The following is a 72089-nucleotide window of genomic DNA, read 5'->3' as shown; positions in this document are numbered from 1 at the left end:
TATAATGAGTTCATTCTGGATCCATCTACCTCCTCACTGCATGATGAGCCTGGGTCTAGCAATCCCAGTGTTCAAGGGAAGCTAAAACTAATTAATAGCAAAAGGAGGCTCCTGGCCTTTCCATGGGAAATAAATGTCCTGCCATCACCCATGTAGCCTTGTTTTCCTAGAAATGTGGCACCACCTCTTTAAGTTGTGTGTTAGAATGGCCCTGATGCATTAACAGAAATCTCTGCGTGAACAAGTCATACCATAACAGACAAAATATACAGCAGCAGCCAGGTGTTATAACACATTCCTTTAATCCCAGCAATCAGGAGGTAGAGGCAGTAGGATCTCTGAGTTCAAAATCAGCCTTGTCTACATAGCAAGTTCCAGGACAACCAGAGCTACACAATTTTCCCCAAATGTATAGTAGCCAACTTAACAGATTTGAAATAAGAATGACTTATAAGATGGTTATTTCACCTCTTAATATTTAGATGACTTAAGAATATTAGAATAATTAGCATTTGCTTCAATTCAGAGTTGTCATAGAGTTTTATTTATTTTTAGATCTATTTACTTATTTATTATTTATGAGTATTTTGCCTGTATATATGTGCACCGTGTGTGTATGCTGTCCATGGCAGTCAGGAAATAGTTCAGATCCTCTAGAACTGGAGTTACATTTGGATGTGAGTGACCATGTAGGTACTGGAAACGGAACCTGGGTCCCATACAAGAGCAGCTAGTACTCTTCTCCACTGAGCCAACCCCCCAACCCCATCAGGAAAAAGAGAGAGTCTGGTAAATTAATTGAAGACTATCTAAACTATTACCAAAATACTCAGGGAATCTAAACAACTAAATATTTCTATTTCAGAGGTGGGTACTGTGTCCTCAATGTGCTGCCCAACCTCTGCAGGCAGACCACACATGGGGAAGAACCAGTCCCTGCACACTGGCCCCAGGACATCCTCAGCTTGGACAGAAGCACACAGCAGTAGATCCACATCTTCAAAAGTAAATAAAGACTGGTCAAAGCTGGCTCAACACTTGAGTCCCTAGCAAGAATTAGACCAGAACTGCAAAGCATCTTCCCTCAACTCAGGCACAGTTTATATAATGGAAAATATGCTGTGGGATTGTATTTGAAGGAAGGAAGTCCCCCTAGCTATGCTGGACTACATTTGGCACACTGGAGATGCTTCCGAATTATAAATAAAACACCATACACGTGCAGGAAACAAAACGGCAGAATTCTAGTATTTTGAGAGCTTCCATGCCACCTTCTGTGATTCAAATATGTGCAGCAGATCTGATATGTGGGCGTGTAACTGCACATACATGTGTTATGAACCCGTGAGAACACTAGATTCGGAAAGACAGTATGGGGTATCACAAGCCTTGCTCACCCACCCATTTTCACTTTGCAGCCCTAATAGAGTCATGGGAGATATAACTATAGGAAAACACTGACTGGAGGTACTGCTGTGTATTCTGAGATGTAATGAGATACAAGCAACAGGTTTCAGGTTTTAGCTGAGGAGATAAGACGCAGGATCTGAGGGCTCTCTCCAGTGCTGCTCAGGCACTTCTAGATGCTGTCTACTTTGGGAGATAGCAGGGCAGCATCCATGGGGTGGAACACGTGACACTGTAGGAGACAGCAGCAACTGCATGGGCAGTAGTGATTTGCCCTTAAGCAGCGGCACAGCCAGGAAACATGAATGAGCTAAGCTTATATGTAGTGTCCAGAACTGACAGAGTTATAAGCATATGAGTGACAAGGCTTGACAACCCTGAGACACAATTAAGAGCTTTATTAAGGGGTGCCCCTGGACTTATCTCATGCAGGAGAGTGACAGTCCACAATTCAAGTCATTCCTGCTGAAGAGTGCCTGGCGAGATTTGGGAAAACAGACTGAAAGGGAGGGTAGCCCCTTGGAATCAGTACCCGACACACCCAGACTACCAAATTCTCAGCACAAAGGAGACTTATTACCCCAGAGGGGCAGGGGGTCCCAGGGAGACTGCAAAGGCAGCCGCAGCCAGGGCAAGTAAGACCAGCAAGAGAGGGTGTTTCTGCAGTGGGTTGTTAAGTGGGGAGGCGGGGGAGAGTCTGTGCTAGGGTGAGTTGGTAAATCTTGATTGGACATATTGGCCAAATAATGAATTTTGATTGGTGGACCTTGGTGTTTTGTCTCTGCAATAAGTCAGTGGCTAAATAAGGGGAAAGACCTTGGGGGCTAGCTTTAGGAAAGTAAGGTTTTTAGCAAGGGAGAGGGAAGGGGTTAAAAGGGCAAAACCTATCTGCAGTGTCTGCCATACTCGGGCTTGTGTTTGCCATGCTCAGACCTGCTAGAGCCCCTTCATAAATTACTAAACCGTTTAGCATTTATGAAACTGCTGAATGGTGGTCAAACCCAGGGGTTCTGTGGAATTCATGAATTTCTAAGGCATTTGAGCTGGTTAGTTTTGCTGTTGTTGTTAACTAGATACAAACTAGAGTAAATTGGGAAGAGAGAACTTCAGTGGAGAGACTGCCTCCATCAGATTGGCCTGTGGGGCATTTTTTTTTCCAGTTATTGATTGCTGTGGGAGGACCCAGTCTACTATAGGCAGTGCCACCCTTGGGCAAGTGGTCCTGGGTTGTATGTGGAAGCAGGCTGAGCAAGCCAGGAGGAACACAGTAAGCAATGTTACTCCAAGGTCTCTGCTCCAATTCCTGCTTCCAGGTTCTTGCTTGAGCTCATGCCCCATGTCCCTCACGGACGGACTGTAATCCTTTCTTCCCTGAGTTGGTTTTGGTACTTTTCACAGCAATGGAGAGCAAACTGAGACAACATTGCTCGGCTCAATAATATCTCAGTAAATGTTGAGTAAATGAATTAATGATTGAAAATATTAAGATAACCAAGTAAAGCCCTGGCCTAATGCTTCTCAAACTGTGGCCATGCCCCTACAGCATCAGCTACAACCACAAGTTTCCTAGAAGTGTGATTCCCTGGTTGTAACACCAGATCTACTGAATTGGAAGCTTTGGATACAAGTGCCAGTATCTTCATTGACACAAGCCATCCAGGAATCCAAAAGTTGAGGACCACCATCTTGGATGAGAATCCACAAGCAATGGAGCAGGACTTGAGGGGAGAAGAGGTTAGAGAAGAAAGGACCAATAAAGCCAAAAGCTGTGAGAAGATCCAAAGTCACGTTTGCAATTTGTCTATGGTTGCCCTACACAACCCTTTCCGAGAGTTCCGCTTCCTTCCTAAGTCACTGAATACATTATTATCACACTCTGCTGAGTCACTCACCCTCATATCCCCAGCCCCATGGATCCCATCTCTTTCTCTAAGCAAGGTTATAACATGTACATAAGTGTCTCTCTTAATTCAGCCTATCCATCTATAAAACTTGTACATGTACGTGGTCATACATATATCAGACAGGTTGTGCACACCTGGACCACAGTGGAAAAGGAATCTGAGCTATGGGATGAAAACCAAGAACATGCACAGCTGGGTGTGGGTGGACTATCTAAGGGAAACACACGCAGGAGAGCGACCCTGTGCCCACTGGCAGCCTTTGAAGTGGAATCACGGTGCTTTCCCAGGCACCCCTCAGGGCCATGGTCAGGTAACTTGTAGTGCCACCAAAACACATCAACCTAAAAGTTTTTTACTGGAAGCCTAGAGTGTGTCCTGAAATAAAAGAGGAAAGGCGAAGGAAGGTGCTGAAGGACAGGAAGTGTCTTCAGAAGACTGAGCGGATTTTCCTGACTACAGCACACCCTTATTGTCCTTCCGCAGGAGAGACTGCATTCGGCATTCCAGTTCTTTGAAGAAGGGAGCCATCCCTGACCGCAGTAATCACCAGCTCAGAGACAAATTCCCCTGTTTCACTTTCGCACTAATTGCTCACAACATAGAGGTAGGCAGTATAGTTTATGACTGCCAATTTGCATTTGATTAGGTTAGGTTGAAGAATCTGTAAACAAAAACTCTCTAACTTCAGCTAGGAGCTTTGGGCCGATTCTACTCACTTTCTTCAGCTGAAACACTAGGCTGCCTTTGTCTAACTCACTGGGTGGTTCTAAAACAAGATTACACCTTATAGGTAAAGTGCTTATCACAGTGATGGCTAGGCTGTTCCAGCTGGTCATTCATTCCACTTTTCTTGTAATGACTAAACTCTAGATCGACTCTAAGAAGCCAGCCATAGCTAAGGCCCATGGTCGGTGCATGATTTCAGGTTCACGACTCAGTTGTCAGAAGTTGCTAATGTGACTCATTACCTAGAATTTGCTTCACGACTATATCTTATAATCAGGAGTGTATTCTCCATGCTGCTTAGGATTCAAACCATGGGTAATTTTTGCCTTTTAAAATTATAAGTAGTCAGTGGCGATCTGCATAAAGTGATAGTCAGCGCCTTGGGGATGTTAATTGAAATCAGGAACCTTTGTCACAAAAACATATTAAGTGTGAAATCAGAAATTGAAGCATTTTCTTCCAGATAATTTGGTGCTTTTAAGTTAAAAGTGGGACACACTTTTCCTAAGCCAGAACAGGGGCTGAGGAGCTGGCTTGGTCAGTAAGGAGCCTGCTGGGTCTGGGTGAGCATGAAGACCTGAGTTCAGATCCCCGGCACCCCCCTAAAAAGCCAGGGGCTGCAGTACATGCCTGTCATCCCAGCACTGTAGGGGGGGGGGGAGACAGAAGGACCCCAGAAACTCTCTGTTGGATCCTTTTAGCTAATCGGTGTAATCAAGTTCAGTGAGAGGCCACCTCTCAAAAAATAAGGTAGAAATTGACTTTGATATCAATCTCTGGCCTCCACGTGTATGAACACTCATAAATAAGCACCCTCCCCCCACACACATATATCTACACACACTCACACACTCGGTTACCACTTCAATGATGATTGATGACAATGACAGTAAAATATATTAATATTAATATTACCATTATTAATAACAATAATTAATGAGTAATTAATGAGTAATTATTATTATTAATTTACTTATTGGGTTGGTATGAGGAGTAAATGAATCGGTGCATGAAACACCTTACCGTAACAACAAACGAACGAAATAAACACAACTCTGGAGCACTCATTTACTGTGACCAAAATCCGAGACTCACAGTTGTTCATTCCCATTTACACACTGGTCAGGGGTGAGCTAGCTGGATTAGTTCAGCTGCTCAATTCCCAGCAGACACCTCTCTTTTATGGAAAAGCCTGATGGCTAATCAGAGAGTGAGCTGCTTGCTGCCCTATTGCTAGACTGCTATATTATTCTTTTCTTTCTCATTTAAAAATAGTTTGTGAACATGGGGTATGGTAGTATCTGCGCTCAGAAGGCAGAGGTTAGCAGATCTCTATGAGTTTAAGATCAGCCTCATCTACACAGCAGGTTCCAGGCCACCCAAGGCTACATAGTAAGACCTTGTCTCGAAAAAAATAATAATTGGTTAATTAATTAATTATATGAAGCAAATTTTGCTATCCCTATTGAATTACTTTTAGATTTAGTAGTAAAATAAACAAACTGTGGTCAGTCATCAACATAGGCAACTGTGTTAAAGGGTCACAGCCTTAGGAAGGTTGAGAAGCGCTGGTAAAGAACTGTCTTGTAGACTCCACTCTAACATCCTCAAGCACTTTATACATCTTCTGCTTCCTCGACCCTTAGAACCCGCGCAAACCCGGTAGAAATGTCTCACTTCTCATGTCAATTCTTGCTCTGTTTTGTCTCAATGTAATTAAGTTCTTCATGCCCACATGCAACCTCAAACATGGTCATTCTAACCATGCCGAGTCTCTGATCTTCTAAGTGACAGTGTTGAGCTGGTTTGGGTAGTTGTAGAACTAGTTTATTCTAGTTGGCAAATCATCTAAAAATCTGTTGTGAATTTCAAACTGAACCAATGATTACTTGAAAAAAAAAAAAAGGAAAGGAAAGGCTCTTCTTCCTTAAATAAGAAAAAAAAATTGGGGGGGAGGGTCGAGACAGGGTTTCTCTGTGTAGCTTTGCACCTTTCCTGGAACTTGCTTTGGAGACCAGGCTGGTCTCGAACTCACAGAGATCCGCCTGCCTCTGCCTCCCGAGTGCTGGGATTAAAGGCGTGCACCACCACCGCCTGGCAAGAAAAATTATTTTAAAGGTATAAACGCAGTTAAGTTACAGAGCTGGGGAGGTTGCTCAGAACCTACACAAGCCTGGCAAGCATGACAGCCACCTGAGTCCCAGAACTCGTGAGGTAGAGACAGGTGATCCCTGGGATAAGCTACCTGAAAGCTAGCTTCGTGATGGTCCAAGTTCAGTGAGAGACCCTGCCTCAGTAATTGTAGTGGAGAGCAATCAAGGAGGAAACTGGACATCAACTCAAGGCCTTCACACACACACACACACACACACACACACACACACACAAATGTAGTTGAGTTTTAGCTAAGAGGCAGGTAACTTTCATTCTAAAATATATGACTAAAGTAAGTGAAAAGGTTTAATAAGATGAGCCTGTAGTTTCTACAGCTGAAGCTTGTCTGAGACCCTTGGTAAATCTAAATTTATTAAACTTTTTTATTAGTTTCAAGCTTTCCGTAGATAGCAGAATTCAATACTAAATTGTGTGACTTTTTGTTTCAATTGATAATATCAAACTAGAAATTCCCACAGGTTCTGTTACCTCAAGATTATCCTCAAAATAAATAAGGGAAAATGTATACAACACGTTTTTAAGAAGTTCCCTAAATCTAGAGTTTGGAGAAATGGCTCAGTGGTTAGGATCACTTGACGCTCTTGCAGAAAACCTAAGTGTGGTTCCCAACACCCACATCACAGCTCACAACCACCTCCAGATACAACACTCTTTTCTGGTCTCCATGGGCATCCATACGTATTTGCACAAGTACACATGTACACAGATGCACACACATGTACATATGCATAATAAATAAATGATAAAATAAATTATTTTTAATTCCCTTAAAACATAAATATTCTTGAATTTAAAACCCGCACAAACTAGTATCACTTATCTGAATATGAAAAATCATGAATACATCAAGGAAAAAACAGATCCTACCATGAGGTACATATAAAATGTTTACAGGAAGACAGAGTGAGCATGTGACATGTCCCATATAATCTTATAACCCATAAGAGCACTGTGCCTGGATATGTGCATATGTACCTTTGTTCCTGAAGACGTAGAGACTGCAACTGGAGTTATGGATGGTTGAGACCCACCATCGGGTCCTCCCCAAGAGCAAAACCTATGAGCCGCTCTCCAGGCAAGTGCCGCATAATCTTTAGCTGCTCTGCTTGAGTGCTTCCTTTTTTTCATTTTATTTATTCTTCTCTCACACAATACCTCCTGACTACAGCTTCCCCTCCCTCCACTCCTCCCCGGTCGCTCACCTCCTCTCTCCTCCATATCCATTCTTCCTCCGTTTCCCTTCAGAAAAGAGCAGGCCTTCCGGAGATATCAATCAAACATGACATAACAAGATTCAATAAGACTAGGCACAACCCCTCATATCAAGGCTGGTTACCTTGTATTTCTATAATTAAAAATAGCAATCGTTGAAACCAGCAGTAGTGGTACATGCCTTTAATCCCAGCACTTGGGGCAGAAGCAGGTGTATCTCTGGGAGTTTGAGGCCAGCCTGGTCTACAAGGTGAGTTCCAGGACATCCAGGGCAGAATCCCTGAAACAGGGCAGGAAGCAAAGAGCTAAAAATATGAGACAAAGCCAGGTCCGTGGAGGGGCTGAAATGGGGCCAGCAAATAATCGGTACAACAGGAAGGAACAGCAGTGAGCTGGGGAAGACAGTCAGGCTCCCACTGAGTAGTTTCTCTTTCAGTGTCTTTCTCTTAGTGTGATATTTTAAACCAAGTAAGCAAAGTAACTTTTATTTTTATTATCTGTTTGTTTGGTTTGCAATCCTGGCCCTATCAAATGTGTGTGTGTGTGTGTGTGTGTGAGAGAGAGAGAGAGAGAGAGAGAGAGAGAGAGAGAGAGAGAGAGAGAGAGAGAGTTCCCATCATTGTGGTTCACATCCAGAATCCTAGCACTTTGGAGGCGGAGGATTGTTATGATTTTCAAGTCAGCCTAGACTGAACAGTCTCAATAATATTTGTTGTAGTTAATATTTAGTTGTATTCTAGACCAAATAGTATAGTATATATTGAATTAAATCTACAAAAATAGCTTTAAAATTATAAATACATATAAGCAAACCTCTGAAGGCAATGATGATCAAATATCAAGTAATATTGAGCACCTGGAGTCCTAACCGAGGGACTTACGTGGAGATGTCCCAACCTTAACCTCAGAATTTTCATAAGGGCAATTTTCAAAATTATGGCAAAGATGAAGAGAATCCAAGAAGAAAGTAACAATCTCGTCTAAGGAGGGTCAAGTGAGGATGCTGTGCTGATCAGCTGTCTATCAACTTGACCCATCTGGGAAGAAAGGCTCTCAACTGAGAAATGCCTCCATCAGATTGGCCTGCTGGAAAGTCTATGGAGAATTTTCTTAGTTAATGTTTCATGTGGAAGAGTCCAACCCACTGAGGGTGGTGAGACCTAAGGGAGGCTGGTTCTGAGCTGTATATGAAGGCTGAGCAAGCCATGGAGATCCAGCCTGCCAGCCTGTAACCATTGTTCCTTGTGGTCTGTGCTTCAGTCAGCTTTCAGGTCCCTGCATTGAACACCTGCCTTCATTTCTCCTCATGATAGACTGCAAGATGAAATGAACCCTCTCCTCCTCCATTTGGCGTTGGTCATGGAGTTGTGCCGCAGCAACAGAGAAGCAAACCAGGACAGCTGCTTACGGAGCGCTGGTCTGAGGAAGAAAGATCTAGAAAGGAGTCAGAGAGAGAACCTAAGAGCTTACCCATACGTCAGCCCTTGACTTTCCCTTTAAACTCTAATCTTCTTATGTGTGAGGCAAGCTTCAAAGGACTGTCACAGACCACGGCGGACAGAAGAATCTAGGACAGGGATTTCCGCAGGTGAGAAGCAATAGTGAAACAGAGGCTGGAATTCCAAGTGGAGGGGACTGGTTACAGCCAGACATCGGTTAAGAGGCACACCTTAAAATTAACATTCACACCGTATAGTTGTCAGCATTGAAATGAGTCTGCCCTGACAAAGGTTAAGACAACACCTTAATGGGGTGAAGCCATTCAATGAAATGCTTCAAGAAACAAGACATTTTAACAGGCAAATCACGCACAGCCTGTTGATGAGGCTTGTCTGTAACCTGTCCTGTAGGAAGGGACATACGGAATAATGAGGTGGTCTTGGCCTGTTTGAAAGTGTGCCTGTGAGTGTTCAGCACACTCTTACTTCGAGAGACAGGGCTGCCCCATCGCTTATTTTAGTGTTTAAGCAGTATAGTGCATCACAGCTATAAAGTTGTAATAATGTAATACCCCTGATTGTTTGTTTGATTATCTTGAAACCTAAAACACAACATCCTGATGTAATTATTGTAGTGTATTCCCTGGTGTGCTCAGGGATGGGGTCATGAATCCTCCACCTGTTGCTGGAATTAAGAGAGTCTGAATGGATAATGGCCAGCAAGCAGACTATAAATACTAACATCTCCTTCCTAGCCTACCTTCACCTTAAAGATTACAATACAATTCTGCACAAAATCAAATGGCATTAGCTCTTGTCTGGAATTCTACTTTCGTTGATACTTTAAAGGTATATGAAGCTACCACAAAAACTATAATTGCTCTAGGGTTACTAGGAAGAAACACAAAGACCAGAGCTGGGCATCTATGACGCTCAGTGATGCTTCTTTTCAGAGTGTTTAACACAGTAATTATTTTTGCCTCCTCCAAAAAGGGAATATCTATTAAATAAAACCAGGTGATGAGGCTTAAGATATACAATTTTTTTTAAAGATTTTTCATTGCATATACTTATTTCCAGGAAATTTCTTAGTTTTTCTCTCTGAGAAATATAGATTAAGAATTTAAAGAGACTTAGACTTTAAAACACTGTTTAATGTATAAAATAAAGCATAGCAAAATATGGGGAAAATGAGGATCGACAGAATTCACACAGAATACTGGATCTTAGAGTAAAATAAACCACAAAATGACTTAAATTTGAAATTAAAAGTTTTTGGTTTTTTTTAAAAAAAGTTTCACCAGGTGGTGGTGGCACATGCCTGTAATCCCAGCACTCAGGAGGCAGAGGCAGGTGGATCTCTGTGAGTTCGAGGCCAGCCTGGGCTACCAAGTGAGTTCCAAGAAAGGCACAAAGCTACACAGGGAAACCCTGTCTCGAAAAACCAAAAAAAAAAAAGTTTCACAAGGCAGAACACGAGATTTGAACAACCAAATCTAGTAAAGTAGAAGATATGAAAACTGTCAGAAAAATAAATTGGAAAAAATCAGAGATGCATTGGCTGTAGTAAAAGATTCAGTGTGTGATCAGACACACATGAGCAGAAATGACAACCGAAAAGAAGACAGAGATTTTTCAAACTGATAAAAATTACCAATCCAAGGAATGGAGAAAAATCGATGTCTCGGGACAAGGCTCCCTGTAGAGGGAAGATTTCACAGTCAGAAGATTAAAAACCAGAATGGGGGTTGAAAAAAATCTCTTTTCTCCCTCGGCTGTATCTGCGTTGTTATAGAAGTTGTTTTATATTTTATTAAAAACTTAAAGGAAAAAAAAAACACAGAATGGGCACAGCTGAAAAGAAGCTAGCCAAGCTGGCCCACAGGAAGTTGAGGTTGGAAAATAGAAAATTAGCAAATGCATCAGATTATCAGACTCAGTGGCAACGTTTATTTAAAGTGCAAAACTAAAGTAAAGGGGGAATGGGGACTAAACAATCTTTGAAGAGAAAATTGTCAATTTTTTTTTCAGGTTCAAGAAATCTTATAAACTCCAAGAAGAATAAACCCAAACATGCATTTTATTTTTTTAAAAAAGGAAATAATACAAGGTTTGGATAACTGAGGTGTGGTTGAATTTTTATGGGCACTGGAAGCAGTTTGAAAGGTAAACTAAACTGAACTCACTGACTTTGTAGAGGAAATAAGTTGAAGGTTCTGCACACATAATCCAAGAGAAGCCAGACGGAACACTGGCACGGTCAGAGCTCCTGGGAACAAACCTAGTGATCACTGACCAAAACTTCCTGTCATTCACTTCTGTTGTCATGTCAGCGGTGTCATCAGACCATGCTGTCACGTCAAAGAGAAACCATTTTTAAAGTACTGTATGCTGACCTAACAGAACGGAAGTGAGGAAGAGTAATGTTGAGTCACATGGCCAAGATCATAGTGTTGGAAACCCAGGACTAGGTTTTAGTCACTGAACTTTCAAGAGCAGGTTGTTAGATCCGAGAGTATTTGTTTCCGTTCTCTAATGGCATTTGAGCACGGAACCACTGTTCCTCTCTCTGTTAGATTTGGCAATTATTTCTACTGACATCTATACACCACCTACTCCAGTGCCCCATACTCTGAAAGGGGTCATCTAACTTTGCCTGATATCTCCCCTCTTCTGTTCTGGAAACAGAACCCCTGGGATGTATGGATGCCCACATGTCTTAGCCTCAACAGATCTAGAAGCAGCATTCAGAAAAAAGGATACCCAGGCATGGTATCACATAACTTTAATCCCACATTCAGGAGGCAAAGGTAGGAGGATCTCTGAGTTTGAGGCCTCTGTGAGGTCTACAGAGAGTCTGGGACAGCTGGGGCTATATAGAGAGACCTAGTCTCAAAAAAAAACAAAACAAAACAAACAAACTAAAAGAGAAGCTTGGAATGAGGGAATGATGGATGCTGAAGTACCCAGCTTCAGTTTCTGTTCCCGCTGCCCTTTCTGTGTTAGCCTAAGCCAATGGATTGCCCCCTAATAGCTTCAAATAGAGTTAAATGGCTTGAAACCCAAAGGTTTTTGACTAGGGTGAATTTGGACTTAGAACTTAAATCTTTTCAAACCAAGACCCTGGAATGTGGAACTAGCTGGTTGAAGATAATATAGAGACAATGCAAATCCATCTTCTCTTGATGTTATACCTGTTATGTATTATAGTGGCTTAAAGAGTGAGTGCCACCTGAGAAATCATGTCTAGGCAAGGCACTGTGGTTCACACCTATAATCCTAGGACGCAAAAGACTGAAACAGGAGGATTGCCACGAGTTTAAGGCCAGCTTGGACTACACAGAGAGTGTGAGGTCAGTCTGAACTACAGAGCTCAGCTTGTCTCATTGTGTTTCTCTACTATTTTCTTCCTTCCTTCCTTTCTTTTTTCAGAATTTTTTATGTATTTATTTGTTTTATTTTTTGGTTTTTGAGACAGGGTTTCTCTGTGTAGCTTTGCACCTTTCCTGTATCTCACTCTGTAGCCCAGGCTGGCCTCAAACTCACAGAGATCTGCCTGCCTCTGCCTCCCAAGTGCTGGGATTAAAGGCGTGCGCCACCACTGCCCGGCAGATTTTTTTTTAAATTTTATGTATATAAGTATTTTGCCAGCATTGTATGTATGTATACCATGTGCATGCCTGGTGGCAACAAGTTCTAGAAAAGGGTGTCAGTGCCCCATAACTGGAGCTACAGAGAGTTGTAAGTCACCATGTGGTTGCTGGGAGTTGAACCTGAGTCCTGCAAAAGAGCAGTCAGTTCTTGTAACCACTGACCCTCCATTCCAGCCCGTCTCTGTAATTCTCTTGGCCTTTTCCTCACCCAAGAGCTGTTTTCATTCTCAGACTTACTTTTGCCTTAATCACAAAGTAGCTGCCAGGGGTGACAGATATTAAATGTATCCTTCTTCATGTTCAGGAAAAATGAAGATTATAAGCATTCTCCAAGCACCAAACAACATCTCAGAGCTTTGAGCAGAAGTCAGTCTCCATAGGTAAGAAAGAGTACCTGGCAGGCTTCCACCTTAGCTGCAGGGCCTTTACTAAACTAATAACATGCTACAAATTGTTTCGAATTGTCCCTGAGGCTGAGTGTGGTCAACCCCACACAAACCCAGTGGAAATGTTTGGAATGGCTACTGGATAGCAAACCAGACATCTGCAATAATTATGGTAGCTTTTCTTGTCTATTGACCCCATAGAGCCACGAGAGCCCAGCATCAGAGCCACTGCTGATTCAAGGCTCAGGTCTACTTAGTTATCTAAATAAGTGATCCAATAAAAGAATGATCAATTCTCCTCCAAAATACACTTATCACCACTGTCGCTGTACACCTTGGAGCACATGATAGTTGCAATGAGATTTGCCCAGCATCTCATTGTTTCAGCCTCACATTGCAGGGTTTTAATTTTTATCTATCATTTCCTGGGCCTTTCGTTTGATTTCAACACATTACTGATTATTTTTAGGGCTGCCATTAACACAGACTTGAATTGCTGTCTTGTTTTTCCCCTAGGCAGTGAAGCAGTTGCCATGGAAACAGAATCCAGTGCCTCGGTCTGGAGCCTCACATCAATGCAACTTGATGAGAGGGAGGAAGACACTACATCCCACCTGAATTTTATGTCTCCAGATCTATTAACCAAAGGAGATGCGAGTCACATTGCGGAAAGGTGTAGCTGACGGTGCACGGGGGTGACACCTTGTCCAAGAAGATGTATCAGCACTCTCTTCTGGAATTAATGCTTTGGTTTGAGATTCAGAAAGATTTTTAAAGCTTGAATTAACTAAAGATGCAAAGTCACAAGGTAGAGGATACTGAAACACTGGAGGATTGTATAAGGTGAATTTTACCTGGCATTACTTAACAACCGAGTAATGGAGAAGAAGCCTCCCTCGGAGAGCCAGGCCTTATGATCTGGGGAAGAGTCTTTCCCCACAGCTCCACCCTACAAAACACTGGGATCTTAAGGCTCCACCAGATAGGCTAACCAGAGAGGAGGGAGTCCTAGGCAAGCGTGGCTGAGGCAGCTCCCACCGGTCCACGGAGGATCTGGAGCAGTGACAGCACTCTGGCTAGAGTGTCACACCCTTCACACCTGGGGAGAGGGTACCACTGCATAGCAAGCTGTGGGGGACAACGGCAGCAGCTACATGTCCAAAGAAAGGACCCAGCACCAAATGCTGATGGGCTTATTTGCAGCAGTGTAGAACTGACTCGTGGGAGGTCTCGCCAGAGACCAGGCCCTGATTCTAAGCTAAAGTCTAATTTCATGTACAATTCAGCTTGACCTCTTTAGCGCAGAAGACATATCTATATGACAACCATAATGAGAAGAGCCCCTCAAATCACCAGGGAAGGGGTATTAAATCCCTGAAACAGGGCAGGAAGCAAAGAGCTAAAAATATGAGACAAAGCCAGGTCCGTGGAGGGGCTGAAATGGGGCAATCAGTACAGCAGGAAGGGACAGCAGTGAGCTGAGGAAGACAGTCAGGCTCCCACTGAGTAGTTCTCTTTCAGTGTCTTTCTCTTAGTGTGATTTTTGTTGTTGTTGTTTATTTTTGTTTTTCTCTGTGTAGCTTTGCACCTTTCCTATGTAGACCAGGCTGGCCTCGAACTCACAAAGATCTGCCTGCCTCTGCCTCCCGAGTGCTGGGATTAAAGGCGTACGCCACGCCACCACCGTCCAGCTCTTAGTGTGATATTTTAAACCAAGTAAGCAAAGTAACTTTTATTTTTATTATCTGTTTGTTTGGATTGCAATCCTGGCCCTGTCAAAGGTGTGTGTGTGTGTGTGTGTGTGTGTGTGTGTGTGTGTGTGTGTGTGTGTGTGTGTGTGTGTGTGTGTGAGAGAGAGAGAGAGAGAGAGAGAGAGAGAGAGAGACACAGACACAGACACTGGCACAGACACAGACAGAGACAGAGATAGAGACTTCCCATCATTGTGGTTCACATCCAGAATCCCAGCACTTTGGAGGCGGAGGATTGTTGTGATTTTCAAGTCATCCTAGACTGAACAGTGAGTTCTAGGACAACTAAACTGTCTGAAACTGCTTCCTATCACCACTCCATCACCACCCCACTCCACCCCCATCAACCTCTCTCCTGTGTCTAGTCATATCCGCCAATTCTCAAGAAACTTTCGGCTGGCATAAGCCACCCCATCATTTGCTAGGAGAAAATCAGGTCACTGTTACTAATGGAGTCATCTCCACAAATCACCAAGTTTGGAAACATTGTTTCTGTCCAAATAAGCCCGGGCTTCCTAACACTGGATACTGCTACAAAGCCAGACCACAGAGCAAATTTCTTGGACTCCCAGGTACTCAAGGCTGTCAGGATTGCCTAGAGAGCCCTTGTTGGAACTCTTTACCCCGTCTTAATTCATCCCAGGCTCGTGTCCAAATGGCTGGGAGCTCATGTCATTCTTACTGTTGTTGTATTGGAAAAAATTTCTAAACTTCTCACCCACTCCCTGGCTCCTAGTTTGTCTCACTTCCCATGCCATCCTTCCCCAGGCCTTGCTCTGCTTTCTCCCCGATCCTTGATATCACAGTCCTCTGCCTTGCCCTAGAAGAACCACACTAGCATGCCTGAGAAACACTTCATTGAAAATAGCACCACAGTAAGGCTCATGGGGGCACAGACAGGAGGATCATGAGTTAAAAGCCACGTAGAACTAGCATAGTTCTGTACATAGCAAGACTGTATCTTAAAAAAAAAAAAAAAAAAACATAAACAAAAACAAAAAACTAATATTAAGAACAAACTAAAACAGGCAAGGTGTAGTGGTACACACTTTTAATCCCAACATCAGGAGGCAGCGGAAGATGGATCTCTTGTGATTTTGAGGCTAGCGTGGTCTACAAAGCAAGTTCCAAGACAGCTGTAACACAGAGAAATCCTGTCTCAAAAAAATAAAAAAAAGAAAAGAGTGAAAGAAAGAAAGAAAGAAGGAAGGAAGGAAGGAAGGAAGGAAGGAAAGAAGGCAGAAGAAAAAACAAACAAGCAAGCAAAAACAAACTGTAAAGGCAGTAGTGAAATCTGATAAACTACCTTGTGCCAGGAAAATAGTTGGGACTGACTAACATGATAAGCGTTTGTCCCAGGGAGGTCATTGTAGAATGGATAAACATAAGATCATATTGATATACATAGCTTGAAAGTCAAGGGGGAAAGATGAGGTAGGGCCAAATGTAAAGGGCTTAGTCTGAACAATTACCTCAACATGCACGTGGCATTTCAGAAAGCTGGCATTGTGCCAAGCGTGATTCCAGTAGCAATTCGCTCACACCGGCACTATAGGCCAAGTCCACAGATGAGGAAGTGGATGCATAGGTCATGTTAACGACTTGGGCAAAGTTCCTTGCTGTGGCCATTAACTGAGAAGGCACAGAAATTGTCAGGTTCCCTTGCACAGACGTGGAAGAGTTTAGGAGCGGTGTTAGGAGCCTAGATTTAGACTTTTTAAAGTCTGGAGGCTAGTAATTACCCACCATGCCAGGTTCAGCCCTGCTCTTAGCCAGTATTAGTCCTCAGAGACACCATGCAGGGGTTGTACCAGGCTGGCATTCAGGACCCCATTACTTAGTCCTCCACCAGAACTAGGATTAAAAGAAAAAATGTATGCCATTTGCCGAAGTCATTTCTGATTTCTGTGGTGTAAATAGTGTTTACCATTTCAAGTTTCAAAGCACCAATGTGAATTTGTTCAATGCAGGGATTGCTGCATGCTCTCCACCCATGCTGGGCTGGGCTGCTGATTCGGGCATTTAGAATAACTGTAAAGTGCCAGCAAATATCCAGCAATGGAAATTCAGGGCTGCCAAGTGGGAAGGAGAATTTATGGTTGTCGATGTGGCCAAAGTAGTTATGAAAATAATTTAGACTTGGGCTGGAGATTGCATTATAGATGGTAAACAGATTAAATTCAAGGATGTGGACTAACAGGGGCTAGAGAGCTGCCTGAGTCTCGGTTCTGACAGAGAATAGAGGTGGAAACAACTGGGTCATAAATCTCAAGATTTCAAAGACAGGCCAGCCCATCAGTTGAAGCCCCAGAAGAAGGTGGAGGGAGATTTCCAGCCCGTGCTGTACAGAAGCATCAGAGGTCTCCAGCATCAGGAAGCAGCCGGGTCCTCATGCACCGCATTTTTCAGATAACTTCTCTAAGCCACCAGCTGCAGAATCTCTGGGAGACAATGAAAATAACTGTCTCAAACCAAACTCCAGGTGTGGCCAGGTATGGGAAATGCCCTTCCAGGTGTTGGTCAGGAGGGTTCCGGGCTTACTAAAAACAATGTGGGCTCTTGCCCTCCCGAACTTGATGGTAAGACCCTACTACCGAAGACACCGCACACATTGGTCACAGGACACGGAGAAACAAAATGATACTGACCTGGAAGCTTCCTCTCTGTTCACTAGCTTTCCCATTACTGAAAGATCCTATGCAGGCTGCTGGGGGAGAAAAGTCAACAATCTTACACTGCTGTAACCCTGAGAGCTACAATAATGACCAACCTGGCAAGACATCCCTACTAGAGTAATAGTGTCATTAATGTTACTGGGGTAACTAGATACTTGCTGATTGGGTTAAGGCCTGTCTGTGCTCCCTAGGAGCGTATGAAAATTTCTACTGTAAAGCTTGCCAACAACCCATTACTGGATAGGTTATAGATGCAAAGAGACAGCCTGCTACTATTGTTTTCTAAATGGACATGGTGTCAGACTACCTTATCAATTACTTAGCCTTATACCCTTAGATTAGTGCACCTCTCAGCCTCATCAGAGAGTTTCTTTTTGCAGCGGACATCAGTTACCACAGAGACTCACAACCGGTCAACGTACAAAGAATAAGGACTACAGAGTGTTCAGCCCTAAATGAAACAGCTGTATTACACCCTGCCTCCGACCTAAGGCTTAGAAGCACTGTAAAATGGGGCAGAAATATTTTAAGAGCTAGAGGTGGGGGTGGACCGCCATGACGTAATGTCTTCTGCATTGGCATGACAGGGCAGTTGCACTCATGAACTTTCAGGAGCTGTGGCTACCTGCACTAATAGGTACATGATCAAGGCTGTCAGTATCCCCTCATAGATGAGGGAGGGGTTTAGAAGGACCCTCCCCTAACTATAGATACATTGGCAGTCTTAGGTTACCCATGTTCCAGTGGATGGTTCTATACCCGTGCACATTCCATCAGCACTAATTGGACTCAGTATGTTCAAGAAGAAGAGGAGGAGGAGAAGGAAGAGGACATGAAGTTGGAAGGGGCATATGCAGAGGTGCTCCAGGAGGGGTTAGAGGTGGGAAGTAAGAGGTGCTCTTGATCCAAATACATTATATATGTATGTCAAAGTTTTGAGGAACGTCTTCTTAAACCTGTTCCCAGCATGTATATCTGGGTGTGTGTAGAAAACAGATTCTCCTTAAGCCTCCATCTGTGGTGTATGTATCACGCATAAATATCAAAGGAAAACAAGGTATCAAGGTGTCTTAAGAAGAAGTAGACTGCACCTAAGTGTGAGGTAGAGTTGAATGTCACATAGCAATGGATGACACAGCACTGTAATATGAATCTTAACAGGTCTTATTAATAAAAACAAACCCAGCTATTGCGGTGAACGCTGAAAGACCAGAGAAGCAGAACAAGCCACAGCTAACCTCACCTCACCAACTTCTCAGCTGATCCTGTTCCCTAAAACTGGAAGCCTCTGAGTCCTCATCCGAATGGGCCTCAGCTGAACTGCTGCTAAAAGCCTAAAAGCCTAAAAGCTTAAAAGCTTAAAAGCCTCTAGTTCCTGGTCCTCACATCTTATATACCTTTCTGCTTCCTGCCATCACTTCCTGGGATTAAAGGCATGTGTCTTTCCCAAGGAAGACTTGAGATCTCAAGTCCTGGGATTAAAGGTATGTGTCACCATACCTGGCTCTGTTCCCAGTGTGACCTTGAACTCACAGAGATCCGTATGGATCTCTGCCTCCAGAATGCTAGGATTAAAGGTGTATGCTACCACTGCCTGACCTCTATATTTAATATAGTGGCTGTTCTGTTCTCTGACCCTTAGCTAAGTTTACTGGGGTGCACAATATATCAACCACGCAGCACTACATAAAGGGTTCACAGATGAGAACTGATGCTGAGACCTGAGTGCAAGCCGGGTGTCATCAGCAAACATTCAGAGTCCCACACCACCACTGAGAAAACTAATCTCATCCTAATGTGCTGTATTCTGGAAGCTTGGGTCCTGGATCCCTGAGAAGGGCACCAAAGGAATGAAGAAAACCAGATGCACAGACACATGTAATAGAAGGTGTGTTCATGTGGGATATGCTACCTCTGATGAAGGGCATCTACTACCCCAGCAACCTGGAACCTCAGCACCTTTATTAGGTGCTGCATATGAGTAGAGGTTAGCTTGTCTCTGTTGGAGGTCTTTGTAGTCTAGCAGTCCAGGCTGTAAATATCAGGAAGAGGAAGCCACAGTTGCTAGTCTTTGCATCAGTAAACACTCATACTCTGACACCGAGGAAAGCTTTGCCATCCCTCTTAAGCCTGCCCCATAATGAAAATGGCTGGAAGGTACTTGCCACCAAGTCTGAATGCCTAGGTTCGATCCTTAAGATTCATATGGTAGATGGAAAGAACAAGCTCCTGTAAGATGTCCACTGACCTCCACATATATACCAAGTGTCTTAGTTAGGGTTTCTATTGCTGTGAAGAAACACCATGACCATGGTGACTCTTATAAAGGGAAACATTTAATTAGGGCTGGTTTACAGTTCAGAGGTTTAGTCCATTATCATCAAGAGGGAAAGCATGGTAGCATGAAGGCAGACATGGTGCTGGAGAAGAATCGAGAGTTCTACATCTTGATCCGCAGGAAGAGACTGAGACACACTTCCACCAACAAGGCCACACCTCCTAAGAGTGCCACTCCCTATGGGCCTATGGGGGTCATTTTTATTCAAACTACCACACTGTGTACGTGCCACACATGCAGACACACACACACCAAACAAATTAAAAACTAATCAAGGACACATATGGGCACAGGCTGATGCAAGCATAGCCAAGAGTGTAGCAATAGAGATGGTTTAAAGTCAAAACTGACATCAGAAGATATCTGATGAGACACAGAAAGGGGGGGGGTGACAAACTGAAAATAATGCTCACATGTGAGGGTATGAGGAGGAAGTGAGAAACTTCTAACTAGAGTGATTCAGTCCACAGTGCCACTTAGGGAGACAAGACGCTAAGAGGGTAATGATAGGTGGGAAAAATGTGTGTTCATGAGAACTCTTGATTAGAAACGAGACAAAACAACTGACTTACTGATGCTCAGAATCAAAGAAAGAATTCAAACAACAACAACAATCACAAAAATGGTGTTGCACACGGTGACAGGTAGGTACTGTAGGTCTTCTCAGGTTGTGCTGTACCTTCTACAGTAATGGTACCTTCCTATTTTCCCTGTCTGGGTACAGCTCCATAAGACCTACTCAAAGCCAGAGAAGTAATGTATCATTTGGGTCTGGCCAAACCACCCCAGGCTTTTGGCCAGAGTAGTTGGCTTAGAAGTGGTCACGTGATGTAAGCACTCTAAACAAGAGCAGTTATTGAATTTTTCCATTAAAGTTAATATACTTCTCTCTAGAGCCTTTGTCTTTGGGAAGGAGGAAGGATGGGAGCAGCTTGCTGCCATCTTCCTAATTATCCCAGACAAAGCCTAACCCCAGAAAAGCTGACTGAAACTAATTCAAAAGTTGAGACAAGAAGGGAGACGCTGGAGAGCTGGTTCATAGTTAAGACCCACTGGCTGCTCTTCCAGAGAACCCAGGTTCTGTTCCCAGCAACCACATGGAGACTTCAAATTGTCTGTTCCAGAGGATCTAGTGTCTTCCTCTGGTCTCTGCGGGCACCAGGCATGCACATGGTACACAAACATACATGCCGGAAAAATACTCATAGACACATAATAAAATAAATGGATATTTAAATAAGGAAAAGAAAGGAGAGATGGATTGAAAGAAAAGCTAGTTCTGAAGAGGGGCCACGTACAGACAGGACTGAAGAAGGCAGCCATTTCTGATCGCGTTAGGTACTTTGATTTCCTTCCTGGTCAGATAGGAAAGTAAATTCACTGCCCTCACAGAGTTGCCATCAATGGGTCCCCAAAACAGAAAGTACCAAATTCTGAGCTGATGTTTGCTGAAGGGCAGCCTGAGGACAAACTAGCCGCAGAAACTGGGCTGTCACTGGCTGGTCCTCTGTTTCATTTGCAACTTGTGCCTCTGGCTTCAGTCTTCTGGGGCCTTTCCCTCCCCAGTTGGAAATGAGGCTGCAGAGAGCTCCTTAGTTTCACTTCTCATCTTTTATCAGAAAGGAGCTGTCTTTCTTCTGTTCAGTCTAAGGAAGGGCTGTAATTGACCCACTTTGCACAAAACAATAGATAGATCACTTCAACTACATTTTTGGGGCCAAGTGGATATCCTCAAACCAATCACATGGGACCAGTGACATGGACTCCTGTAAAAAGTGACAAGATTCAGTTACACGTTAAGAATAGTGCTAAGAATTATCCGTGTTATGTTCCTTCAAGATGGGTGAACACAGCAAGACGTGCTACTGAAAGATGGTGTATTTAAAGATTCTGAATTTGAGATACCGTGGAGGATCAAAGGAAATGTGACCCAGTGAAATTATCGTTCAAGTCCATAAAAGACAATGCGTGCATTTGATTTTGATGAAACAGGTTGTCTTGACGACTGTCTTAGCTACAGTTCCTATTGCTGTGATGAAACACCGTGACCAAAAGCAATTTGGGGAGGAGCAGGTTTATTTGGCTTACACTTGCGTATCACTCTTCATTGTCAAAGGGAGTCAGGAGAGGGACTGAAACAGGGCAGAAACCTGGAGGCGGGAGCTGATGCAGAGGCCGTGGAGGAGTGCTGCTCACTGGTTTGCTCCTCGCTGCTTGCTCAGCCCACTTTCTCACAGAACCCAGGACCGCAAGCACAGGAATGGTACCACTCACAGTGGGCTGGGCCCTCCCCATCAAATGCTGATTAAGAAAATGCCCTTCAGGCTTGCCTACAGCCCAGTCCTATGAAGGCATTTTCTTAATTGAAGTTCCCCCTCAGATGACTTTCGCTTGTGTCAAGTTGACATAAAACTATCCAGCGCAAGCAACAATAAACTTCCAGTTCCCCCTATAATTGTACTCCAACATTACCCAGCTGTGTGATTTGTTAAATGACTGTCTGCCCTTCAGTGGTTGTGTGCTATGGCAGAATAGACAGTGTGAATTAAAAAGAACGGTTGAACTTGCAAATGAAAATATAGTTTCCTCCAAGGGAGTCTCACTGGGGAAACAAACTAGTCAAGGGTAGGCTACATGACTAACTGTAGATGGTCAGCAGAAAATGGAGGTTCCTTGACTTATAATATCATGTCTAGGCTCTTCCTTTTTAATTTTTATCTAATTTTATTATTTATTTTTATTCTATTTATATATTTCCCCTTCTCTCTTTACCCTAGAAGTTATTTGCATATCTGATTTCCAGTTTAGTGTTTTTATGGGGTTCTTGAGTGTGAGAATGAGTGGGTCTGTGTCTTGTAGCTTCTCTTGGGCTCTTTTCCTTCTGTTGGTTTTATCCAACTCAGATGTACTAGTTTCTGCTTTATCTATTATTCATTTTATTTTATTTTTTATTATTATCCCTTAGAAGCCTGTTTGTTTTCTAATGAGAAACAGAAAGGGGGTGTATCTAGATGGCTAGGGAGGTAGGGAGGAGCTGAGAGAAACAGAGGGAGGGAAACCATAATCTGAATTTATTATATGAGGAAAAACCTATTTTCAATAAAAGAAAAACGGTTGAGAACATGTGTGGTGGCACACACCTTTAATCCTAGCACTGGGGAAGCAGAAGAAGGTGGATTTCTGTGAGTTTGAGGCTAGCCTGGTCTACATGTAGAGTTCTAGGTCAGCCAGGGCTGCATAGTGATCCCCCGTCTCAAGAAGGAAAGACAGAAAGGGAGGGACGGAGGGAGGGAGGGATGGAGGGAGGGAGGGAGGGAGGGGGAGAAGGAGGGAGGGACGGAGGGAGGGAGAGAGGGAGGGAAGGAAGGAGGGAGGGAGGGAGGGGGAGAAGGAGGGAGGGACGGAGGGAGGGAGAGAGGGAGGGAGGGAAGGAGGGAGGGAGGGAAAATGGCTGAGAATTATGGAGACAGGACCTTACAAGCCAACATTCCTGATCAATGTTCTCTATGCTACACAAGAGACAAAGACACACAAAAAAATGAAAATTATGTCAAATTGTTTGTAGGATGGGTATGGGTAAATTTGAGATAGTAATTAAAACTATGGGCTGGATTTCAGAAAAGCAATCTGGACACCCCATGATTAAGAGGTCAGGAATAAGAGGCAAAGACATCCCAGATAAGGAGCTTTCAGAGCACTCAAGGGAAATACAGAGAATGTGGTGATCTTTGGGCATGTGAATGAAAAGCTGCAGAGAGGGAGAAATCAATGGCAGCACACACTGCCGAAGGGTCACAGAGAATTTATTATTGGCTCTGGAAACACAGCTTCCACGGGTGTTTTGACAGGCTCCGTGGAGTGATGGGTACGAAAGGCGAGTCCTAAGGCTTGGTTATTGAGCCATGAATGCCAACAGATCAGAAAAAGCTTTCAATCTAAGTATACAATTGTCCTTCTTGCCAACAAGTGGAGAGAAAGAACTCTAGACAAAAGAACTGCGTTTTATTTTCCCGTTGGATCTGTCATCAGGGTGAATGTTTGGTTTTCACTAATAAGCACAGCCAGTGGTTTCTCAAGCATATCTGCTCGTTCCCCCCACCACCACCCCACCCCCACACACACCCCGCTCTCCAGTTATTTGGCAACTCTAAAACTGTTTCTTACTGGTGTTACCAGTTTGTGAAATAGAATAGCTCCTAAGTGAGATCCGAAAGAGAGACATCAATGTGTTCAGCATGAAACGGGACATTTACTAGGGGACAGAGCCGCATGAGAAGACTAAGAATTCAGAGATTCAAATCCACAAGGCACAGTTGACCAGCAGTGGTGAGCAGAGCTTCTCAATGTTCACTGCCTCAAATCCTCACTCCACTGCGTACTTTGTGTCAAGGTACGGGCCCAAAGGAGGCTCATAATCTCACAAGACACTTTGAAAAATGTGTTAAGAGTCAATAACACAGTCACCAGAATCAGAACTAAGAACTTAACTAAAGCTTAGGAACTAACACTAACGTTATACGGACTGAACATGTTATAGTTAGAAATAATATGTATACATATATGCATATGCACACACACACACACACACACACACACACACACACACACACACACGCACACAGGCAATAAATAACACTGAAAAAAGGTCCTGGATTTGAAAGAGAAAGAGGAGGGGTATTGGTAGGATTTAGAGGAAAGAAATGTTGTAATTACCCTATAATCGCAAAACCTTTATAAAGATAAACCAAAAAATAATAATACTAAGGAAACAAGACATGTCAATCATCAAGGTATTTTTAGTTTAAATATAATTAAGGCCTAAAAAATGTTTATAATTGTGGAACTCTGGATCAAGTGATATCATTATATATTTTTATATTAAGAAAAAGAACTAGCAGTATAATTAGAGTAAATTACTCCTAGAGCCGAGGACCCTCATCCATAAGATCAGTCACAGGCTGTAACTAGCAAAGCAGTCTAGGAACTGGACAAGATAACACAGAGGCTAGCTAGTCTTTGTGCCATACCTACATGGGGAAGATGCTCCATCATTTTGATCCCTGGTTAGTACAGGCAATGACGACTTTGTTCCTGGGCTTTTCCATTGATACCTTTCCTCTTGCTCACTCTGTCAACCCCTTTTGGATCCCCTGTTGCATCATATTAAGGATGCACCCTCGCACATCCGGACCCCCCTCCACTGGCTCTGGAGGACACAGGGGCAGGCCAACAAGCGAGGTCACTGGGGGATTCTGAAGTTGGTTCTGCAGTGTTATGCTCCATTTTAGATTGAATTCAATCGTTTTACATTTTTGAACATGAGCAGTTGGCAAGTTTGGTATTTAACTAAACAGGCTGTTGTTATCTTAGAAAATCATGGAGTCCTTTACTCACGTTTAAGGCAGGTTTGATTCCTGACAAAAGACCTGCGGGTGATTTAACTGTCATTTGATCTTCGTGTGAAACAAAAATAAGCCAGACCTCTGAGAATTTTTACCCCTTTTCTGTTTTCTCACATTTTTTTTCTCATCAGTTGTTTTTTTGTTGATGTCTTTTTCCCCCTGTGTGGCACTTGGTTTTGTTTGTAAGTTTTGAGTACTGCTTGCCAGAGAGAGGACACGGAAGATGGGGCCATGTTTCTAAGAGTGTGAACAAACCGCTGCAGGAAAACAATGTCCTAGTTCCAACAGAATCCCTAAGGCCGGCTCCTGTCAGGAGCGATATCCATGAACACGTGGGAAGAGCACCCCCTCGTGGGAGATTCCCGGTACAGCAACAGCAGGTCTCCGGACAACTGCAGGGCGGGCAGATCAAGTTAGAATTAGGAAGGGCACCAACTCGACACTAAGGAACCCCTGACTGCACACCTTGGATGTGAGAATTTCTTTTTTATTTTTTTCTTTTATTTTATTTTCTTTCTTTCTTTCTTTTTCTCTCTCTTTTTTTTTTTTTTCTTTCCGAGACAGGGTTTCTCTGTGTAGCTTTGCGTCTTTCCTGGATCTCGCGCTGTAGACCAGGCTGGCCTCGAACTCACAAAGATCTGCCTGCCTCTGCCTCCCAAGTGCTGGGATTAAAGGCGTGCGTGCGTGCGTGCGTGCGTGCGTGCGTGCGTGCGTGCGTGCGTGCGCCGCCGCCACCCCCACCACCCCCACCAAGTGCTCTCATTTTGTATACAAAGGCCTTGTTCCCGTCTTTGGCTAGCGCACAGCAAAAAAACAGGACACCGTGTTTCTCTCAGACTTGGATGACCCAGGAGAGGACAGCGACTTACGCCTGACATGTTGAACACTAGTAGTAGGTTCTAATAATCCAGTAACATTGTTCCAAACGGTAAAACATTTCTTGGACCAAGCAATGAATGCTACGAACGAACTTCTCGGAAAGTATCGTTTCTTCCCAGTGCACACTACAGCCATTAAACCGCTAGGACGTAACTATGCAGTTCTTGGAACGACAGCTTTCTCACTGAGCAGCTCTATTCTCTAACATCATGGACGATCAGGAACATTGCTGACGAAACTATTCCAGGAATAATGAAAAGTCCGACTCTTGTGCAGTGGAGAGCATTGATTTGTTACCCCACCTGGGAGCTTCAGATGAGGGTGTGGTGTGTGAACACATTTGACATCATAGTTTCCAAGGAAACAGGTCTGCTTCAGGGTCCAGAAATGATGTTGACTTCTTCCACTCACTCCCAGCCCACTAGAACACTTCATTGGATTGCACCCACACCCTTTCAGTGGTCTCCCCTGGCCTTTTTCTCCAGAGAGACGCCCGACAGTTCCTCTGACAGCACTCTCCTAACCCCTTCCCTCACACTGCAGTGAGTCAGTCAACCTAACTCAGTCACTCAATGGTGGTGTCCTGGCTAGTCTTGGGTTGATTGGACAAGGACAAGACTTGGTTTGGTGTGTGTGTGTGTGTGTGTGTGTGTGTGTGTGTGTGTGTGTGTGTGCAGATTTACATGTCTGTGGGTGGGTGGGTGTGTTTGTACAGGTGGGCATGTACTTGTGTGCCTGCAGCTTGGGGAAGTGCAAAGTCGATGGCAGAGTCATTCGAGGTCACCCTCCACCTTGTTTATTGAGGATCTCTCATTGAGCTTGCCAACTTGGGCTGGCTTGCCTGGGAGTCCCCCGCCTCTACTTCCCAGGTGCAGGCAGCCACCACAGCACTTGTACATGAATGCTAAGGATCTGAACCCTGGACCTCACACTTGCACAGTGAGTGCTTATCCTGCCAAGCCATTACCACAGCCTGATCGGCTTTTAATTGCTTCTTTTGAGCACACGTAATTATCTTCATATTGTCCTTTTCCATATGCAGAAATGCACAGAAGTCTCCATAACATCATATAGCAAGCCCCTGGAGCCAGAAAATAACTGTTTATCATAATGTATATCATAATACTTTATCATAGTGTACACACACACACACACACACACACACACACACACACTTTTCTTTTACTTTACAAAAACTCGGGCTGTGCCTCTTAGAACAGTAGTCCAAAGGATGATGGTTCAATTTTCTCTCCTTTAAGATGTAACGAAGAGCCAGCCTGTATCTATAACATTTTAATCTATAAATATTATATTTTATATATATTATAAATATATATGCCAGGCTGTGGTGGCTCATGTCTTTAATCCCAGCACTCAAAAGGCAGAGGCAGGCAGATCTCTGTGAGTTCGAGGCCAGCCTGGTCTAGAGAATGAGTTCCAGGAAAGACTCCAAAGCTACACTCAAAATAAAATAAAAAATTTAACTAAACGAGATTGGTGAGCACTGAGTCACCTGCAGGACAGTGGGACATTTAAAACACATGTAAGGCCCCATCTCCTTAGCGGTTCCGACTCTTGATCTACAACCACGTTTCCTACTTCACTGAGAAGCAGGAAAGGCCTGGAGAATGTGTGCACAAGCTCTCCCACCACTGCACTGTGAGTTGTTACCCGTGCATCAGGGGCCCTGACAACGCTGTTTCCTAGACTTCTGCACTGGGTTATTTCCATGTGTGTCTGTGTAGGAACACTGGTCCCGTAAGTCTCTTCCTTCTTTCTCCTGGGTGCCAGCCTCCAAACCCCACTCGGTGATGCTGTCCTCTCGGTGTCCCCTCCATCCTGTGGTCTGTCCTGCCCCACTCTGAATCAGAGATAAACATAATGATGAACTAGAAAGCACTGGAAAGTGACAGCATGTGACTTCAGAAGCTAGGTCACAAAGGACAATGGACGTGCTCAGTTCCCTACACCTGTCACTCAGCGCAAAGCCAGCACGGCGTCAGAATACTCCAGCAGCCCATGTGAAGAGGAACCGGGGTCTCCAGCCAGCATTAGAGCATCCCACAGTAATACAAGTAAGCCACCGTCTCCAATCCCCACCACACCAGGGGACTGAGAGCCCAGCCTTCTGGCCGAACCCCAACATCTAGACCCTCAAAGACTGTGGAAGGTAGCAAAGCTTTTTATATGTGTTTAATGTTATACACGTGGGGTGTCTGTAGAGATGACTCTCATATGTCCTGAGATTGAAATACTCTAGGCACTCCATTTTTCTCAGATCAGCCAAAGTCTGTTCAGTGGTCCAGCAGGCCCCTCACCCTGCCCAGCCCCTTGGCCTTTCTAGCCTTGTTTTCTACAACTCTTCTCTCCTCATGACTACCCCAGCTGCAGCCACACCCTGCCATTCCTCAGGTGGCCTCTGGGCCTCTCTACAGGCCGCTCCTCCCCTCTCTCTCTTTCCCCTTATCGCTGATTAACATACCATAGATAGCATTCATTATCTGGTGTCTCTATTTGGTTGTAAGCTAAATTGGTACAGAGATTTTTTCCTTTTTTTTAATCTATTTCCAATGTCCTGAACCATGCCTGGTTTATAGCAGGTACTTCACAGAAATTTCTTCAATGAATACATATTTAGAACACAGGAGCTCCCAGGTACACAGCCTATGATCTTCATACTTTGAAAGCTGAGGCAAAAGGATCTTGCGTTTGGGACCAGCCTAAGCTTCAGACAAAAAAATAAATAAAAACAAGGGGTAGGAATGGGAAGGAGCTCAGTGGTAGAATGTTTGCCTACCATGCCCAAGGCTCTGTGTTCTATCCCTAAAGCAATTGACACTCATCACACAGCTACCTGTAACCCCAGCTCCGGAGACTTCACTCCTCAGGCCTCAGTGGGCACCTGTACTGACATATAAATAACCCCCCACCATCACCACCACCGCACACACATATAATTGAAATTTTATAAAAGAAAAAACTTTAGGAACATGTATAAGTAAGTAGTATAAATACTTCCTTTTTTTAAAAAACTCTTTCACAACTGAGGCTTTATTGGGTGAGTACACAGACATTTCAATTCTTAAAACATGGACCCAAACTCTAAGAGTCATACATTGTGTTCACGTACCCAAAAGAGCCACGTGTTGTTTCTCTTTGAACTTACTCCAGTGATGTTCCATCCTGAGCTTGGCAAGTTTTCCCTAAGACCTCACACAACAATCAAATGCTCACAATCCTTAATTCCACCGACTCACACTTTTATGCCACATACAATACATATTCAAAATTTCAATCTTTCACAGCATATTATCACAGTTGTTAGGAAAATGGACTGCCATGACCAGAGACAGTTCTGACAGGGCAAGGACCGAGGAGTGGGTTTTTTTTTTTTTTAGGATACAGTTCTACTAGAAACATGAGACCAGAAATAACTGAAAATATTCCAGACACAAATGAAGCCAAGTCCAACTAAACATCCATCATGTCTGTCAATGTCCCCGCCTCCCTTCTTGTGCAATCCAGAGGAATATTTTTATCAACTATTTTGTAAATACGAGTTTTTTAGTAGCTCCAGAAAAATTTTTGAAAGTTAGGAGGAAGTCCCACCTCATCCCATTTTTTAAGTGTAAATGATTTTTTTAAGAGGTTAAATCACTTGCTGGTTGTTTATTTTTTGGTACAACCAGAAAATAGCAGGATACTGAATCAGGAGAGGCTGTGATGGTCTCGGGGATCACCATAACATTCCATAGAGGGGGCTAGTTTTATATCCTACAACACAAAGCATACTAAATGGTAATTTTGGAGTCTTGGTCATGCATAATACTTTCTTAATCTCACAGTAACTGGTTAAAAGTATACTTGGTTTATTTCTAGAACTGTTAACATTGTGAGGGATATAGCTTTAATTCCTGGTGAACACTGTCTTGAAAAGTTAGTGAAGGTAATAGTTTTATTCTTTATTGAGGTAACCTTTATTGTAAAACATTTCATATGGAAAATATGCCCCAGGAAGGGCAGAAACATTTATTTCAACACAGCACCATCAATTTCAATCATATTCTTCCTGATATACATTGTTCTTGAAAATGTTAATTGTTTCGATTTTATGATAAACTCTTCTTGAAAAGAGTATATTGAAGATGATAGAATTAGTTGATTTTTGATTAGTGGCTTGAAATAACCTGTTCCAGACATATCAATAAGGTAACAAGGTTGTATTAGCAAACTATCAATTCACAGTGAGGAATAATAGACCCCAGTGCTGGTGGTAGGGAGCAGCTTCTTCCCCCATCTAGAAGGTGGATAATAAGAAAGCCAGGCCTGGGTAGGTGGGTGGTGGCAGAGCCACATGCAGAGACCTGGCACATCTCCCTGTTCAGTTTTCCTGTTCAAGTTACTGACATGGAACAATTCAGGGGACACTCAGAACACCCACACACATGCCCAACACTCTGACCCTCCAAGAAAGGCAGATGTGCCTCTGCACGATCCCTTCACTTAGGTGCATTTGGATACCTGGCCTAAGGTAGTTTTCTCAGTTCTTCTGAATATCAAGGTGTCACCTGTCTCAGGGCCTCTGGACCAACGAGGATCCAAATGCAACTCAATGTGGGAAAATGCTCTATATTCTTCAAGAAGAACTGTTTTGCTTATACCTGAGTACAAGATCCAACACACATGTGCCATCAGCCATCATGTGATAAGGGGAAGAGTGATGCTCTGATCCCTGTGTAAAGAAAAAAAAAAGTGGGGAGGGGTTTGAAGCCTTACAGAGAAGTTCTAGTGATTAGCCAGACATCCGGGGAAAGCAAGTAGTCACTGCTGTGGGGTGATTATGCTTGCTGTCCTGAAGAACCACAGGTTATTTCGTTTTTAAAGACAGGAAACTGCACCTCTGGAACCCAGACAGCAACCTCAGCCTAGAAACCATTCACTCAGGCAGGGCAGTGGTGGTGCACACCTTTGATCCCAGCACTCAGGAGGCAGAGGCAGGCAGACCTCTGTGAGTTCAAGGCTAGCTGGTCTAAAAAGTGAGTTCCAGGACAGCCAGGGCTACACAGAGAAACCCTGACTCAAAAAATCAAAAAGGGAGGGAGGGAGGGAGGGAGGGAAGGAGGGAGGGAAGGAGAGAAGGAGGGAGGAATGGAGGAAGGAAGAAAGGAAGGAAGAAACCAGAGAACCTAGTGAAGGGAAGTGAGCTTGAGTGGTGGAGTGTGAATCATGGTCTCAGTTGCTTTAGAAGTCAGTGGCTACAGCCTTCTCTTTCTCTTCTTTTAAGTCTTTCAGGAAAAATTTGACAGGATGCTATTGAGGCTGGTGGGGGAAGGGAAGGAAAGAAGAGGGAGGGAAGAAAGAAAACCAGCTATGGATTTAACTTCTTTTAAAGCACGAAAAAGCATGGTTACGTAATGCAACAAGATCAGCAGATTTGGCTCTGCCTCCTTGGAAATCCTCTAAGCAGAAAGCAGAATTACACAGTTTGAAATCGTTCAGAAAATAGAGGACATAAGTAAGTAGCCGAGATTTAAAAACAAAAATAAAAACAAACAAATAAAACAAAAACAAAAAAAACCTCCCACACTCCCATGCTGCAAGAGGTCCCAACAGCAAGCAAGCAAGCATTCAGAGAGTTAACATGGAAAACTGAGCAGATAATGCAAAGTTCCCATTCAGCCCTCTTCTCCTAGCTGCCTTAGCATTGTGCCTGTGTATTAAATGTGTTAGAAGTTATGCAGCATTGATACATTATTCTGAAAAAATAAAAGCATAAATTGTAGTGTAGAGTTAATCTTTATGTTATATGTTGTATGAGATATAGTCAATTTAACTTGCCAGTCCAAGTGAGCTTGGGAAGCAAAAAGATTCTGTTGTTTTTGGGTGAAATATCATGTAACTATTCAGCTGGGTCCAGTTTAGCTGTGCCCTTCCTGGATTCTTATCTATATCTGTCTATTCCAGAAGAGTGGCAAAGACCTAATTAATCGCCCTCACTACGATTTACTCCTGTTTGCCTCATGTACTTGGACACTGCTGTGCAGCACATAGGCAGGCTCCTTGTGTTTTACTATAAAACGGGCTTCTTCAACATTACACAATGCTTCTCTTTATCTCTGGCAATCCCCTGGTCTGCTGTCCTTTGAAGATAAATTGGTACTCCAGCTTCCTCTGGATCTTTGTCCGTCTTTCCAAATCTGTATACCTATTAATAACATTCAGGTGAGTTTCTCATCAACAACATATACTTAGGTCCTGAATTTTAGTCTTTGTTACTCTTTGCTTCTCATTGGTCCCTCTTTTTCCTGTCTTCGCTTGTAAGACTCTATTTTCTCCCTTTTCTTACTATATCAATACACATCTTTCAGAAAACTTTGTAGGGATTGCTCTAATTATTTGGGTGTTTTTATGTTTGTTTTTTTTTAAATCTCCCAGTAGATGTTTTCAACTTATCTTAGTCTACTATTAAATACCACGATGACTACATAATCTAATGGAATCAGCGGAGTGTTTTCTACTGTAGCATGGTACCCTGTGTGGTGACACACCCCCACCATGCCAGCACTCAGGAGACTACCAGAGGATAATTAGGATTTTGACACCAACATGAGCTATATGATAAGAATTTAGGGCTGAGATGCAGCTCAATGGTAGAGCATTTGCCTGACACACATAAGGCCATGAGTTCAATTCAGAATTACAAGAAGAAAATTAAAAAGCAACCTATTATGTTTCCCAGGCAGGTCAAGCTCTGTCTTATAGACAGTTTCCAATGCTCCCTCCTGTCCCTTAGAGTCTTCCATTCATAAATAACAATCATTATTGAAATTAAAAGATTTAGTTGCACCTTTATACCCTTTCTGAAGCTTTTCTTTCATGGAAGTCTGAGTTTCTGATCTATATCATATTTCTTCTCTCTGGAAAATTTTAATATTTCTTCCAACACTAGTCTACCAAAAGTTTTAAAGGTTTTGTTTGTCTTAGGAAAATCTTCATTTCTTTGCTGAAAAAAAACCTCCAATCCTCACCTTGAAACCCCAATGAGGTTTATAAAAGTAAAACTCACCCACCTGTGGGTGCCCCCAGCACCCCCAGCCTGTCACTGGCTCTGAAAAATCCTAAAGAAAGAGACAGAAAAGAATAGAAAAGAAAAGTACAGCTTTCTGAGACCAGATTCAAAAATGCAGACAGGCAACTAAGCCTCATGGAGGGCTACTCTGTAAAGATCACACCAGAGACGTAAGAAAGGCATATTATCTCAATAAAGCAATAATTATTCTTCCCATCTCTTTAACATTCCTTAAAGTAAATCAGCCTTTCTCAGGTGTTGTCTCTGAGCCTGGTGATTGACCAGCTCAGCTGGATTAACTCTTGGAATGCTAGGTCTCTACCCAGGCCATTGAAATATGTTCCCCCTTGAGACTCAGGAGAGCCCCAGTAAAGACTTCTATAGCATCCCCTGTAGTCAGACTTTGAACTGCCAGCTCCCTAATAATGACATGGAGACTTCTTATCAAATATGAAAGCTTGGCCTTAGCTTAGGCTTGTTCCCAACTAGCTCTTAAAACTTAAATTAACCCATTTATATTAATCTACATTCTGTCATGTAGTTGGTTACCTCTCCTCAGTATTGCACATCTGACTTCCTCTGAGTCTCGCTGTTGAATCCCCAATGCAAGATTCTCCACTCCATTCCCCCTGGCGGCATCTTCAGGCCCCACCTCTATTATAATTCTCTTACTGCTTCTGTCCCATGCATTTCCCTCTTCCACCAAAGTCCCAAGACCCTAACTGTTCTCCCCAAAGGTGTAGTTAGATTTTCCTGCCTGGCCCAGTCAGGACAAATCTCTCTTACCCGCCAGTCCCACAGTTGCTCAGACCCAACCAAGAAAGCACACAGAAACTTACATTGTTTAGAAACTGTATGGCTGTGGCAGGCTTCTTGTTATCTGCTTCTTCTATCTTAAATTAACCCATTTCTGCTTATCTATACTTTGCCACATGGCTTGTGGCTTACCAGTGTCTTTACATGTTGCTTCTCATGGTGGCGGCTGGCAGTGTCTCCTCCCAGCCTTCTACTTCCCAGAATTCTCTTCTCTCTTGTCCCGCCTATACTTCCTGCCTGGCCACTGGTCAATCAGAACTTTATTTACACAGAGCGATATCCACAGCACAAAGGCTAGAATCAATTTCTTTCAAATTTCTGTTCATGTTGATATTTTGACATTTCCCCACAAATCACAATTGGCCTTCATATCAACCAGAATGGTGAAGGCTTTCTAAAAGTTTTTCAGCTTATATTGCATAGGAAAAAATACTACCTACTGCAACTATAGCACTATGAAATCTATTCCTTATATAATGAGACTCAACATTATTCCTTGACCACAGTATAGATGCTGTGTTAGCAGGCATCATGTTCATTTCCAAGAGAGTGCCTGGGTGTTTTAAGTGTAAAGTTTATTCTCCCCTATCACTACTAAGAGCTTAAAATATTCAGTAAATCACATGGCAAACTAATTGCCAACACCCAAACTTTGCTGTTCCATTCTTGGGGCACAGGCCAGATAGATTTAGCTCCCTCCCTAATAAGTGGATATTGGTTTCACTAAAATCACCAGCAGCATTAGCCAGCCTCTTCCCTAGATCTTTGAAGCCAGGTGTTGACTGTAACAACCCTAGATGGCATCTTCTTCCAAGAGAAGATTGCTTCCTCTCCACTGAAAATCCATTGTGTGGCATAGTGACCCTTGTTTATCTTGGCAAGGCCTTCTAGGTAACTTACTGCAGCTTTGGCATCAGCATCTGCTGCTTTGTCTTGCATGTTGTTATGGAAACCATTTCTTCATTTTATGCACCAACCTTGGCTACTATAAAATGTTTCTTTTTCATCGTCTTCTCAAGGTCTTCCTTCAATTAAAGAGAGCTGGAGCTTCTCTCTGAAGCAGACTTCACTGTAAGGGAATGTTGTGGCCACCTTGATTGTATATCTAAATAGCTAAAATTTCTCTGTGTTAGCAGTAAGGCTCTTTCATTGTGTCATTGGTTCATTGACTAGAGTGGCACTTCCTATATTTGTTTTCATCAACATGCATTGATTGTACCTGCATTAATACATGTATTAACAGGTATTGATTGAACCTCTTTAGGAGGTTCCACCTATGTCTAGACATGCACACAACATTGCACCAATCAAATCCACCATCCCCATACCCTTCCCAGTCCCTGAGATCACTGTTGTACTAGAGAGACCACACTTCTCAGTCTCCATATGAGCAAGAGCATTCAGTGCTTCTCTAGTTTATTTCACCTAACGGAATATCCTCCAGCTCCATCCATTGTGCTGCAAACAGCAGGCCTTCATTCTCCTTCACTATTGAGTCTGTGGGCGTATACACCTCACTTTCATTATCAGTTTGGAGTCCTGCAATGAACTCGGAGCACACAGGCTTCTCTTCAGTGTGCTCACCTCATTTTCTTCGGCTTTGTACCCAGAAGAAGTGGGGTTGCTGGATCTGATTCAGTTTTTGTTGTTACTTCCTTGTTCCTTGGTGCTCATGATGTATCCTGGGGACTTGAGCATGCTAGGTAAGCATTATACCAGTGAGTAAGATCAGGGTCCTGTGTTTTATGTTGTCTTTCTTTCCTGAGCCTCCATACTATTGTACACAGAGGAGAACAAGTTTACATTCCCACCAACAGCTTGGAAGAGTTTCTTGTGCTGCATCAACTTGCCAATAGTTGTTCATAAGTCGTAGGCACATGCACACACACATGCACTCAAAGAAATGATAGATGATTGGTAGATAAATAGATATGTAAACATGAAACAGGCCAAAGACCTAAGTGTAAAACCTCATACCCTGAAATCACTAGAAAAATATATAGGGACAACATTTCCAAACACTGGTTGCAGGCAATGATTTTCTGAATAGGTACACCCAAAATAGCAAGAATTGACAGTTTAGATTTTATCAAATTGAGAAGTTCTGCACAGCAAAGATAACAGGGTATAGACAACCTACAGAACCAGAGATGACATTTACCAACTTTTTATCTGAAAGTTCATATCCAGAATACATAAAGATGGCAAAGGACTGGAGACATAGCTCAGCAAGAAGCATTTGCTTAGTGTGTGCTAAGGTCCTGGGTTCTATCTCTAACACTAGGAGGAAAAAGCTTTGTCTTCCTTGGTGGGAGTTTATGGTATCCAAAAACAGAAAAGTGACATGAAAGATGGCTGGTCAGCATAGCAGCTATGATAATAATAATGCAAACCACTGAACTAGCTTGTGTGTTTACCAAAATGTAACATACATGTAGTGAGTGTTGATAGATGCTGATAGACTTGCTTGATGTAAGGTTGCTAAAACCCCTCAATTTAATGTGAAAACTTAAAGAAATTAATTAATAGTAAAGTACATAAAACTGAACTCAATTAGCAATCTCTGCCTACAGTCTGTATGCCCATAAACAGAGAGTTGTTTCTCAATAGTCTCAGCTGCTAAACTAATCATTTCACTTAAGAAGATGCTTAGCTTCTTTCATTCATTAATGTTCTGCCTCCCAGTGTGGATGTCTGATGCATGCCGCATTGGAAGCACATTGGAAGCAAGGCTTCCTTTCCAGAAACCTTATCTTTAAGTCTCCACTCTGCTTCTCTTTCCTGTGAACCTCACGTGACCCATTAGTGGATGGTGTCAGCTCAATGACACCCCAAGAGGCCTGCTTTAAAGTTAGACTAGGGTGGAACCTAGCACTTCCTCATCTTCAGGTCCATGTCTGCATCCTCTGCTGCACCAATACTAGCACTGCTGTCTAGGAGAGCGCTCTCTCTCTCTCTCTCTCTCTCTCTCTCTCTCTCTCTCTCTCTCTCATTGCAGGCAAATCTACATTCTACACTAGTGGCTGCTTTGCTGCTTTTTTCTCAGAATCTCTATCGGGCATCAGGAGCCTGCACTCTTAACTCATGGCCCTGATGATTCCTGAAGCTGATGAGGTGGGACAAGTCTTGATCTAGAATATGACTCACAGCCTGCTTTCCCACTCTCCTTTCCTGGAGGACATTTTCGAAGAAATTGACTCCTGGGCCAAGCTTTACTTTAGCTACTCCAGTGTGTGGTTTTGTATAAAGCCGCTTTCCTCGGTCATTGCAATGTGTCAGCAAGCTGCAAAGGTGGCAGCCCTATAGGGCATTTAGTGCACACTACATTTGCACACTCACGTTAGTGGTTTAGATGCCTTTGTCCAGGCCCATGATCCCAGCTCCAAGGGAGGCTGAGTCAGGAGGATCACAAGTTTAAAGCCCAGCTTGGGCTATGGAGTAAGTGCAAGCCAGTCTAGGCAACCTTGTGAGAAACTGTCTTGGAAGTTTAAAAAGGGGAAAAAAAAAAGGAGGAGGTACAACTTAGAAGAGCATTTGCCTAACAAGGAAGAACAAATTGGGGCAACTTGGTCATTTTTTATAACACCTCTGTTTTTGGCTTATCCACAAATCACACAGATAAAGGTGTGATGTTTAAGAGTAGCTGACTTGCTACTCCCTGACGGATATCTTCTTTAAGAGCAAAGAACTTCTCTGGTTAACTTGCTGATTGACAGAGAGCCTGACAACTCCTTAGTCACCTGACTGAGCTCCAGCCCTCTTCTGGGAGGGTGTCCCGAGCTTCTGCCTGGGAGGGGACTCTGGTCTCCTTCCAGACGCCTGCAGGAAGTCCTAGGAAGAGCCAGCCGGGCTGGCCTCTGCAGTCCCGCAGTGAGTACCCACCAGGTCACCTGGGTCTGAGGACTGCCCAGTAACTCCCTTCTGGGAAAAACTCTCAGAGCAAGTCTGAGCCAGCACTGGTGACGGTGACGTCAGCCTAGAGACGGCCGACGCTGCCCTTAGATTGGAGGAAACTAAAGGAAACCAGAAATGAAATCTTTGAACTAGAGCAGGCAGTACTGACCTGAGCAGCCGGTACTATCTTGGAGGGAGGGGAAGGGCTGATTAAAACTTTAAAATAGGGGGGGGGGGGGGGGGCAGACATACCAGTAATGAAGAGAAAGAATTAATGTGGTGTAATAAAATATCAGTGGTCACTGAACAAGTAAACCTTAAGATACTTGGTCTTGAGACTTTCAACCGAAGAATGTTAAAAGCTTTAACCCCGGGGAAATGCTGAACTATTGAGATGGCTGCTGCCTGATTGACACCTGGCCTAAGGTAAACATGTATGGGCAGGTCACTTCAAGTGCTACCTGCCTCCCTGATGTTTATGGTTCTATTGTCCAGCTAAAACCTGAAAAACTTTTTAAGTGAGTGTGGGGAATAAATCACAAGTTTAAAGCCTGCCTAGAAAAGCCTGTGAGACTGTCTCAAAAATAAAAAATAATAATAATAAAGTAAAAATAAGGGCTGGGGGTTTCAGCTGAGCAGAGCGCTCAACTAGCACACTGTGAGTTTAACTTAAGAAATCAATCAATAATAATAATGATAATGAAAATTGGGATCTCATTATCATAGTCCTGGCCAGCTTGGAACTAACTAAGTAAACCAGGCAGGAACTGAACACAGATTTCTGACTGCTTCTGCCTCCTGAGTGCTGGGTTTTAGTTTGCTACCAACCTGAGCTGAAAATAAGATTTTCAAAGGAGTGGTTTGAGATAGGTTTGTGCTCAAAGGGAATTGGGGATAAATGCTTGGTAAAGTTACGATGCTTCTCTTTATCAAAGAAACGTCACCAATTTAGAACAAGGTGCAGCCTTCCTCGTGGTTGCCTGGGATTGTCAGTATACACGGAAATAGATCACATGCTTTCTGAAACATGTGGGAGCTGTGTGCTGTGAGCGAACATCGTTTATCTAAGGCAATAACTGACCGAAATTGACTCAGCAGTGAAATGAGGTTATGTGCTCTGATTAGCACTACCAATTATTCTTTCAATCTGGGCTGATACCTGGGGCTGCCCATCAATATTCGTTAGTGGAACCCTCTTTTCGCCAAATAATCTGCCTCTTTTAATGGTTAGGCACTGTCCTCTTATCCATGTACTTGCTCTGTCTGTTTTAATTAAAATGGAAAATATATGATTTCTTGGTTACTAAACCTGTATTTTCAGTCCACGGCAGCTTTCCAAAGTGACTCACGTTCAGCAGGCTTTTCCAAGTACTGCCACTGAGAAATATCTGACTTTTGGTTACTAGTGGATTTGACCCTTTTCTTCTTGTGTGCATGTGTGTGATGTATATGTGGGTGCATGCATATGAGTGCCCAGGTGTGGGTCAGAGGAAGACATGAGTATCTCCCTTTAGTGCTCTCTACGTCATTGTTACTGTTTAATGCCTTTGATCTCAGCCCTCGGGAGGCAAAAGCAGGCGGATCTCTGTGAGTTCAAGGCTACCCTGGGCTACCAAGTGAGTTCCAGGAAAGGTGCAAAGCTACACAGAGAAATCTTGTCTTGGGGAAAAAAAAAAAAAAAAACTTTATAAAATATGAAATGCTCCACAAAATTTGTCATCTTTTTGCAGTCTAATTTTCCCGGTATCTTTTTTTTAATTTATTTATTTTTATTTTATGTGCATTGGTGTTTTGCCTGCATATGTTTGTGTGAGGCTGTCAGGTCCCCTGGGGAACTGGAGTTCTAGACAGTTGTAAGCTGCCATGTGGGTGCTAGGAATCAAACCTGGGTCCTCTGGAAGGACAGCATGTGCTCTTAACCACTGAGCCATCTCTCCAGTCCCTTCCCTGTATCTTTTTTTTGTAACTTTAGTATTTGTGATGCCAAAGCAAGCAGTATTTTTTAAAGATTTAAATTTTTTTTTATTTATGGATGTTTGTTTGTGTCTGTGTGTATATGTGTGTGCAGGTGCCTGTCGAGGCCAAATGAGGGAGTTGGGTCCTCTGGAGCTGGAATTACAGATAGTTGAGCCATCCAACTTTGGTACTGGGAACCAAAAGCTTAGGTGTCCGGAAGAGTAGTGAGTGATTTTTGACTGCTGAACCATCTTTCCAGCCCTTCCACTTAACTTTTCTGTTTTGTTTTTTGTTTTTCAAGACAAGGTTTCTCTGTAGCTTTTGGAGCCTGTCCTGGAACTTACTCTGTAGACCAGGCTGGCCTTGAACTCACAGAGATCCACCTGCCTCTGCCTCCCGAGTGCTGGGATTACAGGCATGCGCCACCACTGCCCGGCCCACTTAACTTTTTGAGACAGGGTCTCTCACAGAATCTGAAACTGAGCATTTAAGCTAGACTGGCTGGCCACTGAGCCCCTGTGACCCTACTGTCTCTGCTCCCTCCCCACCCAGCCATGAAGTTACAGTCACATGCTTTTGTCCACTTTTTAAGTGGGTTCTGAGGATCTGAACTCACATCACAAGCACCTTAGCCACTTAGCCACCTCCCCAGCCATCTGTTACTTCTCTTCCCTGGGGAACCAGTACTTGTATATAGCAATGATATCTGATAGAAATGTTTGCAGTGATGGAAAATTCTAGAATCTCCAGTGTCCAGAATGGTGGCTGCTAGACATGGGTGGTGACTAAGTACTTGAAACATAATTTGACTGAAGACCTGAATTCTTTTCATTTTCCTGAACTGATTCATTTTATTAAAAACCTGGTTATCTGTATGTGGCTTGGTGCTCCCAGACTGTAGAGCTAGAATGCCTAACCAGCTGCCTCACACTGTTCTGCAGGCCGCTCTTGTATAGCTCATTGCTGCTCAGACTTTGCAAGATTCATGAAGCATTTTCTTCTACCTTGACTTAAAAATATTAATAATTAGATTATTTGTTTCTTTATATATGTATATAGCATGCATGTGTGTGTACACTGTGCTAAGGACTGAACCCAGGGCCTAGTGCATATTTAAGCACATGCTCTACCACTGAGCTGTACCTCAGACAAGACTCTGGCTATGCACTTACTGCCTACTATAGGTATACTAATGAAAAGACAAGATTCTGAATCTGTAAAGGCCACACAACCTGCATGTGCCCCTAGGCTCATGTCTGGAACACAGCAAACAGCGTTTGCTTATAAAGCACTTCACTGTTCTGAAAGCCTTCTCCAGTGCTTTTGAATTTGATTGACACAACAACCAGTTAAATGGAGTCCAAGCCCAGAAATTTGTTCACCATGACAGTCTCCTTTACAGAGGAATCATCTTTGTAATATAGAAAAAATTGGATCCAGATCTTGTAAAAAGGTAGATTTTCAAACTCTGAAGGAAAAAACTTGGTTTATTTTATTATAAGTTAGTAGTAAAAAAAAAAAATTGGTAGAACAAACAAAACACATGAGTTGTGAGCATCCTGTATAAGTGATAGATTTTTACATAATGACCTGACTAACCACATAAAAGGGGCCTTAGCTGCTTTTGATCAATGGACTTCATGTCCTGATAACAACTGGTTCACAGGTTCACAGCTTCTCACCTTCATTTTATTTCTTTTGTTTCAGAAATTCTTGAAAAACACAGACCGAAAGTGAGACAGTCCACTGTCTGCCATCCCTGCAACCATGAGCAATAACGGAACAGATTTCACCACAGGCTACCTCTCGTCTGCTGTAGCAATTGTCTTGTTTGGCTCCAACTTTGTACCACTTAAAAAATACGACACGGGTGATGGTAATTGGTTGTTTGTTTGTTTGTTTGTTTTAACCTAAATTTGCTTTTAAGCATCTTGGCTACTTGTTTTTGTTTTGTCTTTTAAAAATAACAGCTAAAAAATTGTGTTATTGGTTATAGTATCTAGTAATAGAACTCACATAAATCATCTCCCAACACCCATTGTAGTACACCAAGAGTGAGTCAGGACAGGGAGACCAGATTGTGCTCCATGATAAAGCAAGGTGAGTACCACTGGAAAAGCTTCTTGGCCTTGGCTCTGTGCTTATAAAATAGGTACAGTGTGGCCAGTTCTGCTTTCACCATTCATTTGAAAACCAATTTTCAGAACAGTTGATACATGAGAGACCAATCTGAACATCACACATACCTGTTGACTAGTGAACAAGTTCTTCTCTAACAAACCATGAAAGGCTAACACAGAAAGCTGCTCCCCATTAAACAAAGACATGGGGCAATGCCAAAACCTACACACTGCTCGACACAAAGCTGTGCACCTCGGTTACCACCTGTGCACACACAGACACACATCCTTTGCCACAAAACTGTGCACTGGGCTTTCTCAGTTCACCACATGTGATCCCCCACATCTGATGTCAGACCGCCATTCCAGCAGCCCTGCAGTGGTCCCCCCAGACTTCACAGTGCTCTCCCACACAAACCTCCAGTCCTGAATTAAAGGGCTGTGTGCAGTGCATCATTACTGTACTTAACCATCTCGTTAGTTCAAACTGTTTTTTAATACATTGCTGGTACATTCCCCAAACCAGATCTGGTTCTGTTTTGAGGTTTTCAATGTGTGGTTTGGCACAGCACTGTAATTTTTAGAAACGCATATGTCACAGTTCAGTAAAACAGTACAAGCTGATGGTTAGTGAGGGGAAGCAAGGGTTCTGCTCTTGGAAGACCTTTGCTCTCTGACCTCCCTTTGGAAGCCAGAAGGGACTTCTCAGTGAACTTACTTGGTGAACACTGGTTGGGAGGTAACTTCCCAGTTATTTTTGTTTGTTGTTTGTTGTTTGTTTATTTTGGTTTTTGGAGATTGTGTTTCTCTACATGGCCCTGGCTGTCCTGAAACTCTCTTTGTAGACAACGCTGGCCTCGAACTCAGAGATCTGCCTCCCGAATGCTGGGATTAAGGTGTGTACACCACCATGCCAGCCCAGTTATAGTTAAATCTCCCTGGTTCCTTAGTCTTCATACTCCTTAGACAGCAGGATTATAAATCTGTCCCCCTTGGCTGGAGCTTGACAGGCATAGAAACTAGTAGAAAAATAACCAGGAGGGGCAGCTGGCCTATCTTCGGGGTTTGCGACCCTGAACAAGTGTGTGTGTGTGTGTGTGTGTGTGTGTATGTGTTTCTGAAAACTGAACCCAAGGCCTCTGCACATCTTGGAGTGCTCTGGTCTGAGTTTCCCCCAAGCAAGCAAGTTTCACCAGCTTTTGGTTTGCAATTTCACACTTGTACCATAAAGATTTTCTTCCTCTCCAATGCTGTTTTGTTGTTTTGGAGGTTAGTAAACATTTTTTTTAACCTCTACTCTGTTGTAAGAATGAACAGAAAAAGACAAAAGTCGTACAAGTTGGAACCAAAAGTGGCAGCATGGTGTTGCCACTTCCTTGGCACTCCGCTCCGTGTGGGTTTTCAATCCCTAAGCCTTGATCTTTTCACTTCCTGAGTGTGATCTTTTCAGACCCTAAGCCTTGATGGTACGGGAGCCTTGGGTGGCCACTGCCATGTTCGTCCTCGGGTAAGTGGCCAGTAGCATCTTACATCATAAGAAGCAGAGGAGCCCTAGCCTGGAAGGCTGAATCCCAGGCTTGTAAAAATCTGTCTCATCACAGAAATTAACTCCAGCTGTGTGAGCCACAAATGGCCACTTGTATCCCGAGATTTGAGTTACTGCTGCACTGTTTGGAAGGTTTCAATGCATGTTTTGGCAATGGCCGTGACACTGGCATCAGAGTGAACATACAGCCTCCGTCTTCTCAAAATTCTTTGACAGAAATTTCTTGATTTGTCTACAGGTGAAACAGGATGTTAAGCAGGAACACACCGTGGACTTTTGGAGTCAAGCATCTAGGGTTTAGAGTCCAGTTAAAAACGTACCTACCAGCTTTTGAGCCAAGTAACTTAAGCTCAGATTTGCTTTCTTGGTATCTGAGATTGGGTCAGTTATGACATAGAGTAGTTGTAAGAATAACTGTGCCACATGCCCACTGTGGGGACATTTCCTAATTTGTGGCTCTTCTTCTAAAATCATCTTACAGATATTCTTAAACATGCATCTACTCAAATCTTTCTGCCAAGTAATGCCAGGTTGTCTTATTTCCAGGGATGTTCCTTCAGTGGGTGCTCTGCGCTGCCATTTGGTTGGTCGCCTTAGTGGTCAACTTGGTACTACGCTGCCCTAAATTCTGGCCCTTTGCAATGCTCGGTGGCTTCATTTGGGCAACAGGTAATGTGTGTATTCACCTAATCCAGTGGTCATGCTCACAACCAGGAGAAAAGGCACAGTGACTCAGTCATTAAATGCAGATAACATGGGCTGTGTACTGTTTTCCTTTCAGATATTCCTGGAAATTTCCTGATTTTTTTCTTTCCCTTTAAATGTTATAAGTTTGTAGTCAGAGTTTTCTTGTGTCCTGCATGGCCCGCAGTCAGGAGAAATCTCTCTCACCTGCCAGTCCCAAGTAAACACACATGTGGTGATATTGTGTTTCCCAAAATATTGTGCACCCTAATAAACTTATCTGGGGTCAGAGAACAGAATAGCCACTAGATATAGAGGCCAGAAAATGGTGGCACACACACCTTTAATCCTAGCATTCCAGAGGCAGAGATCCATCTGGATCTCTGTGAGTTCAAAGCCACACTGGAAACAACTAGGCATGGTGACTCATACCTTTAATCCCAGGAAGTGAGTCTTTAATCCCAGGAAGTGATAGCAGAAAACAGAAATGTATATATAATGCATGAAAACCAGGAACTAGGCTGGTTAAGCTTTTAGGCTTTTGAGCAGCAGGTCATCAGCTGAGATCCATTGGATATGAGGACTCAGAGGCTTCCAGTCTGAAGAAACAGGATCAGTTGAGGAACTGGCAAGGTGAGGTGGCTGTGACTTGTTCTGCTTCTCTGATCCTCCAGCATTCACCCCAATAACTAGCCCCAGGTTTGATTTTATTAATAAGACCTTCTAAGATTCATGCTACATCTGTGGAGGCTTATATTAATTAAAACTGCTCAGCCACTAGCTCAGGCTTACTACTGACTAGCTCTTACATTTAAACTCAGCCCATTTCTGTTCATCTATATGTTGCCACATGTTCTGTGGCTTTACCTGTGTGCCATTACATGCTGCTCCCCGGACAGCAGGCTGGCGTCTCCTGACTCAGTCTTCCTCTTCCCAGAATTCTCCTTGTCTGCTTATCCTGCCTATACTTACTGCCTGGCTACTGACCAGTCAGTGTTTTATTAAGCAAGTGTACAAAAGCATTCTCCCTCAGCATAAGTTCCTGCTAAAAAACTATTATAGTAAAGATATTTGAACCTTTTAAAGTATAACTCAGATGCTATCTTATGCATTTGACCTTTCTAAGGCATATTATCAAAACATGTTTTATTAAAGAGTAATTCTTTGTTAACACCATTTTTAAACCTTATCCTTAAAAGCTGTCAAGTAGAGGCATATATTCATTTTGAGTAACATTTAACAAAGAAAACAGACAATAAAATAATGTCCTTGTTGCTTTAAATTCCTTAAAGTCTATAGTAGAATTTATATTTCTAGTTAACCAATCAGAAACAGTTCTCTTTTCTGTATGAACTCCCTCTGGAAAGTTCATCTTTTTGTATTTTAACAAAGAAAATTACTTTAAAAAATCTTTAAGAGATAAATTTGTTAGAAGCAAATAAAATTGAAAATGTTAAAATCCTACTGGTTACCCATTTGAGTCTTTGAAGGACTATCTTAGGGTTTTTATTACTGTGAAGGGACACCATGACCATGGCAACTCTTACAAAGAAAACCTTTAATTGTGGTGGCTCGCTTAGTTTCAGAAGTTCAGTCCATTATCATCATGATGGGGAGCATGGTGGCATGCAGGCAGACATGGTGCTGGAGGAACAGCTGAGAGTCCTACATCTTACAGGCAACAGGAAGTTGACTGAGACATTGGGAGGTATCCTGAACATAGGAAACCTCAAAGCCCACCCCGACAGAGATACCCTTCCTCCAACAAGGCCACACCCACTCCAACAAAGCCACACCTCCTAATAGTGCCACTCCCTATGAGATTTTAATAAGACTTATTAAGCTGAAATCAAAGTAAATGTAACTACATTTCCACTAGAATTTACATTACCATACCTCACATGTATGTGCCTCTGTGACTGTTTGCTATGTGAAACTGGGAGAATGAACAGCATTCACTCATTCCCTCTAGGCTTTAGGAGGCAGAGTTTCACTATATGCAGCCCAGGCTAGCCTAGAACTCTGAGTCCTTCTGCCTCTGTTCCCAATGGAACTGCAGATGAGACACATCTCTCTTTTGTCAACCTACAAAAAAAAATTTATTTTGGTCAAGGCTGGTGTAAAATATGAAATGCTTCTTGAATTTGTATGTCCTCCTTGTTCAGAGTCCATGATAAGCCTAGGTGTATCACTCCAATTTTAATATGTTCACTGCCAATGTGAACATTTTTTTAAATTTTGAAATTTTATTTTGATTAAATAATTCTTTAAATGTATGCATTTATATTTTTGAGAGGGGGTATCATGGTAGATTAGGCTGTCCTCTAACTCACAGAGGTCCTGGGATTAAAAGCATGTGCCACCACACCAGGCCCATTGTGCAGATCATTATAGACACCAGAACATTTGTCCCTCAAGCAGGTTCTACTATGGTCAAGGTGGAGAAGTAGGCAGGCAAACTTGAGAACTTGGTTTATAACAACCAGCCGGTCTGGGGCACAGAGGAGAGAGGGGAGGGAGACATTAGGACTTCATTGCAAGTTCTTAGAAAGGAGTCACAAACACCTTGAGGCCAGGAGAACTTTCCAAAGGGGAAAATAAGTGGAGCAGGGTACCATATGACTCAAAAGCTTCTAACACTTCCACAGTGGAGGACATCTACATGCAGAATTGCTTCAGCCGTTCATAGGATAACTCTCAAACTCAAGTTGCACTAGACTGCAGCTGCATCCCAGAGCGCACGGGTCCCTGATCAACAGCTGAAAGCAGGGCACAAGGGGGACTCACAAATCTAAAGAAGAAACCTTCCATCGGAAACTGCAGGATGGGGTCAGGATGCAGAGAAGGTAGTCTGTTTTATAAAAAGCAGCAATGGGTTTGGGTATAGTGGGCAGCCACAGTCCCAGCTACTGGGGAGGGCAGGATCTCCTGAGCCAAGAGTGGGAACTAGCCTCTTCAACGTGGCAAGACTTTGTCTCTGTAACAACTATGCTAATGACAACATTCAACATTATAATGGATTGGCCCTGAGTGACCCTCAAGAGTGACCCTCAAGGTAATGATGGTGAGACTCTGGAAAAACAGCCAGTGAGTGCAGACCACATCCTGAAGTTGAGTTTGGGCAGAAGTTGAAGTTAGAAAAAAAAAAAAAAAAAAAAAAAAAAAACACTAATTTAACTTAGAAATGTATCTGTTATACTGGAACTAACCCAGTTTTTTTTTCCTATGTATTGTATCTACAGGGAACATTGCTGTTGTCCCAATTATCAAAACCATCGGTTTAGGTCTTGGAATCCTCATCTGGGGATCATTTAATACCTTAACTGGCTGGGCAAGCTCAAGGTAACACAATTCAAATGATCTCAGCTATAATTCCTGCACCCTGCATTCAATTTAAACTGGGGTTTAGCCGTACCAGGAGAAACAACTTGTTTCTTAGTCCCAGATTATGGCTGGTATACATAGCCATGTCTAACTATTATGTAGAAGCTCTTTGTAAATGACCTAGATATTTGATGACGCTATAGAAAAGGAAATCGAAACAAAAAGTAAAGAGCTGTATCTGGGACACAAGTAGGGAGAGAGGAAGTCAGCCGATGTCCGCTTTCCCTCTCTACTGCAGGATAGTTTGATAGACATGTTAATGTGTATCATTCTCACCTGACTTTTACAATTGTATGAGGTAAGCACAGTAAGAGAGCTGACACCCAAAGAGGCTGAAATGCTGAAGGTCAGGTTCTAGCCAGGGACCAACTCTAAAGTAGATGTTCTTCCTCAGAATAGAGCAACAATCTATGGCTCCATCTCCCCAGCATTTTGTAAAGATTTATTGAGATGGAGCCATATCCAGTCATTTAAGTATTATTGTCTGTGACTGCTTTTACAGTATAGTGGCAGAGAAAAGGGAGACAGCCATGCCTAAAACACTCTGGCTCTATAAGAAGAACTTTTTCAACCCTAGCTAGAAAGTTGTGCTGTCCAAAGGGTTTGTCACAAGCCTCAGGTGGCCTTTGTATGGAAACTTAAGCTAACTAAAATGACAAATTGGAATCTTGTGTATCCCAGTGGTACTAGCTACATTTGCAGAGGCTCTCCCACTTCACACAGTGGCCTGAATGGGAACACGATACTACCATGGATGTTGCGTGAACAGTGTGTGATGCTCATGGTCAGTATCACATGTGCTTCTCACATGAGGGGAAATGAGAACAGAGAACATTATTATTGCCTCACTTTAAGGCCCCTTCTATACCCAAAAACATTATAACTACCCCAAAACAGCAAGGCAAATCAAATCCACTAACTTACAGTATATGCATCCTTTCTCATCCTGGAGTTTTATTTGTTTTAAACAATGCTTTTCCTGGTTGCCTCACTCTCTTACCCCTGGATGGCTGTCCACGATGAATGCTAAAGACTGTAACAATGTCAAACCATGATGAAAAGAATGTAAGTTGATGTCAAAGAACAGGAATTTTTCATCAAGAAGTCATTTTAAATATCTCAAATATTATAGAAGGGCTTGAGACGTAGCATAGAGTGAGAGCACTGTCTAGCATGTGCAGGGCCTTGGGTTTGACTCCCAGCATTAAGATACATGTGTGTGCACAGGCACATACACACACGCATTCACGCATATGTGCAATCACACACACTTTCCCATGGGAGTTTTTTTATTTGGTTTAGTTTTGATTTGCTTGGTTTTTGTTTTGTTTTGTTTTGTTCACATAGGATTCTCACTGTGTAGCCCTGGCTTGTTTGGAAATCATTGTGTAGATCAGATTGGCCTCAAAACTCGGAGATCTGCCTGTTTCTGCCTCCTGAGTGCTGTAGCCCAGGCTGGCCTTGAGTTATTGTCTTACCTCTGGGGGTTACAGGAACATACCACCATACCTCAGCCACTATTTTTTCCACTTTAATATGGAAGTTGGAGGCACAGTGTTGAAAAGTAACTTATCCAAAGCTAGACAGTGCATAAAAGAGCCAAGATTTCAACTCAAGAGCCCAGCCCCTACTCTATTCTCTTAAGCATTGCTCTAAAACATCTTAGTCGTATCTGATGTGATATTCTTCTGAATTTCCAGGTTTGGCTGGTTTGGAATGGATGCAGAAGAAGTGCCACACCCCATGCTGAATTACTTTGGAGCTGGGCTGTCAGTAGTAAGGTCTGCAGCCATTACTAGACCCTAGTTCTTTGGGGCATTCAGAGTACTTTCTAAAGACTTATTTTATTTATGTGTATGAATGTTCTACCTTCATGTATGTGCATCATGTGTGTGCCTGGTGCCTGAGTAAATCAGAAAAAAAAAAAGTGTCAGATATCCTGAACCTACAGTCATATATGATTGTGAGCTGACATGTGGATGCTGGGAATCAAACCCGGGTCCTCTGGAAGAGCAGCCAGTGCTCTTAACCACTGAGCCACCTCACCTGCTCCCTAAAGCTTTTTTTTTTAAGTCCTTGCATTTTTTAAAACCTACATTTTATAAAATTTGTGTAAGTTTCCTGATTCTTCATTTTCAACAACAGAGCTCATTTCCAGAACAAGAAATAACCAAATGAGGGGGTCAGGGACTCCAGTTTTAATTCTCAGAAGCTCCAAGAAACTGGGAAGCATCGCCTAACTTCTCTGAAGTGCAACTCCAATATCTGTGTGTATATATATATATTAGATAGAGAATCACAATACATTGCTCGTGAAGGAGAACCAGGATGTATTAAATTATTTTGCTTAAAAAAGCATGCTATCCAAGTCAGTGCTCTGCTGGTCCCCATTGGTCCCCTGGAATGGTCGCTGAGTCTATTTAGTTCAGTACACCTCATCCAAGGTGGGGTGCTCTACCCTGAGAGCATGCCTGAAACACAGGGAGTATCAAACATTATGACTTCATGCTTTTTCCTTGTTAATTAAGCACCAAGGCTGTACTTCTCTAGTTCAGAATGACAGGAAAGGTAGCAGAAATATCTTTTCCTTACAACTTCGTGGGTTAGCTTTGTGATTCTAGATCTCAGAACCTTTAGTGCAGTTATTTTCTTCTTTTAGAGCTAAGAATGTCCACCTTTTCACTGGAAGGCGACACTCAATGGGTCCTCTTCAGGATAGGGGATCTGCTAGGTTGCTTTACCACTCTCGTGTTTCCTGTCCAGGTTAGCTGAATCCAGGACTGCAAATCACTACAGTGGATTTAACCAAGGGGACTGCAAAAGGCTAAGTGCTGGGTCCTTCTTTAGGGTGGCTAATTCGGCACAGGGATGCTAATGCATGCCTCTGGCCTCAGACAAGGAGACAGCTCATGCTGTGGAGGGCAGTGCACACGTTACAATGTAGGAATGTGTATACCTTTAGTTTAACATGTCACGGCTGACTACAGGTAAGAGAGCTTTGCCAAGCACTAATTCCAGCTTCCATCACCCTGTTCTCCCATTCACTTTTTTAAACCCACTCACCAATTGCTCACCTCTCACATTCTCTTTGGAACACCTAGGTGTCCATGTCTGCCCCTCTACTTGTATGTACTATATCAGTGGGGATGAAAACGACTTTGAATCTCTATACATTGGCGTGTGGCCAATAAAACTCAAGCAAGAATTAGGTCACCTTAAATTCAGTCACCTGTTCTCTCTGGATTCCATTTATACCCACTGTCATTGCTGCACATAATGAATAGCATCGCCTACAAAGATTTTAGTACTTTCTTAGTCTTCAGGGAAAGAACAGTATATTTCCCTTCCTCCAGTAATGGTGTTTTTCCCCAGCCACATTCCCGAACAATCTCTTTGTCATTGAAATGTTGCCTTAGAGGGTAGTCCCTAGGCAATTGGGGACGAATAGCAAGCTCATTCTAAAACTGTAAATTCTTGACACATTTGGCTAGAGGCAGTTTTATGGGTCTTATACGGTTCACGTGGAATTCTAGCTTACAGTAGTTCTAAGACAATTTCTGCACATTGTAAAATTCTAATTTAGCAAGTCTAGTTTTAACTTAATGGTAATAATTTAAGGTTGGTTTATCCAGTACATTAAGCACACTCCAAATTTCTTCTTTAGAAAAACAAAATTTTCTCTGAAATCACAAGTCAGTTCCTCACATTCTGCCATTTCTACTCATATGACCTTGGGCAGATCTTTTCTCCAAGACCTTGGTTTCTTTATCTGGAAAGAGGGGATAATGCCAGTGGCAATCTTGAAGATAATTTGAAAAATAGATGTTTGAAAAGCTTTGTATATCTAGACATATGGTTTAGGCTCCACATGGAAAGGCTATGATAAATCAGCTCTATGGTTTTTGGGCTCTGCAGAAGCTGTACAGGGTGACCAGAAAATGTGGAGGAGCAAAGCCACAGGGACCAGAAGAGAAAGACAAAGACCCCAACAAGCCCCATTAAAGGCATGCCTCTAACCACCCAACTTCTGATTAAGCCCCACCTCTTAAAAGCTGATTGCTTCCCCATAGCAAGTAGATCAGTCACCAAAAACCTTTAGCACAGCCTTTTGGGGACACTTAGGACCCAAATGCCTGTACTATTACATTCACACATAGTTGCCCCTTGGGACATTTGTTGGTGGTTCAATTAATGTTAAATTAGGTGGTGCACTGAAGGAATTTTGCAGCTCTGTTAAGAACTGGATCTGCAGCCAGGGAATGCATGGATCTCTTCCTATGAGGCAGTTAGGCCCCATCTGTATTGCTCTCCTGGGTGGAACTGCAGGAATATTTTATTTAATTAGTTTAACTGAATAGCTTTAATTGGTTTAATTTTGAAGGGCATTGATGAATGAATTTAGAGCTCTTGGTAGTGTGAAAAAAATGAAACATGGTTCTATTGATAATAGATGTGGCTTTGTTTTCTGTGTGTGTGTATGTATGCATGTGTGTCTATCTGTCTGTGTGGATATATGTGCCTGTATGTATCTGTGTGCTGCCTGTATGTGGGGTGGGGGGTCTCTCTGTGTATGTGGGTGGTGGGGGTGTCCTTGTGTGTGTGTGTGCCCACACACATATTCATGTATGAATTTGGGTGCACAGGTGTCATGGCACATGGTTGGAGGTCAGAGGACAACCTCAGATACTGGTCCTTGGTTGTAGGGTCCAAAGAAATGCTGAAGGAAGACCCCATACTCAAATAGTATGTAGGAACAAAGAGCATTTTTTATACCACATGCATGTGAGGTCGCTCACCTGTACAAAATGGTGGCGACCTCTCGAGGGACACGCAAGCTCTTTTTATGTACAGCTAAGGAGAGTTTCATGGTCAGCTACCTAATTGGTTAGTATATTTCTAATTGAGGTTTAGTCTTATCATTTTTGGACACATCTGCATAAGCTTGGACATGATTCAGAAGGGGGCTGCTGGGTTTGTTCTTGAGATTCTGTGAGGCAGACTCAGACCCTCTGTGTTTATTCCCTCCCTCGACCCTGAATGTGAGGGCCTTGTAGATAAATGGCCCTTTGATGGGAAGACACCTGTTCAACCTCCTCAGAGAACTGTAGCCTAAATTCAGTGGTGAAAGTGGGAGCATTTAACCCCTTCAGACTTCCATCTTTTTTGAGAGAGCCCTCGGGGCTGCTGCATACACCAGGCTAACTGGCCTGCAGTATGCCAGGCACTCTCCTGTCCCAGTCTCCCATCCTTCTGTGGGAGGGAGCATTAAGGAATACATGCTCTCTCATTGCATGTGTTTGCCTCCATGTAAGGTCTGAGGACTCAAACTTGGGCACACATTTTTTTTTTTGTTTTTTTGTTTTTTTTTTGTTTTTGTTTTTGTTTTTGTTTTTCGAGACAGGGTTTCTCTGTGTAGCTTTGCACCTTTTCCTGGAACTTACTTGGTAGCCCAGGCTGGCCTCGAACTCACAGAGATCCTCCTGGCTCTGCCTCCCGAGTGCTGGGATTAAAGGTGTGTGCCACCACCACCCAGCTGGGCACACATTCTTGCACAGCACACACTTTACCCACTGAACCATCTCTCCAGCCAGGATGCTGCTGTGCTTTCTGTACTTTAAATGATCATTTCAGTCCTCTGTACAGTCCAGTCTTTAAAGGATGGGTGAGATGGTGGCTAGTTTTACATTTTCCCTATATAACATATACCAGTCAGTTTGCTTATACAACTGAAACCACTCTAGGGCTTTTAAACAGCAGAGGATTTGCTTGCTTGCTTGCTTGCTTGCTTGCTTGCTTGCTTGCTTGCTTATTTGCTACTAATTTGCTGCTTGCTTGCTTGCTTGCTTCTTGCTTGCTTGCTTGCTTGCTTGCTTGCTTATTTGCTACTTATTTGCTGCTTGCTTGCTTGCTTGCTTGCTTCTTGCTTGCTTGCCTGTGTAAGGCCTCACCAGGTAGTCCAGGATGGCTTTGAACTTGCTATCCTCTTTCCTCAGCTTCCTGACAGATTTCCTTTCCTATTAGAAAAATAAAATGATGCGTTGTGGATTATCTAAGAATCTGCTCCTTCTGACTCCTCTCACCTTCTCTGGAGCATTTGTCTCCCACCCACCTCCCCCCAATCCCCACCTCAGTCACTCTTCTGCCTTGTCAGGAAGTCCAGGCCTTTGTTTCTAGCTTGTCTAACTATGGACCAGGCTGGACAGCCCTAGAAAAATGCCACAGGTATCTCTGTTCCATCTGTCTGAGATGACACATTGAAGGCAGGGAGTCTAACTAAAAACCATAGCCACTTTTAATTTCTACCTTTACCATACAAAATGTGTGCTGTATTTAATCTCAGAAAATCCATGCTTTCTATTGTTTTGTTTTTGAGACAAGGTCTCGCTATGTAGCTCTTGTTGCCTTAGAACTCATAGTGTAGGCTGACCTGGAATTTGTGATCCTCTTCTGTTGGTCTCCCAAGTGCGAGGACCACAGGCATGCATCACCATGCCTAACTGACAGAAGAGTCCTGAGTGTGTGTTTTCCAGCCCCTAGTTCTCCACTATGCATGTGTTGCTATGGAATTGTAACAGTCTCATTCCAAGCTTCCCGATGCTTCCTCCTTCCCTTTGCCTATTGTTCACAAATGAAAAGTCGGGTCTCACGGAGGTTAACTCATTTGTTGCAGTGTTATTTTTTTAAGGGAAAAAAAAAAGAACGTACCTGTAGCTTTCTAATATCCAACATTTTGTGTTACTAGAAAAATATATGAGTTTATACAAGAGTTGAGGATTTTCATTTACAGAGGAAAATGTAATTGCAACATCTAATATTGTTAGCCTTATAGATTAAAAGCAGACACTCGCATATACATTTAACTTATTTATGCATATGCATGTAATTAGGTTCGATATAGTCATTCCTACACTGTCACGTATTTTAAGAATGCTTAAGATAACACAGCATGTGATGCCAATCTTCTGTTGAAGTAGGAAGTCTTTAGAAAAAGAAATTGTCTGGAATGAGGGACATGGTCTGGCCCATGCGCTGAGTCTTGGGACAGTGAAATCTAGCGGGTGATTCAGTAAGGACCAGCCTGGGAGTTGTTTATCTCCAGCTCTTCTTTCGTCTGGCCAAGAAGAGGAGAGTATGAGTTGTGTGTACAGCTAGAAACATCTTAAAAGGAAGAGCCAGGATGTGAAACATGGGGGGAGAAAAGATAATAGCTTCAGTCAGACAGTTCCCCAGGGAAGAACACACCAATTGGTTATTCAGTACCAAATGGTCATCCCTGAAAACGTACATACAAAGAACATTATACAGACCATGTGGGTTGTAACTAGGATATATGTGTGTGTGCGTGTGCGTGTGCGTGTGTGTGTGTGTCTGTGTCTATGTGTCTGTGTGTGTCTGTGTGTGTGTGTCTGTGTGTGTCTGTGTGTCTGTGTCTGTGTGTGTCTGTGTGTGTCTGTGTGTCTGTGTGTCTGTGTGTGTGTGTGTGTGTCTGTCTGTCTGTCTGTCTGTCCTGGTAAATCTCACTGGAGTGTATTTTCCTTTAGTGCTTTCACATTTTTGTTCATCAAAAGTGAACTTCCAATTAATCCATGCAGCGTGGACAACACGCCATTGATAACAGAACCTGTGAGTATTGTGTGGGACGAATCAATTTGAAATCTAAGATTTGGATGTATCATAGCTAGGGTCTCGATTGCTGTGAAGTGACTCCGTGACCACAGCAACTCTCATAAGGAAAGCATTTAACTGGGGCCGGCTTACAGTTCAGAGGCTTAGTCTGTTATTGTGGTGAGAAACTTGGCAGCACATAGGCAGACATGGAGCCAGAAAGGTAGCTAAGAGTTCTACATCTGGATCTGCAGGCAGCAGAAAGAGAGAGAGAGAGAGAGAGAGAGAGAGAGAGAGAGAGACCGGGCCTGGCTTGAGCTTCTAAAACCTCAAAGCCCAACCCCCAGTAACACACTTCCCCCTACAAGGCCACACCTCCTGATAGTGCCGCTCCCTATGAGCCTGTGGGGGCATTTTCATTCACACCACCACAGGATGTAAGGACAAAACATAACTCTGACATACATGTGAGAGGGTGATATTTTCCACCCCTCATGGCTATAAAAATAGTTCAGCATATTTATCAGAAGTGGGTCTGGTTTCTGTGGTGATACTTCTTCCTAAGCATGAGGCTGACTTTTGACAATAGATCCCTACAAGGTGTACGAAGGCAACTTTTCATTGATGATACATTTGGGGTTTGTACAGCCCTGTGGAGAGATGAGAGAGTAACTTGGAAAAAGGAAGCAGGAGGCTGAGGAGTAGACAGAAGGAAGGAATGGGCAGGGGGAGCTAATGATGGTCAATAAGATCATGTGCCGGTAGGAAATGGACTTGATTTTCTTTCCATTTCTGGTTTTATCTTTATCATGTTTTGCTTAATGTCAATGAAAGAAAATACACAAGGAGGCACTGTTTTGACCACAAAGAATACAAGTTGGTCTGGAATAGCCAATCAGTGTTAAACAGGGCCAACGTTAAGGAGACATGACATGGCCCAGATGTCCAGGGTCCCACTCTAAAGTTTGCATGAGGTATCGTCCGTGTTGCCAGGAAGCCAGTGCCAGCCCTTCAGTTTGAGCCATCCTCTCCATCTGCTCTGGACCCTGGCTGCTTGCCACCCTCTGAGCCCACACCCACAGCCTACAGGCTTTGCCTCCCTGGCAGCTTCACCTCTGTGCTGTTACTTCTCCCTCCCCTTGCCTCCTTCCCCACCCAAACCTCTATCAACCAAGATGGCTGATGCCTTCATACATTGACCCCAAAACAGAGACGGAGATATTAATTCCTGGGCATCTTTAAGCACTGTGTGCATCAAGAAAAGATGAGTTGGCCCCAAGACGATGCTCTTGTGTTCCTCACCTGATCCAGGGATCTGGACACCTACCAACTAACCATGGTTTGAATGATGGAAAAAAGTTAAAAAAAAAAAAAAAACAGAAACAAACACAACTTGAGAAGAGACACATGGTAGGGCCTACTAGTTCTTCTAGGTTAGGTACAGGGGAAAAACAGCCAACATTAAAGACATTTGAGCATCAGGATGGATGACCACTCAGGGGCAAGCCTGAGCTCCACAGCACCAACTGAGGAAAACCTGGCTCAGCCAGGACAGTGAATTCAAATCTAGCTATCTGCACCAAAGACACGTCAGCTGGAGGGCACAGGAGATTACAGTCAAAAATAGACATGTTAAATTTTCTTCAAATCGTCTCACAGATTTTCCTCAACTCAAGTATTAGCCTAAGCTTGAAACATGCCTGGAAGTATTTTAATTCCGTAAAACACAAAATTAAAATAGTGTCATTGAGTGGGAAAGAGACATAAAATGCTTCTTGAGTTGTATGCATTCTACTGTAGAAAGTCTGAGATCGTCTTGGTTCTGATTTCTTTACAGTTTATTTAAAAGACACTAATGAACCATGAGAGCTAAGTTTACCAGATAGCTACACATTAATCTGTGAAAATTCTAAGTGGAAAACTAAAGGGGTGGAGTCAGAAGAGCGGCTCTGAACTGCCAGAGCTCACGGGGGGGGGGGGGGGGGGTTGTGATAAGGTGTGTTTGAGAGAGGAGGAAAGCTTGGACATCCTTGTATGGCACTGAAACTGTCTGCTGAAGGTCCTTGTATACGGGTCTTTCTTATGCCTTCCGCAGGTGATCAACACAGCCGAAGACTCCTGTGCCAATGCCCCCTGGGTCGATAGACTTTCCACCACGTACCACCGCATTGTGTAAGGCGAGACAGCTTCTCTCTCTATTGTTGTGTTTCACATTTGACTAAAACAGAGGGTCTAGAGAGATGTGGTGAAGCTCCTCTGATCCCAGGAAGAAAATGACTAAAGCTCAGCTCTACCTCCTGGGGACAGGGCTTGCTCTTTGCACTGAGGCTTAGGTGTAGAAGTTGGTCATTGAGCTCAGTAGTGTATCTGACCAGTTAGCCAGGGACAGCAACAACCTCATTCTGTAGGACTTAAACACTGAAAGTGGTGAGGTTGCATAGTAACTACGTTGTATCACAAGCTAATCAAGCAGTGCACTCTGTTTCCTGTGATCAGCCCAGGACTGCCACCCTCCCTGTTCATGTGTAGCAGTTTGATGGTCCCAGGTGTCCCTTATCCAATACAATAGCATATTCTGTGCCCATGGGAGTCCTGCCCCCGTGCCTCCCTCACAAGCACCTCCAGGAATGCTTTAGCATCAGACTGGCTCATTTTAGGGTATTGGGTCATAGTGGTTTGGTTTTTTTCATATTTTTTTTTCTGGGAGGGATGAATTATTGAAAACATGTTGCAGTTTGAACTTTGTGGACCCGGGACCATGAAGGGGTTACTTGGTTTGTTTTGTGCATGCTAGCCAAACACTCTATCATTGAGCAATACAATCCCAACCCAAAGGCAGCAGATATGCTATCTTCACAGTGGGAAAGAGCCATGGAGTAATTTTGGACTAAATTAAATGAATGAAAAAATAAAAATTAATTAAGCTGTGAAAGAAAAATATATTGCCATTTTTACATTCAGAAGGAAATTGTTTCCTAAAAATACTTTCAAAAATATTTTCATGGATTTTCTCCATAAAGCAAGTCTTTCATTAGGGGAATATTTGTAAAAGGGAAGATTTTTAGGGCTTGGATTGTAGCTCAAAGGATGTAGTATACAGCACTTGGCTAGTATGTAAGAGGCCCAGGGATCCATCCCAAGCACTACCTAAAAAGAAATTCTATCTTTTACCTAGTTGTCTGTTGTGGATGATTAATTGATAAATAAAGTGCTGATTGGCAAGTAGCCAGGCAGAAAGTTTAGGCAGGACAAGGAGAGAGAAGAATTCAGGGAAGTGGAAGGCTGAGGCAGAGAGACACTGTCAGCTGCCATGATGAGAAGCAGATGTTAAGATACTGGTAAGCCATGAGCCACATGGCAACTTATAGATGAATAGAAATGGGTTAATTTAAGATATAAGAATAGTTAGCAAGAAGCCTGCCACGGCCATACAGTTTATAAATAATATAAGTCTCTGTGTGTTTACTTGGTTGGGTCTGAGCAACTACAGGACTGGCAGGTGAGAGAGATTTGTCCTGACCGTGGGCCAGGCGGGACCAGGAAAACTCTAGCTACAGTTATGTGTTTGGGCCACTCTGGAGCCATGGAGTCTTGTCCTCATTCAAGTCAGGGATCATCAATGTATGTGGAATGTATTGCCAACATGTACAGAGAGTTCTGGACTCTCATGTCCTTATTAAAATGGACAAAGAATTTGTGTGTAGGCTTAGGGGAGTTTTTATTTATTTAATTATTTGGGGTTTTGTTTATTTTTGAAACAGCATCTTGCTATGTATTCCATACTTGCTCCAATTTTTTTTTTCTCTCTCTCTGAGATTATAGGGTTGTGTCATCAGGCCTTGAAGGCAGGGGTCTTGCCTAAAACTGCTTCCCTCTTTTAAGTCATTATTTGTGTGGAGATAGACTGTCCTACAATATCCATCTTCTCCTTTACGTCCAGATCCCTGGAAATGTCCATTCCTATTCCATGCATGCAGTGCTCAAGGCCAAAGAGTTAGCATTGTTAGAAATGAAACACTTTTTCTTCTCCTAACAGAATTTCTTTTTACCTAAAATATTCAGATTCTTAGGCTCCATTAGCACTTCTTGACAAAGCCATAGTCAAGTCTCTCTCTTTAATCATTCTAAACAAAAATGCATTTGTTCTTAGTCTGTCATGGCTCCATGATGGATCCTGGAGCATGTCTTTGAGGGAAACTTGAGAACCCTAATGTCTATCCACAAATAACTCCTACCTACATTAGTTTTATTTGAATGACGTAGGACCCCATAGCAGCAATACTCTGAGCTCGTGTATGATGACCATTTCTAGTAACAGTTCTTCCTCTCTCTGCCTGTCATGTTCTTCCACAAAGACCCTGTAGACAGCTGAGGCTCCTGTCTTCATGACTGCCAGTCACATGGCTCCAGACAGAGGGCCAGCCTCTGCAAAACTGCTTAAAATTCTCTCATGGAAGAAAGCCGACCTTGTGGTTCCAGTTGTGTGTTGAAAACATCACCTCTCACCTAGATTCACAGTGCTTTCTTTTGGTTTGGTCAGGGGCTGCAGCCTTGCTGTGATATCTGGAATACTCTATGGATCTACATTTGTGCCAATCATTTACATCAAGGACCACAGCAAAAGAAATGACAGCATATACACAGGCGCTAGTCAGTACGGTAAGTGAAGAGGTTTCCTACTTCCTGAGCACATTCACTGCTGCTCTGTTATTAGGAAAAGAGCTGCGATCAAGTCAGCCATGTTCTGTGCATTCATCTTTTCATTTGTAAGTGGTGAACTGGGTGGCACCAGGAATGAAGGTAGCAATGGACACCGCAATGTTTTCATGGGCTCCATAACGTACAAATGAAATCAACTACAGTCAGGGTTCATTTCCACTGCCTGGATCTCAGCACAGGGTTCCCAGCTTTCCACTAAGATTCAGAGACTGTGAAGAGTCATTTATGTCCAATATCATGACCTCTGGGAAGATATGAACTCTATGCTTTTAAAAAGCTGAAGTGTAGTACACAGCATCCTTAAACCAAGTAAATGTCAAAGCATAAGCCTGTTTGGTCAGAGGATATTCTTTTTCAAGCACAAAGTGGTCCATTGAAAGGGTCAACATAATGCCCCCAGTTCTAAAACTAGCATCTCAGAAACCACATTCTCTGCAACAACCCTGGGAAAGCTGAATGGGAGATAAACAAGGATCTACTGTAGGGGTCTTGGAACTTCATGGAAGTACAACATACATAAGGAAGCCAGATGAATAAAATAAAATTCCAGGTTACATGATATGGAAAATCAATGAGAATTTTAGCCAGATAAGGGAGAAGTTTGAAACAAAAAAAAAAAAAACTCCTAAGAAGCAGATGAGGCAGGAAAGTCATACACTGAAGGCCAGTTGAGTCCCCACAGGGAGAACTTGGGTTGTTGCTGAGGGCTGAACTTAACTGATAATCTCTGGGCTGTCATAGCCTATTTCATCCTTTTTTTACTTAGCTCCATGTGTGGTACCCTCTACTGACCTCCTTTATTTCAAAGTTTTACATAAATTCTTGTTTTAGATTTCTTTTTTTTTCCTTTTAAAAGATAATAACTGAAGTAAAACTTAACCACAGGAAGGAGAAAAAATAAATAGAGCCAAAGGGAGTTTGACATCACTGTAAAACACTTGTATATTTGCTTATGATAAGCATGAATTTGGCTCTCAGAATTCTCTTAGCCACAGGGGAAATCAGTTCAGCCCCAGAAGTCAATGAGCACAGATAAAAACAATTGGCTGTTCAGGAATAAAGCCCCTCCTGTTCCCGGGACATAATGAACAATGTCCTCAACTGTCTCTTTATATAAATAGACAATGAGTTTTTAGGTATTCTTACAACTCTGGCTGTATAGATGCAGTCTCACAGGAGCATACTTTATTCCAGTTTGTTAAAAAATAATCTTCAGCGGGCATTACTGCATTTATTTAACAACATGTATGTATCATGTGCTCTGTTATAAAGACTTTTGCAGATAGTAATTAGATAGCCCTCACTTCTTTTTGTGGAAAGATGGATGGATTTCATTTCTACGATCTACAATATGATTTCAGGTTTAGAAGAAGAGACAGACATGCAGTTCAGGTTTTCATCCAAAAAACACACCACTCATCCTTGTCAAAACTATAGATGATAGAAGCATTGACTCCAAGGTAGACTTCCTAGCCAAGCTCCTGCGGTGCACCCATCTGTGTGGCTCAGTGCCATCTGCTCAGGCTGCAAGTGATATTAGGGTTTCCCAAGTTGGGCCATCATTGTGTGTCATTATCCATCTCCACCTTGGAGCTAGATTGTTGTAAATGGTTAGACAAAGCTGCCTTTGGAATAATTTGCATAGCTTTATGACCTCCCATACAGCTGTCATCTGCAACAGAACTGCTGATCTCTGGGTGGATCAACAGACCATGTAGTTTGGCCACACGCAAATGCCCATTTTTATTCACATTCTCCCCTCCAGTCTACATCAAGATTTGCTACAGTTGCTACAGTCCATAGTAGAGATAAGGCTGACTGCGTATTCCTTCTTAAAAGGCAGCTTCACATCATAGTCAGACAGTAGTCACCATTTCTTACTGAGATTTCCAGGGCTACTATGAAAACTAGCCTGATAGATTTCACTGTAGTTAACTTATTCAGTATTTCTAGATTTTAAATCTCTTTGTTAAAATTCTATACGAACAGCATATGGAGAATGAGGATGATTAAATATAATTAATTGTCCTGTACACTTAAGGTTAGTTTCTGTGAGTATGTTTTATGTTACAGAAATTAAAGTCTATTGAGGTGGCTGGAATGATGTTTGCATTTTGTCATCTGTGTTTTCAGATTTAGACTACGTTTTTGCGTACTCCAGTGGCATCTTTCTTACAAGTACAATCTACTTTGTGGCCTATTGTGTAGCCATGAAAAATAAGCCAAGGCTATATCCAGAGGCAGTCTTACCAGGTAAGAAAGAATATTAACTACACACAATCTTATTACTCTTTGAAAGTGCCAGCCTCCACTCATGAACTTGAATAATCATAAGAGGGGGGAAGAAGGGGACTGACAGAGGGAGGGAAGAGAGAGGAGGGAAGGAAAGGGAAGGAGGGATGGAGAGAGAAAGAGAGGGGAAAGGAAGGGGAGGGAGGGAGAGATGGAGGGGGGAAGGAAGAGAAGGGAGGGAGGGATGGAGAGAGAGAGAGAAAGAGAGAGAGAGAGAGAGAGAGGAGAGAGAGAGAGAGAAGAGAGAGAGAGAGGTGTTCGGTCCAGTCCACCATAAAATATGAAGTATTAAAAAACACCAAGAAACTGTACACAAAATGTTGATCATCAATACAGAACCTAAAACTGTCAAACAATGAATTTTGATGTTTCCTGTATTAAAAGCTCCTCTATCAGGGTTATCAGTCAATTTTTTTCTACCATTTCAAGATTCATATAACAACTCAGAACCCCCTGCCCCTATTAAAAGAAAAATCAACAGATAAGAGTCTGCAGTCACTTAGAAAAAAATAATTTATCCAAAAGTTAAAGGATGGGGTCCGGGAAGGTGCCTGGGGGGGCTATAGAAAGTGTATTTAGGGTCATCACCCTTTAGTCATTGTTGAGATAATAGTTTCTCACTGAGAAGTTCAGCATAATTCAATTTGGAACATATACCACAAGTAAACATTTTTACATAAAATAAAACATACATGACTTGATTATTTTGAATGTCGGATTGATAGGCAACAGTGTAGTGTATCTATTAAACACCCAGCTAAAGCGTTGTGAGTTATGTAGTTGGGTTGTTTGTTTGTTTGTTTTTTTCTTAGAGATTGGGATTCTCTCTTGCCTCACCTCCAGTACCATTCTCAACTTCAATTTGCAGATGTGCCAGATCCAGTACTTGCTAGGCCCCTCTCCCCTACCCTGTCCCTATGGAATGAAGCTCCTCCTTCATTCAATAAAGGGAATGACCGGTCCTCACCCTCACAGACACACGAGCAGAGGAATCATTAGGTTTCCAAAGTGACCACAAAGCACAGCTCAAACACCCATAGGGGCCAACATCATTAATAAGAATGCTTTTATCCATGGAGTGGAAGGCGTGATGCTCAGCAGAGGACAGCACCCCTCCCGTGTACACTCCCTTGTGTTCCAGGCTTCCTGTCAGGGGTGCTGTGGGCCATCGCCACCTGCTGCTGGTTCATAGCCAACCATTCTCTGAGCGCCGTGATCAGCTTCCCAGTCATCACTGCTGTAAGTGGCCAGCCTCCTGGGTGGTTTTTAGAGTAAAACCAGACAAGCGGCCACTCTCCGGTCTCCATGCCCTTGACTGCGGTGGAGTGAGCATTTATAATCTCTTTTTAGCAGGTTTGCCAATGCCGCATCTTTGTATGTCCCCTGCAATTTTCCCTTTGGTCATTTTTACCTAATGTCATCTGGGATACACCATGGTTTTCTATTCATGATTCTTTCAGTCTTCTTTGTATAATGGTGTATAAATATGATGTGGCACTAACAGTACTTCAGACTCCTTGAGAAGGTGTTAAGGAAGTTTCCCTAGGTTAAGGAAGTTTCCAGAAATGATGATGGCATTAATCGTGGGAACTGCTGTCTGCTTCAGTGGGTTTTTAGGGCTTAGTTGTGTGACACAGAGCTAACAGCAAAACCCACAATGCTTATTTTGATAGCATAAGGAATGCTACAACCATCCCCATTTTGAGGATGAGGAAAGAAGGCTGACTGAATCAACTCAGCCAGCTCATCATCACCTTGAACAGTCTCCAGCCTGTTGTATATAAACTCAGGCATTTTCCTTAAACATTTATCGTTATTATTTTTAATTGTGTGTATTCATGTGTGCTGTATGTGTGTGGGTGTGTGTACCTGAGTGCAGATCCCCTGCAGCTGGAGTTACAGACAGCTGGCAAGCCATGCAACATGGGGTGTTGGGAACAGAACTCAGGTCCTCTGCAAGAGCAATAGGGCTCTTCACAGTTGAACCACCCTATTATTATGCTCTTCTGACCAGTTTTTCTCCTGATTCCTAAATAATCATCACACACATTTTTCAGACATGTGCAAAACTTAAAAACTTAAAAATTGAATAGTCTAAAAGAGATTTCATAAAGGCTTGATAAGAGCTGTGGGTGTGATATTGAATTTTGTTGTTTGTTTCTAAGATGGTGTCTTTGTAACCCAGCTGGCCTCAAGTGTGAAATCCCCCTGCTGTAGCCTCCAACATATTAGTGATCACAATCATGCGTCACAAAGCCTCGCTCACACAGTGTGCTTTTGATGGCTCTATACTCACCAAATAACTTTCTAAAACAACTAAATTCAAATAATCTAAGCTATTTTTCTCATTGAAAGTAAAACTGTGCGTTGGCATAAAAAGGAAATGCCTAACCGGCTGGTCTCAATACATTTTTTTTATCAGATCCAAAGTCCTTGTAAAAGGAAATTGGTGAGAGAAAAGGAAGACCCCATTTCCCTGCTCAGGACCCCTCACTCTGTTTCCTTTCTTCCCTGGCAATTCTAAAACTAATCAATTCATCCAGAAGGCTTGGTTTCTTTATTATTATTATTATTATTATTATTATTATTATTATTATTATCTATATTTTATTTGAGTACCTATGTGCCAAGCATCATGCTAAGCACTTTAGGTTTGGCTTCTAAGACAATACCAAACCCACCTTCTTTTTCAAAGGCTGACTTAGATGTAACCTGATTTATTTCCCAAAAGGAAAACGCACAGTTCCACAGTTCCTGTGTCCCAAGCAGTTTCACCTGCTGTGAAATGCGCTTTCTCTTCGGCTCGCCTTTGCCTGGGGTGTACATTACTTTAGCACAGTACCACCTCCTAAAACCACGTACATCCTCACAGCACTGCTTGGAACATGGCTGAAGGGATGATTAGAAAATCATCAGGTGGGGAGCTAGAGAGGCCCGTGGCACCTGTGGTCCTGTGTTCTCACCTTTCTGGAGGGAAATGGGTCTTCAGAATAAAGAGGATTCCTGAGTAACTCGTGTAACTAACGTGGGTATTAGTGTGTCATCCCTCTTCTGTTTCCTCCCACCACTTCAAAGCACGTGCTCCCCATTTGATTTGGATTCTGAGGATCAGCACCTTACATCACTGATGTAAGGCAGTCCCTTTGACCTCTTTCTCTGGCCCCTTTGATGCTGACTTCTCAGAGGCCAACAAATGGAGAGCAAAGCATTTTTACTGCTTCCAGCACACACGCTGGCACCAGCGGAATCAAACTTTGTTGGGTCAGCCCTGTGGGAGTAGTGGGACAGAGAACACTGTGGGAGTCGTCCTGGGACAGAGAACACTGTGGAACTGTTTACTGAAGCTTTGCCAGAGTCCCCGCAGGGCTTGAAGAGGAGTCATTAAGATTCTGGTCACGTATGTCTTTTTCACCAAGATCACAGCTAAGCCAACTCTACCGTTTCCCTTGCTGATGAAAAACATGAACACCAGATCTCAACAACTTCACATTTCAAATTATAGAAAGATGCCTTTCCTCTTGCGTCTTCTCATTTCCTATTTTCTGTATCTTTTCATTCTTGTCCTTGCCTCCAGTGACTCCCGTTGCTTGCTTACATGGTTTGATTTTTCTATTTGTGTTTAGAGTTAGACAGAGTTGGTTGGTCTACATGGGGACCTAGTACTACCATCTTTCTATTGTCTACCGGGCAAAGATGGCCTTGCTTCAGTTAGGAGATCAGAGCGTGCACCTAATGCTGAGAAAACTTAAGGTGTACTCATACACTTTAGTTTATCAATCCCTTTATGTGTGCCTAATAAGTAAGTCAGGAGAAAAACAAGCTATTTGCTTATTTAAAAAGAGGAAAGTTATTTGTTTCTTTTCTTTGTTTGCTTGGACTTTTTGTTGTTTTTGTTTTGGGTTTGTTTTTTTTTGTTTGTTTGTTTGGGTTTGGGGATTTGTGGGTGTTTCTTTTATATTTAGGTTTAAAACCAGAATTTCTCACGTATGAGGGAGGCACTGTACCACTGTTATAGCCACCCCCTTTTACTCTATTTTTTTAATTTTACTCTATTTTTTAAGACAGCTTTGCTAAGCTAGCCAGGCTGACTTTGAACCCAGTCTTTATCCCTGGCAGGCCTTCAATTTTCAATCTTCCTGCCATAGTTTCCTGAGTATCCATGACTACAGACTCACACCACTAGGCCTGGATAAAATAGTTTATCATAAATATATCACTTCAAAGAAAAGCACTTAGCACCATAAAATATTATAGTATGATCAAAATAATAGAAATCATGACCATGGAGACAAAAACAGCAAAAAATAAGTCTGTCTTGTTTAATGATGTTATTTAATGATGTTTAATGAGTTTTGGATCAGTGTGGAGTTAAGGTTTAGAATATAGCTCTTTTCCCCTGAAAATATTTTACATTGCCTGTAGCTTACTACATTTTCCTAGGTTACAGTTATATAAAAATATCTAATAAAATTAAACTTTTTTAATTTAAGGGTCCTGGATTTATCGCTGCACTGTGGGGTATCTTCATTTTCAAGGAAATACAGGTAAGGATAAGGAAATGATCACCATCCCCAAATGTCAGTCTCCTCTAGGAAACTGAGAACTTTGGGTAGATTCTTAAATTTAAAGGGGAAATGGACTCCCTGAAAACACCATTCTTCTGCTGTGAGGTCACATGGGGCTTAGCAAAGTGCTCTAATAGTTGAGCATACATACGACACTTATAACTGAAGCCTCAGTTTCTGAACTCAATTGCATCAACTCACAGCTTCCGTTCTGATTCACCAAGTACATCTAGAGAGCCTCTGAATATATCCACTGTTTAAACATAGTTACAGAGTGCCTATTCAGAACCAGTATGAGTAGCTAGGTTAAGGTTGAAAACTTCTAGAAACTAAGACAAAGATTTCAGTAGACTTAAAGTGTTTGTGTGGGATTCACAGACATGGAAGTGTGTGTGTTACAGAAGCTGACCCCATCTGGCAGCTCTGGGGTGCCACACTTCACATATAGAGAATTAGATTCAGTAAGTCAGACAACTTACATAGTCTAAACCAAACTTACAAAGCTCTGATCAAAGGCAAATTAATTAATGTACGCTAGCCTGATTCTTTATTAAATTTCAAAGAGTGTTTAATTTTGGTCTTTGAATTACATGTTAAGGGTCATTGCTCTTTTTTTAGAAACAGTTTTTAATTTACTTTTTTAATTTATTTATGCGTATGTGTGTGTGTGTCAGTATGTGGGTATGTGCATGTGAGTGCAGGTACTTGCAGAGGCCAGAAGGGGGTGCTGGATCCCCTGGAGCTAGAGATCAGGCAGTTGTAAGCTGCCCCATGTGGGTGCTGGGAACTGAACTCCAGTCTTCTGGAAGAGCAGCAAGACCTCTTAACCACTGAGCCACCTCTCCATCCCCAAGTGTGATTAATCTTGATAAGAGCTGTAAGTTTGAAAGCACGGCTATCTTAGCAGTGCCCACACCTCTCCATCCTGGGTACTGTTGCTGTTGTGCCTGAGCTCACTGCACAAATTTACTTCTGCTCTCTGAATTTGGCAGAACTGAAGTCCAATACCCCTAAGGAAGTGTCAGAAAAAGATGGCGAATGAGACCAGGAAAATTCAGTTTGTAGAGGGTCTTGCTGTGTGGTTAGGAGAGCCAGTCTCCAGTACAATTGTTTATCTGCCCTTTGCTGCTGGACTCTGATTCATGGGGTAGCCACACTAGGGTACTCTTTCCTAGTCTTCCCTCAAAGTAGATCTGGCCAAAGGGCAGTGACGATGGAGCCCTTCCTCCAACTTTGCATCTTTCCAGCCTCAAACAGGTCTCCCTGTGTGATCCACTGCTAGGGTCCCCGGGTTTTCATATGTGTTCCATTGATTTCTTGGCCAGGCATTCCTGGGGGGAGGTGCTCAGAAATGCAGCTCTCAGCTCTGAGGGTCACCCACAAGCAGCACCCGGCCATCACAGACTCACTTCCACAATAAGTCAGTCGACTCTCTCTGGAGACACAGCACCCCATTTCCAGTCTTCCTCCAAGTCTGTGCCCTCATAATTTTAGGCCATATGCCTGTCCAAGTCCAATAGTCAGCGTTATGGTTAGAAGAAGGTCGCCTGCACTTTCCTTGCAGATATGGAGCAGGCTGTGTTCCTAAGTCCCTATCTCCCCCACCACCACGGTGCTCTCAGAATCCCTGTGTGTCCACTACATGACTATAATTAAATCGTTGTCACTTCTAAGGGCCCATAGTAGCATTCTATGATTCCCTATTAGATGATCTAAAACTTGGGAAGGGAGACTAGTTCTGTTGGTAAAATGCTTAACTTGAAGCATGAAGACCCAGGTTCAATCCCAGAATCCAGATAAAAATAAAAGTCCATTTTCTAGGTGTCTACTTCTCATCCCAGCACTGGAGAGGTAATCAAAGGAGGGTCCCTGGGACTCTCTAGCTCCCCAGCCCAGCCTAGGTGACCAAGACCACTAAATGACCACGTATCTAAAGTGTATGAGACATTATTCCGGTTTTACTTCAGAATGTCCAGATCTTGCCTTACAGCATACAGAGTCTGTCTGTACAGAGAGGTGGACACCCACTGGCCATCCTTCAGAAGGAACAGTCAAGACAAAGAGGGTGCTGGAAACCATGCTAGGTGAAAAATGGCTGAAGGTGCTAAGATATTGACCAGGAAAAGATGCTCAGGGAGAGAAGATTGTTGTTTCCCAGTGTTTGCGGGTTTAATCTCAGGAGGGAGATATTGAAATCGATCTATATGTACCCCTAAAGATAGATCTTATGGAAGAAATATTTCTGTTTACCTCGGGGAGATATTTTATGTGTGGTTCAAAAGATGACTGAGCTGCATGGGGATGAGCCTGCCCATGCCTTCCGTCTTGTGCACTAGTGCCCATCGAAGGAGGAAAAGTTATTCCTCACTCCTTACACCTCTCTTTCTGTTTCTTTAGTTCCATCTCCACCACTCCATCTGCATCCCATCATCCTTCTCGGGGACCAGGGTTACTTTACCTCCTTGGTCTCCTTACACCCATTCTGACCCCTCCAACCTGTTTCTACACTCTAAAAGAGGGTAGACTTAGCAGAATGCAAATCTAATATTTTCAGCACGGATAGCTTCCTGTCGCTTTAATACCTTCCCATAGCCAGGAAAAGGAGGGTCCCATAGCATAGTAAGGCCCATGGGCTCCCAAACTCTCCACTGGCCATTCAGCCTCAGCCTCACCATCCTGCTCTCACCTGTCCTTGCCCCAGGCTTACTGAAACTGCCCTGGAAATAGCCATGCTTCCTAGTAACAAGGGCCTTTGCACATAAATTCTTCCCTCTGGGGATCTCCACTTGCTGTTCCCCACTTTCTTGGGCTACAACACTTCAGGGTTAGAGGCCCAACTCTGCTCACCAAAGCAGCTCTATGCAGAGTCCAGGAACACATGCACAAACAACTTGGTGGTTGTCTGGTTAAAGCCCTCACCTTTCTCTCAGGGCAGGCACTGAGGGTGCTCACACGTGGTACTCACTGGATGAACTCTTGCAGGTTTTCCTAGGAGAATTGTTGGTTGCTAGGAGAGGACAGAAAGGAACAGGAAGGGGGGATGGGAGGAGGCGGGGCAGAGAGAGAGAGAAAGAGACAAGTGCCAGCACACCAGTAGCCAGAGCAGATGAGTCAGTAAAGGTCCACGACACCCATGACAGTCTTTTTAAAATATACGTATTGTAAATTTAAATTTGATTTCAGTTTTATTCAACGCGTCCATTCTTTTCTTATTACTCAGGGTCTCCGAAACTACTTACTGATGATGCTTGCCTTCTGCATCATCTTGACTGGGGCCCTGTGCACCGCTTTTTCTAAAACCTAACTATTCCCTGCAAGACCAGCAGATGGCAGCAGTCGCTAGAAGAACTACTCTCCCGCACCAGGACTACTGCGGACTGCTAAACTGTCCAGCAATGAATCTCTGCCACTCTGGGAATGGATAGATGACTGTTTACTCCCCAAACATGAGAATGAAGAGAGACTGTGAAAAGCCCTTCCCACAGGCTGTTCACGAAGGCAGGACTGTGCTGGGTAGCTGAAGACGTGCTGCCTTCTTGGGTCATACTGTCTGAGGGTACCGGTGTCTTCTGTGTCTACTCAGGGGTTATAATCCAGAAAATAGGATGGAGTTTGTACAAAGGAAATTACCACCCAAATTTATAACTTATTAATGAAGAGGAGCAGAAATAAATACTCACCTTAATGGAATTCAAGTTCAAAGATACCGGGCTCCTTAGCTAGAGAAAGTAAATGTCACAGTTGCTAACTGAATGTTTAAAAGGCCAGCTCTTTGTTTTTAGCAAAAAAAAAAATTAATTTTACTTTAATATTGCTCAGCTCTGAATATTGCCTGCCCTTCTTAGCTCAAAATATTTTGATAATTATTCCAGATAAAAATCCTTTCCCTGAGAGCAAGTCACCATCATCATGACATATGTGTGTGATATAATGTATACATTTACAAGCACATGTGTGTACGCATGGTTCCAGATTTGGAGAACATTCTAGGGTTGCTTAAAATAAAGATTTATTAGGTTCAATTTAAAGGGAGCATACTTGTTGGATATTTTTGTTTCTAAAATACAGTTACTTAAAATCATTTTAATCAGAGGTGTTGTTTTAATCCTATTTTAACTGATGTCCAGGAGACAAAAGAACATAGCACATGTATTGATTTGATTCTTTAAGGAAACAACCAATCCGGCAAGCTCACTGCTCATCACCATGGTGTCTGCATCCATAAGACAGTACCCATGCTGGGCTGTGACTCTTACCCATTCCTTTCTAATATCGCAGTGCTTTGCTGTGCTAGAGAAACAGAAGAGCAGCCTGCAACCTCCTCAGCTTCAAGTTCATCGATGCTCTGTCTGAGTTGTGTGGCCCTGGACAAATGCAACAAAAACAGAAGTAACACACCTTAAAATAATATTCTACTCTAGGAGGGTCCTGACCCCACCACCAAGCAATGCCTACCAAGTTAATAAAAGGATTGTGGGGGAAAGAAGCATTTCCAAAACAGTTACCAAACAATTTATTGTCTGTGGTTATGTTACAGGGGCAGATCTGAGTCCTCAGGCACCCGCTGGCATTTGCCAGGTTCTGTGTCTTTTGGAACAGGGCCATGTGGTCATCAGGAAAGGGGAGCACTCCCTTTGGAGTGGGCTGGTGAGCTGAGGAGACAGCTCAGACAGCGCTGGCCAGAGCCACAGGACCCTTACTGATCCAGCATAGCTCCCGTTTCTCGTGATGCTTTTAGCCCTGGCTTCTGTATGTTCACCCTGGTACTGTAGGCTTGGTGTTGGTTGGTTGGTTCCTGACTCTGCTCCCTGCAGTTAACCTAAAGGAACGACTATGGAATCTCCGCTTTGTTCGCTCACCCTTAGAGGTGAGGTTCCTCTTTCCCTTGTCTGGTACAGCAGAACGCTGCTGCTGTTTTGAGCTTTTCTAGTCCTTCTCTGGATGGCACCTTAGTGAAAATGACAACTCTGTTTATACCAAAGAGCTCCCGCCATCTTGTGTCCAGAGAGGAAACTGCATAAAGTGAAAGGAGCTGCCCAGAAAGCTGGTCTTCAGATCTGGGGACCTGTAGAACATAAAATATGGAATCTTGGGGTTAGCGATATAGAATTTCCTTTGAGCTGCTAATCAGTCTTTATTCCTCTCTAACGTCATTTAGTATGAATTTATACTTTTAGCCCATCTTTCAGTGCTAAAAGTCATTGAACTGAAAAAAGTAAGTTGCGCAACTGTGTGCATAGCATTATACCCTCAAAGAAAATTGCTACTGATCAAAGAGACCCATGTGAATATTTACATAAAGCATTAAAAAATACTGTGTAGTCTGCTGTGGATATCGCTGTGTAAATAAAGTTCTGATTGGCCAGTGGCCAGGCAGGAAGTATAGGCGGGACAAGAGAGAAGAGAATTCTGGGAAGTAGAAGGCTGGAGAGACACCGCCAACCGCCGCCATGAAAAGCAACATGTAAAGACACTGGTAAGCCACAAGCTGT

General features: G+C 42.9%; 1 protein-coding gene and 1 non-coding gene across 3 annotated transcripts; one reads left to right on the top strand and one right to left on the bottom strand.

The window, feature by feature from the left end:
* Positions 1-37590: 37590 nt before the first annotated feature.
* Tmem144 (transmembrane protein 144) lies at positions 37591-70684 on the top strand. 2 transcript variants are annotated; one of them, XM_036191245.1, is made up of 12 exons: positions 37591-37702; positions 41390-41558; positions 43895-44017; positions 47275-47374; positions 49117-49197; positions 54958-55039; positions 57117-57193; positions 59562-59680; positions 61874-61993; positions 63174-63271; positions 66523-66576; positions 69818-70684. In XM_036191245.1, exons 2-12 carry the CDS (start codon positions 41450-41452, stop codon positions 69899-69901), a joined length of 1047 nt encoding a protein of 348 aa, XP_036047138.1. In that variant the 5' UTR covers positions 37591-37702; positions 41390-41449; the 3' UTR covers positions 69902-70684. The 2 variants fall into 2 exon arrangements, with proteins under 2 accessions (XP_036047138.1, XP_036047139.1); XM_036191246.1 differs by lacking the exon at positions 37591-37702 and adding an exon at positions 37985-38152.
* Positions 46153-46255, bottom strand: LOC118586434. Its single transcript, XR_004945324.1, has one exon. It is a non-coding gene; the product is annotated as a U6 spliceosomal RNA (small nuclear RNA).
* Positions 70685-72089: the final 1405 nt, after the last annotated feature.

The sequence above is a fragment of the Onychomys torridus genome, chromosome 6 (assembly GCF_903995425.1).
Source record: "Onychomys torridus chromosome 6, mOncTor1.1, whole genome shotgun sequence".
Taxonomy (NCBI): Eukaryota; Metazoa; Chordata; class Mammalia; order Rodentia; family Cricetidae; genus Onychomys; species Onychomys torridus.
The sequence above is the reverse complement of the archived record's forward strand: the minus strand, read 5'-3'. Positions and strand labels throughout refer to the sequence as shown.

Coding starts and splice junctions, on each gene's coding strand:
- Tmem144 (XM_036191245.1), top strand. CDS start 41,450: ATGAGCAATAACGGAACAGATTTCACCACAGGCTACCTCTCGTCTGCT. Junction 59,681..61,873: donor CACAGGCGCTAGTCAGTACG/GTAAGTGAAGAG, acceptor CTGTGTTTTCAG/ATTTAGACTACGTTTTTGCG. Junction 66,577..69,817: donor TCATTTTCAAGGAAATACAG/GTAAGGATAAGG, acceptor CTTATTACTCAG/GGTCTCCGAAACTACTTACT.